Source organism: Leptinotarsa decemlineata, unplaced genomic scaffold, assembly GCF_025532065.1.
Source record: "Leptinotarsa decemlineata unplaced genomic scaffold, Ldec_3_MD MMD2_tig00003798_RagTag_RagTag, whole genome shotgun sequence".
Lineage (NCBI taxonomy): Eukaryota > Metazoa > Arthropoda > Insecta > Coleoptera > Chrysomelidae > Leptinotarsa > Leptinotarsa decemlineata.
This window is the reverse complement of record NW_027412596.1, coordinates 3,256,570-3,328,658: the sequence shown is the minus strand read 5'-3', so window position 1 is coordinate 3,328,658 and position 72,089 is coordinate 3,256,570. Positions and strand designations below refer to the sequence as shown.

The 72,089-nt window shown below is 34.9% G+C and overlaps 2 long non-coding RNA genes across 2 annotated transcripts; one reads left to right on the top strand and one right to left on the bottom strand.

The window, feature by feature from the left end:
* Positions 1 to 39,925: 39,925 nt before the first annotated feature.
* LOC111515040 (uncharacterized) lies at positions 39,926 to 46,726 on the top strand. Its single transcript, XR_002723465.2, has 2 exons — positions 39,926 to 42,323; positions 46,436 to 46,726. It is a non-coding gene; the product is annotated as an uncharacterized lncRNA (long non-coding RNA).
* On the bottom strand, positions 46,582 to 70,811 carry LOC111515041 (uncharacterized). The gene is made up of 2 exons (XR_012466227.1): positions 70,577 to 70,811; positions 46,582 to 55,945 (listed from the first exon to the last, which is right to left on the bottom strand). It is a non-coding gene; the product is annotated as an uncharacterized lncRNA (long non-coding RNA).
* Positions 70,812 to 72,089: the final 1,278 nt, after the last annotated feature.

Below are 72,089 nucleotides of genomic sequence, written 5' to 3'. Positions count from 1 at the left end.
GAACACATTATTCATACTAATTGTTAGAAACTTTCTGTACACCCTACAAGAAAGGACATGAAGGATATTTTTGTTCTCAAGAATTTTTTCACAATAACCCTAATTGACAATGTGTAAACAATGATGGATTTCAATTCAACAAATTGAATAACTCGTATTGTTTACAGAAAAAGAATACTGGAGTTCTAAAGAGGATTTTGTGGGAACTAATATCACCCCAAGTTCACAGCCGTTCAATTGTTTTGAATAATTGTATGTGTTTAACAGCGAAAACTTAACAGAGCAGTTTTTGAATATAAAAAGTAAGATTTTCAAAAAAAGCTCGGACACGTCGATTTCTAATTAAAGGGGGACATGTTTCAGACTAATCAGATTTTTTGTAGTACGCACCCCCTCGGAGGGGCGCGTACTACAACGGACGACCCTTATTTAGATAGGCAAAGTAGGTCGAGTGACGCCTTGTTTCAAAGGTCTTTCGAATACCTTTAGAACTCTGTTAAAAGAATATTTTTGAAGCGATTAGTTTTTGAGATAATTTGAAGTTAAAATTGCCATGTTAATAATACATTAGAAAGACCACTCGGTAACTTGTATACCTAAATAAAAAATTTTTCGAGCAATTCTTCTTATCAGTTTTTTGTTAAATAAAATCCCTTTTTTAAAATCAATACCCACTCCTCTTCTTCCAGTTTTCATTAGTACATCATTCCATTGTTTTGTTTAAACGGGTACTGTATTGTTATTTGTTTAAAAATACCTTACACTACTGCTGAAAGGGTTTCAGTTATTACTTTATTTTTTGGCAACGAACAAAATGCTAATTAGAACATTAATTTTATTTAACGAGCAAAACCCTGGTAAACACCTAAGCTGAAATCACGTTCTGGATTTGGTCACAAAATTCAGGGAGACAGGTTCGGTTTTGAATAAGAAATGTTCAGAGAAGGGTAGTGAATGACGATAATGCGTTTGGAGTGATTGGTCAAGTCATCGGTAATTCCAGGTTAAGTACCAGAGGTTTATCAGCAATGGCCGGAATAAGTCATATGAGCGCATGGAGAATCCTTAAAAATCACAAATTCCGTCCTTACAAAATTAAACTTGTTCATGAACTCAATGAGGATGATTTTGACCGAAGACAGAAGTTTTGTGAGGGCATGAGTGAGTGATTAATGCAAAATCCCGAGCTGCGTTATAACATCTGTTTTTCGGACGAAAGCTCATTTTATTTAAATGGTTGCGTGAACCATCACAATTGCCGTTATTGGTCGGATCCCCAACATCCCCAAGAGTTAAATGTCTGGGCCGGAATATTAGGCAATCATATTATAGGTCCATTTTTCATTGATGGAAATTTAACCAGTGATTCTTATTTACAACTTCTTGAAGTGGCAATACAACCTCGTATAGTTGAAATAATTGAACAGGATCCAAGATGTCAAGATGAATTTATCCATTTTCAACAATACGGTGCACCACCCCATTATGCCCAGCAGGTTCGAAATTTTTTGATTAATCATTTTGAAGCACAATGGATTGGCAGAAGAGGTCCAATTGAGTGGCCAGCTCGATCACCAGATTTAACACCTCAGGACTACTTTTCGTGAGGATATTTAAAGTCTAAAGTTCATGCTAGACAGTCAGCCAATTTGGATAAATTACGTCGTAGAATTATTGATTAATGCCGAGCTATAACTCCTGAGATGTTAAATAATGTAAGAGCAAAATTAGAACAAAATCTTTATTGTTGCATGGGGCAAAATTGCGCACATTTTGAACATTTACTCTAAATTTCCTATGTGAGTTACCCTTATTAGGTGTTACTTTTTTTGTGTGTGCTTGAAAACAATTATTGGGATTTATCAACCCTAAAACAGTTTTTTAAATTTTTCTGTCTCATCAGCATTCAAGGAAATCAGCAGCTTGTATTCGTTGTGTAGGTAAGTTTTTAGTATGATTCACTTTTTTATCAGAAGCATAAAATATCCACGTCAAAAGGCAACCTTCATAAGGAGGTGCCACTCAATTTACCTAAAATGTAAGGGTGGTAACCAACCCCATCCCCCTAAAAAATCTCTTCGTAATAAACAAATAATTCTTACTTTTTTACGAAATAAATGAACACGTATTAGCAGGTTATCATAAAAAGCAAAAATTTATTTTCTTAATGAAAGTTCTGAACGTAAATTGTACCTTAAAAATAATTTGATTTATTTTAAAAAGAGTTGAACTCAATGAAAATACCTTTAAATCTTCAAATTATCTCGAAAGCTAATCGTTACAAAATTTTACTTTTAACAGAGATGTAAAGGTATTCGAAAGACCTTTGAAACAAGGCGCCACTCGACCTACTTTCCCTATCTAAATAAGGGTCGTCCGTTGTAGTACGCGCCCCTCCTAGGGGGTGCGTACTACAAAAAATCTGAAGTGAAGTGAAGTTACAAATAATAATTGGATTACGTCTGACAGACACATTGTATGGTGTGTGATGGGATCGGCCGATACTTGGATGAAAATCCATAAAGTATTCAAAACACACTTCATTGTGAGATTTTCAAACGCAACACGTCTTTCGCTATACGATAGCTTCTCCAGGCGTGCCTAAAGAAGCTATTGTAAAGCGAAACACGTTATTTAAGCTCAAAAACTCAGTACCTAACGGTACGCATATGGCACTTTATACCTCGCAACAGAAAACATGCAACGCTGCACACCAAGGGTAATACACAGCATAGCGAAAACAAAGGAAGATTAGTATTGTATAAAATACAGTCACGAAAAACCCATCTTGTCTATTAGATGTGTTCATCCAGAAATCTTGCACAAAGTTGATTATTCCTTTTTCTTAAAACCACAAAATCTACAATCCACCCAATATCCGAGTTGCGTTTTTGTAAAACTGTGAAAATCTGTTATGGGTCAAAAACTCACAACGAGCTTTTCCATTTCTGAAGCATAATCAACCTGTATTTTGAATAGTAAGGCTGATTCATTCTGTATGAACTGATTCAAATTTATAGACAACCAACTTCTCTTTGAAATCATTGCAGAATGGGTATTATATCTAATGGGCGCTTCATCGACCATTGTCGATTTAAAATATCCCATTCGCTTAAACAGCTTATCACCCTAATTTCATATGAATTGTTTTACAAATAGTTTTTCTAAGCAGGCTTTCTTAAGTAAGGAATTGACGAGCGATTGTAAAAGATTACGACTGATGTATTCGATGTAGATTAGTGCTGGTTTTCTGTTTCGTTGTGAGAATGCGATTTTGTTTATTTTCCTGTTGGGATATGTAGCTTCTCATTTGGTTATTAATGCGAAAACGTGTTTCATGATTTGTTTTTCTTTGGATTTGGAAAAACTGTGAACTGCACTTGTGTTCGATTGATCACGTGTAAGTTCTTCAACATAAAGCCTACACAACATATCAAGAGAGTAAATAAATACAACTGCAACTTCCCGGTGTAACATTTTATAATTTTCTTTTTTTTTCTGTTTCGTTCAGGACTTTTATATATACCACAAAGAAAAGGTCTGATTATCAATACAAATAAGTTGGGCTGTTAAGGCTGTTCTGGAGACTTGTGTATCCTGGGCCTGGGACTTATCCTAAATATGGTGGCATAAAGATAAGTTTTATGTTTGTATCGTTTCCAACATCGATAGTCACGTCCAGTACATTTTGATTCTCTTATTGCTTTCACAAATAATCGTTCAAGCCAAATCCAATTGGGCATTAACCTGTTTGAAGAGAAAACAACGACTGATATTTATTTATAGTGTTTTTTTAAAGTTATAATTAAGTTTACTGATGTCATGAAGTTCCATTATGTCGTTTGTTGACGATATGTTTGGAAAAGTATGTTAGCCGAAATGTAGATCTATACGGAGGTATAAAAATTAAGTGTTGCAAAGTTTGGTATCAAAAATATCGTCATAAGTGTCACAAACAAAATACAAACGTGAACATTGACGTTCCTAGTTCCTTTTTACTGGGTCGAAATAAATTGTCGCTGAACCATTTTATTTTGTTCATTTCATAAATTTTGTCGTAACCATAACTGGAAGTTTGATAAAGGCACACTGCCTATTTGAATTTGGTATGTATGGTATTCTCGCTCACACTCTCGCTGTTTCGTGATTTATTTTGTAAGTTAGATATTTTACATGAACTCCTGATTGGTTTAAATCACGTGGTGCTCATTTTTTTCCCATTCACAAATCATAGGTTTGTCTGGTTCTACGAAATGCAGGATCTAAGACACAAGAATCATGCGCAGTTGATATAGAGCGTTCTAGTTTATTGAGGATAAGTTCGGATGGATCGGATGGATCAATCCTCTGTTCTGGTTTCGACTGCGAAATAATCCTAAACTGTCTTGAACCGTCCCAAATCGTTCTTGCTCTCGAGGCTGAACTGTTGAGAACTGTTCCCGTCGCTCATGCGCATTCATGTGGAAATTTGTTTGAGTTATTTTCTAGAATGTTTTTTTATTTATTTGATTCAAATTATTGATTATTGAGGTTAGATAACATTTGAACTGACTACAAGAATACGCTACATAACAAATGCTTGGAATACAAACTCAGTAGAGAAAAGTGTTTTTCGTATAATGTATTCATATAAAAGTATTTGTTTTGAAATAATTTTTCTTTGGTGAAATTCAATGTTTATATGAAAGTAGCCGTTTCAGGAGGGCTTTTTTTTCCAGTTTGTGTCTGAAAGTTACTTCTTTGCATGATCTACACATCTATGTATAGAGTTACTACTTTTGAAATTGATTGCTTCCTTCCTTTCTTTGGAAGATTCCCACTTTTTCTTTTATATCAAGATTGAGAAGTATGAAGCCAAAAACTTTCTTTTCCAAAAATTATTCACTCCTAAAAATATAATCCTTTTAATATAAAAAATGAACATGATAAACAGTATTTTCTCGTTTGCATTTCTGCATATATACGATAGGTGGCACAGTGGTCTCCTCAAAATGCATTCTGGTTTAACCAACTGTTCGAGACTATTTCGGACTGTTAGAGATTTTTTGCTTGTACGCATCATGACTTGCGCAGTTTCCAAACTGTTTCGGATGTTATAGTCTATTTCAAAAGAGTGTAGAGTAATAAAATCTCATTAAGTATTCAAAAGCGCTACAGGGTGATCCGTCAATAAATTCTGTCACTTCCCTAGTCCGCATTGCAAAATTATGTCGTTTCATAAAGAGCAGGTAGGTATCACCCTGTTTTAAGGGATTTGTCCATTGTTATCGACGGATAAATACTGAGCCAGAGGCGCGCTAGTGGGATAATTGCCAAAAGAATATGCATTCATAAAAATTATATTAAAGGAAATAAAAATTTAATACATCAGAACAGTGTTATTAAAAAAATATAAAATGTAACAATAAAATATATACGAACCGAAATCGGGAAATACTCACAAACACACACGAACGAACTTTACGTATTGAAACACTTGTGGGGACTTTAAATTAATTTATTCACAAAAACGACAAGAACTTTACTGGATACGTTATTACAATTTGACACTTGAACAATACTAAAACTGTGAACTTCCCTTAACGTTTAACAACACTCTATTTATACCCTAATTGAATGTTCTAGAGATTACTAGGTACAATTTTCAAGAACCTTCCGAGAAAATAATTATTCAGACTACCCTTAATTTTAAACCCTAACCTAAGCAAAAGTGTCACTGTCACTGATACACTGGTCTCTGTCCAGATTGCTTATCCCGCTACAGTATATTTACAATTCAATTAAATTATTCTACATCAGTATAGTCTTCATCCGAAGAACTGTCATCATCCCCTGGTGTTATAATTATAGGGTCAACCACCTGATCGACCAAGTTGTCCAGTTCCCACATTTTATCTTCCTCTTTTAAAACATGCTGGATTGCTTTTTGCCAGTTTTCTGATGTGATTTCCATAATGGCTTGATCAAACAATACCTTGACATCTTTCATTTTAAATGTGGTATTGTGCCTTGCAACATATCCTTTAACTTGTGCCCATATAAGTTCTATAGGATTTAATTCGCAATGATATGGCGGTAGGCGCAGCACAGTTACTTTATACTTTTCTGCTACATCTTCTACGGCATATTTCATGAAGCGAGATTTATGTTGTTTTACTATGGCTAGTAGTTCCTTCTTTACTGAATTCGTCTCAAACTGAATACCTTTATTTGACAGCCAGTTAATAATTTCTTGCTTTCTCCAAGCTGAAGTTGGTACCTTCTCTAAGCGCCTTGAATGGTAGCTTGCATTATCCATAACCACGACCGAATCAGCTGAAAGAAATTTTAACATTTCCCCGAAGTAGTCTTCGAAGACATCCGAATTCATGTCCTCATGATAATCTCCCGTCCGGCACGACTCAAAGCTTAACAAACCTTCTTTTAAAAATCCGTCTTCGCTTCCAATGTGAGCAATTATAAGCCTCTTCCCTTTTCCCGAAGGCACTTTAATACCCGTCGAAAGGCCTTCTATGAAAGCTTGGCGAGAACTTGTTATATTTTTATCTTGCCACATTTTTTTGACTATATAACCTTCGTTTATCCACGTCTCATCAAGATAAAAAATTTTCTTTTGCTCTCTGCGGTACTGCTTTATAGTTGTCAAATATTTTCGTCTCCAGCAAACAATTTCATCACTTTCCAGCAATAGTGCCTTTCGATTGTGCTTTTCCCAGGCAAAATTCATACTTTTTAAAGTTTTCCATAAAAGTTTTCTGGATATCAAAGGAATATCGTTATCTTGGCTTATCTCGATAAATATTTTTTCAAGAGTGGGTATTTCCTTTTTAAAATAAAACGAATGAACTTTTCTTCGAATGTCACATTTGGTGTCTTCATCTAAGATTTTTATTGGTCTTCCTGATTTTCTCTTGCATGGACTTACCTGGCCTGATATCTTTCTTTCTCGCAATAATTTAAAAATCGTGGACTGTCCAATTCCAGTCATTCGGGCACATCGCTCAACACTTTCTTGCACAGACAAACTAGGGTGATCGTGTTTTATGCAATCATATACATTTAAAATTATAACTTTTTCGCAAACAGATAACGGAGAATTTTTTACACTTCTTTTCTTTGGAGTAAATGTCCCCATTTTATAACTTTTTCACTATTTCTATATCACAATATCACTGTACGTTTAATTGGTGTAGTAACAATTACTATTATAACTCGAATGTTTAAGACACCATTACAATATATTTAAACCCTTTTTCTTAATTACCTGGGTTTAATAGGTATTGCATGATTGGTGGGCAGGGTCAAAAAGGGATTATTATAATGACATGGCACCTCGGAACTAAGTGTTAACCCTTTTTTGAGAAATCATGCTCAAGTATATGAACCCAAATTGCATATTAAATAAGTTTACAAGAACCACTAAAATTAATCTTAATCTTTTTTTAAGAAATTTTACTTACCTAAATACATGTAGGTACTTAGTTTTAGACCAAATTACTTCCCAAAAATGGCCTTTTATTATTATCTATGTCTGTAATTTTCAATTTACTTTAATTATTAAGTTTAATAATCCTAAGATTTGCCTACGCCCATGGACGACAACGAAATTCAGGCAAATTTTATGACACTTCATGATTTATTACTCTACACTCTTTTGAAATAGACTATAGAACCAAAATAAACCTCATGACTCACTCTCAGTCTCTGAGTTAAGGTGGCTACACACACAACTGCAAACTTGTTGTTGCAATCATTTTGTACAAGTATGCACAATTTGGCTTTTGCACCACATATATAAGCATGCTTGATCAAAATAGAGGTAGGGTTGAAAGTATGTCGAGCTCGGACGACGATGCGCTCGCTTTGGCCGCTTTTGTTCTTGTGAAGAAAAGAAAATCGCGAATAAAGAAGCGTGGGGTGTGGTGCAAAGAATGGTTGATGAAAAGGAAAACCTATTCTCACATTAACTTACTAAGTGAGCTGAAAATATATCCGTCTGACTGGCACAATTATCTTAGAATGGATGAAGAAACATATTTAAACCTGTTGTCTCTAGTATCACCTTCGATTAAAAAGCAGGATACGATCATGAGAGAAGCCATAACACCACATAAAAAATTGATAGCAACATTGCGATTCATTGCTACTGGAAGGAGTTATGAAGACATAAAGTATTCAACTATTATTTCACCGCAAGCATTAAGTTATATACTTCCTGAAACATGCCATGTCATTTACAAGGTGCTAAGAAGCAGGTATTTGAAGGTGAGTAATAGAATTATTTTAACTCAGTTATTTATTGATATTTCAACGAAGAGACATACAAAAAGTAGGTGCATGTTATATATAATAAACTGTTACAAAATAACATTAGATATCACTACAATTTGAAATATAGGACGTGATAGACTGATTGGAATTGTCATTGGTAGTTACTGGAGAAAGGGTTTCATAATGTACTTGAGATTGGGGGAAGGTTGAAGGTAAATTGGAGTAATTAGTATTGAAATGTTGAGTTGGAGAACAATCCGTAAATGTATTGTTAGTTTCACCACGAATACCATCCGACGGAGTCAACTGACCCATTTCTGCCATGAATAATGTGTCGTTGATTATTTTTTTTGCTTACAATCTCTGACGATTATTTGTCACGTCTCTCCTTTTCAGAGCGACGTTTTTCCTAAAAATATCATATCTATCTTCTTTTATCTTAGGTTTTTTTGAATGAGATTCAATTGCTTTCAACACAGTATCACATTTGTCATTTTTGTGTTCAGGTGGTCGGGTTATGGTGCTTTTTTTCGGGGTAGATTATGTGGCCTCAGTTGTTTGACTATCAGTATCATCATGTGTAGTTGACTCATCATCCTGAATCGGTAGATCTAAATTTTCTTGAGAATTTTCATCTGGTTGGGCTTCAATTTCTTCCTGAAAATAATATTTAGCAAATATATAAAATCTACTATAAGATATAATGTAGTTGAAGTTATTTTGTACAACATATCGCTATTTTTCTGTAGTTATATTTTTTTTTCCAGGTTCCACAAACTGAAAACGACTGGATGGCTACAGCAAAGGATTTAGAAAAAAAATGGAATTTCCCTCATTTTCCGTCGAGGCACCAACGGAAAACATATCGATATAATTCCTCCAGCCAACAGTGGATCATTTATTTTAATAACAAACACAGACATAGTTTAGTTCTACTTGCCATAGCAGATGCAAATTATAAATTTGAAAATCTCTAAACAAGTTAGAGAAGAATTCATGAATTAATCTTCCAGTGAAGGAGCAGTACCTTGGCAAAAAACATTTATATATTAATAAAATATTGTATGTTGAGTATGTCTTGACGTTTTATGTTTTTGGCTATCTGCTACTCCATCTTGATACAAAAAAAAGAAGGATGAGGGAGTCTTCCAAAGAAAGGAAGGAAGTTACTCTATACATGGATGTCTAGATCATGCAAAGAAGTAACTTTCAGACTCAAACTGAAAGAAAGTCCTCCTGAAACAGCTACTTTCATATAAACATTGAATTATACGAAAGAAAAATTCTTTCGAAACAAATACTTCTATATGAACACTGAATTATACAGAATATACTTTTCTCTACTCAGTTTGTATTTCAAACATTCGTTGTGGAATAAAAATCAGATATCATTCACATAAGTTCTACTTTAAATGAATGGTAACAAATTGCACTTACATAGAACACTGCCATCCTCACTGGTATACACCGATGTTTCGCCGTAAGACACTTGCCCTGAGGCTCTTCAGTACCAAATTGGATAACATTATAGAAAATACACACACTTCATTCATGAATTACGATTTTTTAATGTCACGGAATAAGCTTGATCTGCGTATGTCATAGATGACATCGTAATGACATTCATTCACCTATTTGATTCAATCCCAGTCAAGAGGAATCTTATTTGAATTGAACGGTTTATATTTTTTAGAAGTGATTAATTTTTGGGAAAGAAAGTTTTTGGCTTTCTACTACTCCATCTTGATACAAAAAAAAGTTACTTCTTTGCATGATCTACACATCCATGTATAGAGTAACTTCCTTCCTTTCTTTGGAAGACTCCCTCATCCCTCATTAAGTAGCTGTCGCTACTTTACTCGAAAATACCAGACTGAATGCTGTCTCAATTTGATCTTTAGGATTGTTCTGGTTCTAACATCCGAAACTGTTTGAAAACTGCGCAAGACATGATACGTATAAACAAAAAATTTGAAACAGTCCGCATTTTGAGGAGACCACTGTGCCACCTATCGTATATATGAACGTTATTTAACCTCAATCATCAATTATTCAAATAAAATGAATAAAAAGAAATCTAGAAAATAGCCCAAACAAATTTCCACATGAATGTACATGAGCAGCGGGAACAGTCCTCAACAGTTCAATCTCGAGAGCAAGTACGATTTGGGACGGTTCAAAACAATTTAGGATCATTTCGCAGTCAAAACCAGAACAGAGGATTCATCAATCCCAATTTATTCTTAATAAACCAAAACGCTCTTATATCAACTGCGCGTGATCCTGACTTCCTAGAACCTGAATTTCGTAGAACCAGAACAAACCTTTTATGACGAGTCTATAGTTAGGTAGACGATCACAGAATAATTTCACTTTCCGTGTGAGGAAATTTATACAGATGTCTGTTCAAGGAAAGTTGTTATGTTCTCGAAGGTATTTAGTAAAAACTACTATACAGGAAACTTAGCCGTGATTATTGCAACGAATTACATTCGTTTTTGTAAGGTAGTTCAGTATTAATCTCTTAAAATGACTACTGTAAAGCAACATAATATGTGCAGCGTTTTGATGGACTCTTTATATGACGTAGTCAACTGTGATACTGTTATGATTGTACAAGTAAAAACTCAATATATGTTATAGAAATTTTGGAGAAGTGAAATATAAATAATAATAATTGTTTCAGAAATCGTTTCTGTAGTACCATAAGTGGCTGTACAGTTGTACTATAGACCCCACCACATCCTAGATGGGGCTGAACTAACGAAAAATGAACTAACGAAAAATATATACTACGCAAATCATTGATACTCAGTATATTTTTAAGTGTTCGAAAAACATATAAAAGGGCTCTGAGTCTTTCACAGAGATATCCAATATGTATTTTCCAATTGACATTATGGTCAATGTGTATTCCAAGATATTTTACTGAAATGAATATTTTCAAAGATAAATGAATATTGATGCTTTGTGCACTGGGAAAACCATGACTGTTACTACAAAATGAAATGTAAGATGTTCAATATTCATTGTCAGTAAACTATCATCAAGCCAATTTACTATAGTGTCAATATCGTTTCTTGTATGGGATATTACATCTTCTCAGGTTGCTCCATCAATTATTAGTACTTATCATCAGCATATGAGACCATTTTTCCAGAAATATCAATGGATAACATATCATTCAAATATAAATATCATATATATATATATATATATATATATATATATATATATATATATATATATATATATAGGATTGGCCCTAAAACAGTGCCCTGGGGAACTCCGTATTTAATTTCTAATGGGTCGCTCAGTACACCGTCTATTTTAACCATTTGTACTCTTTCATTCAGGTAGTTTCTGATTAGATCATTTGCCAGACCTCTGACACCAAGATTATTTAATTTCGGTAGCAATTTTTCATGACTAATGGTATCGAAGGCCAAATCGATAAATACTTCCAGACATGGTCGTTTCTTATCTAAGTGATCATATATTTGTGTGACTAAGTTACCTATGGCATCAGAGGTTGATCTTCCATTTTGAAAACCAAATTGGAAATCCGAAATCATATGATGTCTCTCTGTGAATATTTTTACCAGATTGGATATTATGCTTATTGGACGATGATTGCTTACTTTATTTTTTTTTGACCGACTTGAATATAGGTTCAACAATTGTTATTTTGAAGTTCGAGGGGCATATGCCAGTGGCAAAAATAGCGTTTTTCAAAATACATAAAGATTTCGTTATACTTTCAGATAATGTTTTAATAACTTTCATAGAAATTCCATCATACCCAGGTGCAGTGTTTGTCTTTAATTCTTTAATTATATTTAATATATCAACCTCATCACATGGTGTTAGGAAAATAGTATCATCCACAGTATTCATATTTTTAGTTATTACGTCATGTGCTTCTTGTCTGATTTTGTGAGCCATTTTGTCATCCACGGTTGAGAGAAGTTGTATACTGCCGTATTGCCATATAATACTATCAATTTTGAAATACAATTGAGGATTAGTGTCGAAAATATAACATCTATAAAAATTAATTCTAACTTATGGTAGTTATCGATGAAATTGAAATATCAACTCGATTTTAATCGCCTGTTCATTCCAGAAAGCTCTCCTCAATAAAAAACCGGCCAATATGATATATAACTGTAGATAAGCAAATAATAAGTATGAAAAAAGCTATAAATACAAAAATGTAACAAACAAGATTCAATCATGCTTCGTTACTTGGTTGCACTTGGGGTCCTGACCTCTACTTGGGCAGTTCGTAAGTAAAAACTCTTCTAATACAAAAATATAATTTATTTCTAGAAGTAACCAGTTTCTGTGATATTTGATATAAGTTTCAATATAATCATCTCTGCATTGATATCATGTCACTATCACGTCACACGAATGTGCATGTCATTTTCTGTTTCCATTAGGTTGTTTCAAAAGTTTCGTTCGTTTTCATGAGTTTAATTCGAACTGTAATATTTCAGTGAATATTTATTCAATTCAAACGAAATAAGCGTCACGTAGATGATCCACTTTTCATCACACGTCACGATCTGATAAAAAAAAAGATCGTTTTGGTTGTTCAGAAGCAAGGAGGAACAGATTTCGAAACGTGAAACATGAAAAGTGGCGCCTAGTTTTTCCACCATCCCACGCACCATTTATGATGAGTCAGTCTCCATCAGGGTCCTCAAATTCTCGTCCTGTGGAAATATTTGTAGAAAAATAATATGGATGGACGAATAAAAATTCACCAACAATGGTTGGTTTAACAGAAATATCAATTGTAGGTGGAATAATACAAATGAACATTTGAATAGGGAAACCAATTTCCAAAAAAAGCTTCGGAATAAATGTTTGGTTGGGAATTGTGGGAACGAACATCCTTGGTCCTTTTCTCTACGATGATCATTTGAATACTGAAATATTCATTTTCTATTCAATCTGTTTGAAATCTGTTTTTCCGTTAATCAGCTGCCGCCCCATACGAACGACAACTCTCAGAAGTTGAGAAACTTGTGCGAGCTAAGGACTAACGAGGTCTTACCTTTCAACGTGTGATTCCTAACAAGGTTGCAGAATCATTCCAGCTTCAACCAGATAAATTCTCTCTAGAAAAATATCTGGTCGAAGCGGGAATCGAACACACGACCTTCCGATCGTGAGTCAGATGATTACTCAAATGAATTGTCACTGAATATCCGCAATGGAATATTTCATCAGTTCGGACATCTATTGTCTAATATAATATAAATTGATTTGATAACCCTGAAAAAACCAAGTAGAGATATCGACCATCTCAAACAAAAAATAAGGGAAGCATGTATTAGTATTGCACCTATTATGCTAGAAAATTGTCACAGAAATTGTCTGGACCGACAACTCATGTGCATTCACCAAAGAGGTCGTCAATTCGAGCATTTGATGAATATTGCCACGTAGCTTTGATTTTCCGTATTGGTTTCATTTTTCCCAAAAGTTCATGATAATATAAATTGTTTTTCTGTTTGATTGTTGTCACTAATGATGGTGGTTATTTCATATGAAACGCTATAAAAATACCAAAAATCATATATCCTTGGATTGTGAATTTATCGCTTTATTAATATCTGTAATAAAAAAGACAGGTTCGTATAAAAAAAAAGTTGATGGTGGCCATGTTGACACGAAACGAATATTTTATCGAATATTTATTATTACATCGTCATAGTACACTTCGAATACAACATTTTTTCCATTTTTTTGATGTCTTCCGAAATAACAATTCCATTAGAAAAAAACAGCATTTTTGGTTTTTCCCGTATAACTCGAGAAGGGCGAGAGTCCCGTATTTTTTTTGGCCATTGTATTGTTCCCGATGACAGTTACCTTCCCATTTATTCGTCTTCGTATCTGTTGCGGTTTAGAATATATCAATGTTACCATATGATAAAAAAACCTTCCTGTACATATAGGCTGATCAATTTTAATTGATAGAAAAATTGTTTTCTAGTTTTAATCCAACTAGTATTGGAAAACATTTCGGATAAATTATTATTTGATCATGAAAAAACTACATTTTTGCAAACATCTCACATTTGCAAATGTGAATTAGGATCTCTAAATACGCTGCCATAAGACGGACAGGGTTTTTAACATCATTAGCAGAGTATCATTGCAAATCTTATATGAAGGTGCAATAATGTCCATGGAATACTGTACCAATAACGTAAGATGCACTCTGCATTCCGTATGGGGCGTCAATTCTAATGCAGTTCAGGTAACCTTGTCGGCATCGGTAAACTCCACGCATATGAATGAAACAAACTGTCGCCAAAAATAATAAAACGTTTCATATAAAAAACCTCACAATGAACTGTATAAATAAGATGGTGGAATTTATCAAGTATCAGCAAGAATAATATTTTCTGGCAAATAAACTTTCTCTTTCAGTGGATCAGTCGGTACTGGTACCAAAAAATTCATATTGTATCATCGAGGCCCTCACTCGAAATCTGAGCAATGTTTTTCAGGAATCATTAATGATCAAATGAATAATTCATGAAGAAAAATGAGAATATTTGTGATTTTTCAAAAATATGTTACTTTTATATGTCACAATTCTCATGATGCACTGTTTGGAACCTTTGTTATTGTAATGAATATTACTGGAGTTTTTTCCCAACACCAAATCGTTAGTTTCAACACCTCGACACGTGTTTCGATCACCAAGTGATCATCTTCAGAGAGGAAGATTAATATTGTGTAATAGTCACAATTCTTGCTCAAAATATATCAATATCCTCAAGCCCCTTAATCAACGACATGATCACTTTTATCTTAGGAACATGCACGCACACGCGCTCGCACCCATAAATAAATCAGAAAATGAGTGAATTTTTAATCTAAAATGATTTTGTCTATTTCAGCTATATGCCCGGCTGTTGACGGTCAAAATGCAGTATATTTTCCAGATGAAACCGACTGCTCAAAATTCTTTGAGTGTTCCAATGGTATTCCGTATTCATTCGACTGTCCATCTGGACTTGATTACAATCCTATTCTGAACGTTTGTGACTGGCCCTCAGAAGCTGGATGCCAAAATAAAAGTTACACAACTAGCGGACCTTTCCTGTCTACTAAAACAACCCGTTCAACTGAGAGATCTCCTTCTACACGAAAGCCTGGACCTACTGGAAAGTCTTTGCCTACTGAAAAGCCTTGGCCTACTAGAAAGCCTTGGCCTACTAAAAAGCCTTGGCCTACTAGAAAACCTTTGCCCACTTGGAAGCCCTGGCTTACCTTAAAACCTTGGAAAACCTGGCCAATCTGGAAATATTGGCCATCTCGGAAACACTGGCCTGTACCTGTTTGTCCACTGGGTTTCCTTCATTTCAAATTTATACCCATATGTTGCAGAAACGTACTGTCATCAAATTAATTATGGAATGGTTTGTAATGCGATGTTAATTTGAGAATTCACTTGTTCAAAGGATTTAATAAATATACAAATATATCATTCGGTGATGTATTCTTTCTTATCTTGGCAGGGATTATTATATCACTTTCTTCTGGTTGATGTAGAAATTTTAAAAGCTCAATATCAAAAAACATTTGTTTGGAGGATCATAATTAAAAAAGTGTTGAGTTTTCAAATCTGAGCAACTGTAACATCACTTTTTTACGTCATCGTAAAAAAGCCCCACTGCATTTTGGATTGTATTCCGAATTAGAAATTAGTTGTGGTCGTTCTACATCTTCACATCACCGAAACACAGAAAGCCTTCATAGTTTCATTATTTGTTTCTTGAAAATTACGACATCAAATCTCGAAATTTCGACTTTTCACTCTTGGAATTTTGACTGACTAAAGTCGATATTACGACTTTAAACTGGAAATTTTGAGTCAAGTTTTGAAATTCCGACTTTGGATCTTAATTTCTAAATTATAATTATAAACCCAAAATTGCGACTATAAACTCGACAGACATGCGATGCGTAATCACGAAAACAGGAAAGACCTTGCCTGCTGATATTGAACTTTTCGATGTAAACTTAGAAAATGGAGACCAGGATAAACGTAACACTTGAATGATTGGAAAAATATTGCCTATCTCACCCGTAACAGTAAAAAAGCTGTCAAGTCATCAACCAATGAAAGACACAAAAAGAAGTTTGTTAATTTATAGAATAGTGCACGTCACCAACAAAGCAAAAACCAGTAGTCAATCTCTCCAATAGGAAACTATCCCCAGAGGAAATCAGGATTTTGTCTAAGGGGGTGAATTTCAATCTTTTACCATCCACAATTTCAAAAAAATATTATCGCCAATATGTAAGCAGGGATCCGCGGATTACCGATCGCTGTTGCAGAGGAAATCCGCATCCTGAAACGAGCAAAACCTCCTAGCCGAACACGACACGTATAGGAAGAGCGGCTTTGAAACCTCTGAACAATGACGGAAATATCCAGAACCTACGTGCTGACAAAAAAATGCTACCGTTGTGATGAACGAGCATGACTATAGAAAAAACATAGTTAATCCACCTGATCCCAACTCGTATAATATGCTCAAGGGAGATTCCGACCAGCTGTATGTTGAGAAAGACCAACCAGCTGATTCGTTTATTGTCTATTTGCAAGGATGAGAAGAGATCGTTACAGAGATGTGAGGCATTTCCAACCAGTTTATATAGGCTACCGAAAATTCACAAGTCGAATGTCCGACAAAGGCCGATTGTCAATGTTATAGGGTCTCCCACGTATGAGATCGCCAAATACTTATCTGGTCTGCTACAGCCACTACTGAGGAAAACAAACTGAATCCTAGTGATGTGTTGGTGAGTTTTGATATCGTATTCACAATAGCTCCGGTTAGTGAAACCTTGAAACTCATCAGCGGGTTCGTTCCTCCAGACTTCACCAACTTATTCAAAAATTGCTCAACGTCAACGTTATATGGGCAAAAAGAAGGAGTTGCAAAGGGAAGTCGACTAGTTGCCTACTTCTATATTGAAAAATTGGAACGCCGGTTCAACCTTCCCCGATGACTACGATATTATGATGAAACCTTCGTAGTTTGGTGTCACGAGGAAATGAAATTGGCAAAATTTCTGGGATATTTGAAATCTTAGAACCTAAATCACAAATAAGAAAGAAGAGGATGGAAGAATCACTTTCCAGGATGGATCAGTGAAAAGACTGGAGTAAACTGGGTATCGAAGAAAACCAACCCATTTTGACCGATATTTTAACAAGCACTCTCAACATGATCTGCGACGAAAAATAGGGTTTGTTAACACTTTGGTAGAAAGGGCAACATATATCTGCGAATCGATAAGGATAAAAAGAAAATATTATGTTGTCTGGAGATTGTGTTTCCGGGTAATGAATATTATGAGACCGGAATCAACCAAGCCGTGCGGCCTATACCGAAACACTGTACAGTGACACTGTAGCGAACGGTCAATGAACTAACTTTCCACACCTTCATAATTGCTGTGTTGAGCCGAATGGAAAGGATCTTCAAGAAACATGGAGTTAGGACTATTTTTAAGACCACAAGAATAATAGAGAATCGCCTCAAGTCAGCTCAAGACCCCAGGGATTCATTGAGTACCTTAGGAGTATACCAAATATCGTATGGTTGTGATTCGTTATTCATAGGAACTACGGGAAGAAACGCTGAAACGCGCTTGACTCAGCAATAGAAAAGTTGTCGCTATGAACAGACGGATGAATCGGAAGTTGCAGAACATGCTCTCAGAGGGCAGCCGCGATATTGCCTTCGAACGCATGACACTGATTTCGAACCGGAGGGTACTATCCGAGACTATTCAGAGAGGCAATAGAAATATATGAACATTAGAGTAATTTCAACTATTAGGAAGAGAGCTCAAACATCAACAAGACATAGATATCGACACTTCATAACACGAAGATTATCCAATATTTGAAAAATGTTTGAACCAATCAGCTACTGAAGCAGTCTACTGTCCTTTGCTGGGCCCATTACAAGTACAAACACACCAGGACCATTTAAAGTTTACGCATCGCAGCATAATGTCTGCCACAGTAGCAGACGGAACGTCAGATATTTAAACCAGCAGTCGACGTCTAAAGGTGCGTACAGACTAGAGCATTCGGCCCGAATGTGCATGCCGAGGCAGAACGAATGTTCGTGATGATAACTTTGAACGACGCACAGAACAGGTGCGGAAGAGAGCACCCGCGCCGCATGAGGCAGCATTTGCCCTATTTGTAGCCGCTCGCAGTGTGCTCAGTCTGTTTGCTCCTGGAGAGAAAATCGATTCATTGGGAATAGCTAGTACTTTGTTTTTTATTTTACACAGTATATCAACAAAGAAACGACGTAAACGTCGACGATGGTCATCGCAACTGTTTTTGAACAGAAGTCGTCATAGTACCCTAAACAATACGTTATTGCTGGACGATTTATCAGGTAAAAGAAAAAATTTTCAGAACTTTACAAGAATGGCAGAAAATGACTTCAGATTTATTTTGGACAAGATTAAAAGCAAAATTGAAAAACAGGATACACACTTGAGGCGGTGTATTAGTGCAGAAGAGCGATTGGCAGTGACTTTACGTTTTCTTGCAACAGGGGATTCATACACTAGTTTGCAATATTTATTTGAGATTTCTAAACAGCTCATCTCAGAAATAGTGCCCGAAGTTTGTCAGGCTATAGTTGATTGTTTCGGAGAACACATAAAGGTAAGTAAAACCAAAAGTTAATTAGTGACAAAATTTATTCACGTAAAGCAACGCATTGTAACTAAACTTCAAAAGAATTATATCTGACCTTTGGAAATAATCGAAATGGTTCAAATTCTTTTTTAAAACATATAACATTGACTTATGAAAGCAGTGTTTGGTCACTATCAATCTCAGCATTGTAACTGCTGAAGTAAACAGGTAAATAAGGTTGAGGCGTGGAATGAGGGGTGGATGATCGAGATATGGATGTTTGCGAATCAGAAGTGACCGGTGAAAGTTGGGAGCTTAAAGAAAACGTATTTACGGGAGAAATAGTCCTATAAAATAGCCTATAAAAGATGAATAAGGTGTGGAATGAGGTTGCGTGAATATTTGTGGATTGGATTGTAATGACGTTAGTTGAGCTACTGGCTGTGTCATAACCCGATGTTGAGTAGTTTGTACTGGTTGCTGAGGGAATACGACAGTAGGTTGCGGAGGAAATATTGTTGGTTGATCATATTGAGTCTGCTCTAACTGAAATAATAAGTTATTTATTTTGTGTCAAGCAATTGAACGTGGCCAAGCGTCGAAGTTGCGAATTGCATTTCCAACGTGGGTACCAAAGACTGCACAATCATCTGACACGGGAGTGGAAGCAGATGTGGACGCCACTTTTTTTAAATACCCATATGCCTCAGAAACCATTGGATTTTCGGCAACTTTCCTGCGTTTAATGACACATTTTTTGGGAGACTTAAATGCTTTCTTTGGGGTATTTTGGTGTGTGGTTCCAGTATCAATTACTGGTGTGGATTCAAGCTCGCTGATATTTTCTGACTGTGTGTTGTCAAGATCGTCACTGATACTTTCTTCTTCCCCAATCTCGTTTCCCTCAGAAGCTGTTGCTAAACTCTGAAAAACAAAAAAAATATGGAAACGACAGAAAAATGCTCAAGAAATACAATACACACAAACAATATACCTAACAAGTTTCTTAATTTGTTTTTCTTTTGTTGTAGTTTCCATCGTCACCAGCAGAATGGGAAGAAATCGCACAACAGTTCGAGGACAAATGGAATTTCCTAAATTGTTTAGGCGCCATTGATGGCAAGCACGTAGTACTACAAGCCCCTATAAAGAGCGGCAGCGTTTTTTTAAATTATAAATCACAGTTCAGTATCGTGCTAATGGCCATTGTAGATGCCGATTACAATTTTATCTATGTTGATATTAGCTGTCAGGTACGTGTCTCTGATGGAGGAGTATTTCAAAATTGTGAACTATATCAAAGACTAACGAACAATGCCTTAAATTTTCCTGCTCCCCGAGCACTTTTTGGAAGAAGAAGTAAAGTTCCGTACGTATTTGTGGGTGATGCCGCTTTTCCGCTAACGGAAAACCTAATGAAACCTTACCAAGGAACATACGTCAGAGGATCGCCAGAAAGAATATTTAATTACCGACTAAGCAGATCAAGACGGATAGTCGAAAATGCCTTCGGTATCATGTCCAGCGTGTTTCGAGTTTTACGCAAACCGATGCTTTTAGAAGCAGACAAAGCAACATTGATTGTAATGACTGTGGCTTGCCTGCACAAGTTTTTGCGTAGAAGTGAATCGTCTAGAGGAATATACACTCCTGTTGAACCTTTAGATAGAGAAATGGAAGGAAGCACAATTTCTGGAACTTGGCGGAACGACAGATTTAAGGAACATCCCTTTCACATCTTAGAAATGTGCCCCGAGCGTCCTCCTTTTTTATTCTATTGAAATATGATTTGTGTTTGGCTTGCCATAACATCGGCCGTGATTGATATTCTTTACTCAGACCTAAAACTTCTTCTTGCGACCACTCCATGTTTTTTACTGTAGGTATGCAACGCACTGCAGAACGCATACCCGTCCACACTGAGCCATACGAGCGTTGCCTCGCTTTAATGGACCGACAACTTTTGGATCGAGTTGGGCACATGTGCCGCACAACCTGAGCATGCCTCGTGGGGTGCGTGCCTTCGTCCACATTTGAATGCTCGTTCTGCCTCGGCATTCTCATTCGGGCCGAATGCTCTAGTCTGTACGCACCTCAAAAACCCGGGAACACTCGACAATTTGTTATAGACTGGATGTAAAAGCTTAAGCACCATGAACCAAAACAGTTCGTTATTTGTAAATATTACAATCGGGAAGTTATAGGAACTCTAGTCGACCTCCTACATATTTGGGCAAACAACACTATACAAATATGAAAAGATCATGAGAAATGAAGAAACTGAATTTTTAAGAATCCTTCGAATCTTTTGAAAACACCAAGATGACATCATCAGGAGATGAATAAGACTACTTAATCATGAGACAGCATTTTTGTTCTGGTGAAGGAAACGTGTTTTCAATAGACTTATTTCACGCCAAAGGTTTTAAATTTCAAACATGAATAATTTGTTATTGTAAGTACTCTCACAAACCTCCTTTCAATACGCCACTCTTTCACGCGGTACTCAGTATATTGGTAATTCACACGAGTATGTTAAATCACACATAAACCTATAATACACACCGGTTACTTACAACTTTGAACATTGTACAACATCATTATTATTATCATACGATGGGACGTATGATTTGAAAATGTTTAGATATTGTCGTATTTGAAATAAAAAATTCTGAGATTGGATTTTGTACTTCAATATTCGGAAATGAATAACGTTACTAATTGTTTTGCTGAGGGCTATTCCTTGAGCTGGGTTTATTTTATCAAGCAATCAAACGTTATTTTCTCAAACTCATTACAAAGATGGTTATTGTCTGAAAAACACGCAGCGTGATTTTTCAGTAAGATAAGTATTGAATAGATTTAAAGAAAGACTTTCAGTGCTACACAGGAGTGTATCACTCCATTCTTGTTTATAAGAAAATGACGATGATAACTTGACATTACTATAGACATGATTAGACAAATGAGAATTTTGAAAGACGTACGTTAACTACTTTCAATCAGAGACTCATGGTTATTGCCATATAAAAATTCGCCTCAAGACCCAAAGCTGAACGAAATTCAAGAAATTATTTTCAAACTCATTATAATCACAATGATTTCACTGATCACACCCACCACGGACCACGGAAGAGGTACTTGCGCCCTTGTTGGCAGAAATGTTTCGGTTAGCATGAGACAACCTCAGACTAGCTGTGTCAGTTGTAGTTCTCGGAATACTGTGTCCGGTGAACACAGATTCCATTGGGATTCCTCGTCGTTCTGTATAAGTCGCAACAGGACGACTGAAGTTGTCTGATGATGGATTATTTAGGTCGAAATGTGTGACCTCGCGATTTGGCACTGTCGTATCCATTGCAAGTTGCGCTCGCGCTTGTCCAGCCCTAGTCCGCATTCTCGATTTTTGAAAAGTCCCTACAATGACTCTGACTTGGAGATAGGCAGAGGGGAGGATTCACGGAAAACTAAGACTTTAAGTTCACTCTTGGGTCGCGAAACTAATTTCCTCACCAAGACCTACAGAGTGAACTGAGCTGATAATTTCAGGAACACGGAACCTAACTGGTGAACCGCACCCTAGGATGAAGGCCGTCCGCAGGATATGGATAAAAGGTTTTGATGTCCTGGAAAGGTCCCAACGGTTACGTTGAGTCGATAGCCCGAAGACTGATCTAATGATGTCTTGAACCTCCCAAATTTAATCTCGATACACCTCGGCAAGTTAACACCGCAAGGTTAGCCGGATGCCTGAGACTGGGCAACTTTAGTAGGGACCTACTTTTCCTTGGTAGGATTTTGGCCAAGCAGGAACCTGCACAGATTAAGGTATGGTTAAGCAATCCAAAAATAAATCCAAAAAGCAATCCTCAGTGCTCCTGAAAATCTCTAATGGGTCCTGAAAAGAACCAGAGATTTCAAAATCCAAGAAAATCCTCGTCGGAAATCCTTCAACAACTCCTAATCGCTATATGTCTCTTTAACAGTTCTGAAAAGAACCAGAGACTCGAATTCATTCTATTTATTTCTGGAAAGAACCAGAGAAAATAAACGAATTCTTTTGGTTCTAATAAGAACTATCGAATATCAACGAATTCTTTAAAATATCCCAGAAGAATATTCAATAATCCACTGCAGAAATCTCCTTCAAGTGAATCGTAAATATCCAATGGTAATCAGCAAATCTCAATAAAATCTCAATCGCCAGCCAAGGAATCGCAATAATCGTTTGTAGAAGTCTTTTCAAATATCAATCAGTCGTGCTCTCAATCTGAAAAGTATCTGCACGTTGAACCTGCATGTCGCGTCGTCTTGATTTCAATCAGGTTGAAGCCGGACTTTCTTACCCTTTGGACTAATGTTTGCCAGAAGGACAAACGGGTCATAACTGATGGTGAGTGTTGATGGTATGGCGGCATGAATGTCCTCAGACATCAGTACTGCCCTTCACGGTGTACCCCTACCTGGCTGGGGTGGGTTGGATGAAGAAATTGTTCATCTTTTAACGGAGGTCTCTGCACGTTGAATGCAAAACCCTGTATATTTATACATTCGTGGATGAACTCTATTCGGCCAATCACATCGCTCACAAAATCACGTCTATTTCGATCGACCAAAAAATCAATAATCATGCGATGCCTTCCAGTCAATCAGACGCCGGCTCCTATGTTGATTCTGACACCAGGGCTTTGTAACGGTCGGTGATACCCGGAAATACTCGGAAATTGCAAAAATTTCACAAAAATTTATTTTTTATTTATTATTATTTTTTATTACTCTTTCTAGTAATATGCATCGATCCGAATTGAAAAGTCAAATAACATTTTTCGATATTCTCATTCCTTCTGGCTGAAAAATGCGTTTGAAAGTGTGATATTTTTCTCGTTTTCAAATCTAAATAAAATCTGTACCCGTCACGTTAGAGACGTGATCGAGGTGTGAAACGAAAGCTAATTGAAAGGTTTATCGATGCTAACGCACGATTGATTTTCCTATCTAAATGACTGAAAAAGCCATTTTCAGAAAAATCAACTTTTTCCCTATTTAAAATTAGCGAAAACTACTAATCTTGTAAAAGATTGTGACTAACACATAGGAAATTATATTCCATAACTTAATTCTCATAAACTAAGCTGAAATATCATAGAAAAGCATCATTTTTCCAAGTTTCCAGTTGTGTTCTCAGAGTAGGCGGAGTTCGCACTGAGGCTCGGGAAACAAAAGCAAACAGTTTTGTTTCACGACAATCCTAGAATGATCGAACCGAAAATATCGCTATAAAAATTAAAGAAGTATTTTGGCACGAATTCTATTTTTGTGTGAAATCTTTGTTTGCTTTCAGTCCACCAACATTTCGCAAGTGTTCCAATCACTATTCATTTTATTTAACATTCAATTTTTATGTCAATCCAAATCGAAACTTTTTGAAGCAATCATTTCCAATGAATTGATTTGAAATTTTGCATACACGTTCCGTTTATATGACAACGCATGATCAGCTGAGTGACGCGATTCTTTATAGATCATGGCTGGCCTTCCACGATGAATGACTAGTTTTTTCATGACCCCTCATTATGTGGCTGTTAAATGGAAGGGTTTGCTAAAAGGAACACCTAAAATTGAGAAATACACAATTAAATTACACTCTTAATCCAATATGGCGGACTGTTCAAGATGGCGGACTAGTTATTTTATGTACCAATATGGTATAGGTATCAAATGGAAGAGTTTGCTTCAATGAAAACAATAATATGATGTACTCTAAATAAGAAAGATGGTAAGTCATGTTGAAAATGACAGAAAACCTTGTGGCCACGATACCAATTTTGAAGAGTTACAACTCGGGAATGATTGAGAATATTTTGATAGTGTTCGAAAAAATGTTGAAGCGAACGACCATGCAACCATGATGCACTGAATAAAATGAAGTAAAGAACATGTCCAGTGATGAATATTAAGTCAAAAAAATAAATAGTGAAAAAATTGTTTTTGTACAACTGTCAATATAGATATTCCTGCATCTCTATTGATGCGTAAATGTTTGCTCTTTCACACCATGAAAAACAGTCTTTTTCCACTGTGAAAAAAAGTATTTTTTATTGCCAAAATAATTCACAAAATGAACATGAAATATTACTTTTTAAAGGATTTATTTTCAACAGAGTCAATTATTAATTGATTATTCATCATAAAATGATTTCATTTATTGGAATTATAATTGATAGTATGATTTGAACAATTATTTTCAACATAAATTCCCGAAGATGTTCTATGTTACTGCTAATCAGACTCTAGATATTTTTTGAAGAGTTGATTCGACAATATCATCAGATATTTTAATATATTTGAAAGAACATGAACAATTCAACATTTTGTTGGAAATCACAATTTTGCTATTGAAATCATCTATATATGATTTGAAAGGGATATATATGCTTCTGCTATGGAGGCAGATTTCCAGCGAGGGTGACGATTTATGGATGTAATGTTGCCCCCTGCGTTGGCCAGAAGAGTTACAGAGCTTCTCTGAAACAATGACCTGTGTAGCTCTTATACATGTCTTTTCCAAGCCATTTTGCAATCAAGCCGGGAATTTCAATCATCCCCACATGTTGGTTAATACATTTCCTTCTCGAATATTTCAAAAATAATCTGTTACTTTTTGTATTAATCGGCACAATAGGTCCTCGTATCAGGTATTTCAATCATCAATATAGATTCAGCATATTCAACGACATCAATAGTAATAATTCTTCACGGCGACAAGCACCGCTGATACTGCAAATAAAAAATATTGAAATTACTACTGACCTCACAAAATTATCAATATATCTGTTCCTTATAGAGTAAATTTGTTTCTTGGGAAGATTCCCACATTTTTTTGTATCAAGATGGAGTAGTAGAAAGCAAAAACTTTCTTTCCCAGAAATCAATCACTCCTAAAAATATAACTCTTTCAATTCAAATAAATTTGTTTCTTATCAGCATGTTGAATGAATTTATTGACATCATCCCTCGATAAAACTTTAGATTTCTTTCCTCGGTATCCGACGCTTTTGTTCCTAATGAGCGGAACAAATTTTGAAAACTTCCTGATATGAATATTTTCCTTAACAATCAATGTACTTTTCAACATTGAATAGACACTATATAGCGTAGGAGGATAAAGCATATAAGTACATTTTCAGAAACTTTTTTGGGAAAATTGTACTTTATGGGATACCCACGGATTTTCGCGATTTTTTCTGGGATGATACTACATGATGGTAGGAATTCAGAACATTTTTTATTCATAGTCGTACTCAATTAGTTTTCGAGATATAGCCTGTCAGTTTGTATGATGTCATTTTTTTCGATTGCAATTCACATATTTTTCATATATTATGTTTTTCAATAATCACTCAAAAACTTATAATGTTTTTGAAAGTTATAACTTCCATTCGATTATGAGATTTATACCTGAAATGAAAACAATAAATGACATAGATGAATAGAATATTAAAAAATATTGATGTGCGAATTTTTTCGACTGTTGATGCCTAGTGGCCCAAGTTTATCTACCATGTGGTTGTGTTTTTTAGTTAGCTGTTCTCTCTCTGAATTTCCATATTTCAAATGTCATTCGTGAAAAAAATTAAATATTACTTATTTTTTCTGTTATGATACTACATGACGGTAAGAATTTTTAGTCGGACTCAATTAATTTTCGAGATTAGCCTGTCGAAGTTTGTATGATGTCATATTTTACCCTTTTTTTAGATAGATAGATAGATAGCACTTTATTTCCAACAGGTGTACACCCAATTACAGAAAATGTTAAAGAAAATATAGTAAAAAAATATAGTTTAAAAAAAACTATAAAACACGCTTTTGAAGAACATCGAACTGAAAAGTTAAAAATATTTTTTTCAAATAAGCTTAAAACGATAACGAACGAAAAATACTAATATTATTGTGAAAAAAGGGACGTGGGCTTGATATATAAAAATATGGCACAAAGCGCCCACGCTTTTTCCACAATAATCCTAGTATTTTTCGTTCGTTATTGTTTTAAGCTTATTTAAAAAAATATTTTTAACTTTTTAGTTCGATGTTCTTCAAAAGCGTGTTTTTTAGTTTTTTCAAATTATATTTATTTTTCACTTTTTAGTTAGATTTATTGTCAAAAAAATAATTTTTTTTTCAAGTTCTAGTCACTAGTATTATAAATCTTTAACAGACGGCGTGAAGTCCTCTCAAACAACATAATAAAATTTTAGCATTGGTTTGAAGTCTTAAATTCTATAGTAATAATGAGATGCAGTAAGTCTCCAACAAAAGGCGGCAGTTGTAAAATTTGTTTCGAAGTAAAGAGAAAATTTGCAGTAATAATTACAAAAAACAATTCAGTCTCGATGTTCTGATTTGAAATTTCATTCAAAATATTAATGGACTAAAAATATTTTTTCAGTGAATGATTTTATTTTTCAAATCAATCTTTTGATTTGATATGTATGTCAAGCACCTTAATTCTAATTTTTCAATTATTTGAAATATTTAACTTACTGAATTTTTTAGGTGTACAATTTACGATAAAGTTTTCATTGTTGAAATCCATATTCTGGTTTGCTTTCAAATAATCGAATTAGATTTTAAAATGTATCTTCCGTTTCGTTCAAAACTTTTTTCTGTACTGAATCACGGGTAATTGAAAATATTTGAATATTTCATCTGTAGTACAAAATTTCACTTACACTTATAATTCTTAAAATATATTTTTTATTTTGATTTTCTTTTGAACAACCTATCAAGGAGGTTACGTATAGCGCCATCTGCCCGCGAATAGCTCAAGCGAAGTTGATTCTTAGTGTTATTTACTATCCATTCACTTTTATATTTTTATGCTTTATAGTTTTTGTATTCTCATACTTACATTCATGTGTTGCATGAGAATATTCAATATTATTATTATTATTATTATTCATTTCAATATGTAGCATATATATTATCACTTTCTGACTGCTTTTTCACCCCAAAATGCTGAAATCACCAAATGTTCAAATATTACTTTCAATTTGTATCAATTATATTCTTTAAAATAATAACACTTTAACAATAATATTTTATCTTCGACAATGTCTTTTAAGTTGTGTATTTCTTAGAATGTATTTCTTAGAATAGTAACACATTGTCAATGAGATTTCATCTTCAACAATGAAGTACATTTTGATTTGATTTGATTTGATTGCAATAATTGATAGTTACGTACAGCGCCATCTGTTCGCAAATAGATCAAGCAATAATTGATAGTTACGTACACCGCCATCTGCCCGCGAATAGATCAAGCAATAATGCCGAGAGAGAGAGAGAGAGAGAGAGAATATACTTTATTGTCATAAGATTGATCTTGTGGACAAAGTTTCACTTAATCTATAATGCAATTATATGTAACAACAAAGTGCATTTATTTTCACTCATACATAAAATCAGATAATCCTGTCAATACAGATCCCAATCTTGAGAGTTACATACAAACATGCATACAAACAATCATACATTCATACATACAGGTGAAGCTAATATAAAGCGTGTGAAAAAAAATAACATTCAATTCAATTATATTCACTTATTACATATTAAATTGGCAAATTACAAATGATATTGATAATATAAATGAAATAATATAATTAGAGTCAATGGACATATTATAAATGAATTAGCCTTCAAAAGGTTGACATAAAACAAATGAAAGTTATATAAAAAAACTATAAATGAGAGGTTCCATGTAAAATACAGTCCTTAATAAAGTTCGAAGAGTTTCCATTATTGTCACACATGTTACATACTAAATTAAAATTATAACACATTAAATTTACTGGTGCTTTGAGATTCATACTTATTTGTTCTACCACTCTGACAATGAGATGTTTTCTCGTATCTTGAGTTGTGTCGTGATACATACAATTTATTTTTTGTAGGAGCGGAGTACAGAAGATGTTATTATTTATTAAATTATATAGAAATGTGACCTTAATGAGAAGTCTACGTGTATTCAGTGATAAATTGGTTCAAAAGGATGGAATAGTCAATTCCCCTTTGGGTAAATACCTGTAGTGCGAAAAGACAAGGATTTCAAGAACTTTCTTTGGACAGCTTCAATTTGCTGTGTGTGAGAATTATAAATGGGATACCAGATCATCGCCCCATATTCTAGTTTGGACCTCACATAAGCATAGAATAGCGTGATTATTACATTATTATCTCTAAATTCTCTGGTGTTCCTCATTATGAAACCCAACATTCGACTAGCGAACGAAACAGCTTGGTCTATATGTGAAACAAAAGTGAATTTCTGATCAAAATTAATGCCAAGGTCTTTGATTTCATTAACTCAACTTACGGTATTGTTATCAATTTCGTAAGTAAATTGTATTAGACTTTCTTTTCTGGTAAAACACAATACATGACATTTAGCAATGTTAAGATTCAAACGATTAAAGGAACACCAATCATATATAATTCATACTGTAAGTTTTGAATTGTTCACTATTTTAGTTGAATAATTAATGAAAATCAAGAACAAAAAAGGTCCTAAATTCGAGCCTTGGGGCACTCCGGAACTGGGAGTGTATAAAGCAAATTTGAAGCCTTCATACTCTACATACTGTTTTCTATCGAGTAGATAGTTTGACATGAGTTTCACCAATTTTGCTGAAAAACCAAATTCTGAGAGACGCTTGAGAAGAATGAAGAAATGTATTTGATCAAAAGCTTTTTGCATGTCTGTATAAATGACGTCAACCTGCAGTTTCCTATCCAAGGCTTCAGACACATTGTGAAAGACATGCAAGATTGGTTATGCACCACTTGTTTTCTACAAACCCATGCTGATCATCTGATATGATATTTCGTATTGAGTTGTAAATACTAGAGTATAATATTATTTCAAATAATTTGGAAAAATTGCTTAATATTGAGATGGCTCTATAGTTTTTTATTGATGTAATATCACCCTTTTTAAAAATTGGGCATAGTGGAGCTTTTTTCCAAAGGTCAGGGAACTCACAAGTTTTCAAGCAAAGATTATATATATATGGAGTAGGAGACTCAGTAGAGGGTTAATACAATCTCCAACTACGAAACTTGGTATTTGGTCAGGATCGATAATCAGTTTATTTTTCAGTTTTTTCGCAGCTTCGATAACATATACTTCATTCACCTGATCGATAATTATTGTTGATAAATTATTTGTGCAGTTATCAAGGGTATTACATGAAGTGACATCAGATATAATATAAACACTTTTGAAGAAGTTTGCAAATGCATCCATAATTTCCTGCGGTTTGGTGTAAGTTTTAGTTTCATCCTTCATAACTCCGGGAATTTTCGAGTTACCTCTTTTGTTCTGCATGAAATTCCAAAATGCACTTGGGTCTTCGTTAATTTTGCGTTCACTTTCCTTAAGGAAGTTTTCATGAGCATTGTTTAATTGTTCTTTTATTTCACTTCTCAACGTGATAAATTGCTGCTGATAAAAACATATTTTATGTTTTTTTCAGGTTTTTGTGGGCCCGTTCTTTTTTATGAATATTTTTAATTATAATTGGCGTGAACCAGGGCGGGTATCTACGGGTTCGATTGATTTTCAGGGGAAAGATTACATCGAAAACATCATAGAAAACATCATAGAGCCTACTGTTTAGATAATAGCATGCGTCATTAACATTTGTTTGTTCTAAGATATGAGACCAGTCTATATCATAAATGAGTTGATACATCAGAGGAAAATTTGCTTTTCTGAAGTTATAAATTTTTGAGATGTCATTGGTTTTTGAAACCAATAGACAATAGACGATTGCAATTCACATATCACCACTACCCATATTTGGAATGAAGCATTCGAGAAACATGGAGAGTCAAGAGCTGTTACGCTTGATATTTCTAAGGCCTTTGACCGTGAGTGGAATGAGGATTTGCTGACTAAACTTCGATGCTATGACTTGTCGGAACATTTTCGTGTATGGCTTTCCAACATCCTGAAAGAACGTTCCCTTCAAGTGGCTGTCGATAGATATCTCTCGAATACTTTCAACATCCACGCTGGTGTTAGCTGGTGTTACTTTGCTGACGATAGGACCAATTCTGTTTCTAATTTATATAAACAGTTTAAGTACGATACAAAACTTCAAAGGGCATCTCATATCATATGCAGATGACACGGCTATTGTTATTACAGGGGACTCATGGGAAAATGTATACAAGGATTCACAGAAGGTATTAAGCGATGTAAGGCTATGGTTAAATTATAACCTTCTTAGTCTGAATGTTAGTAAAACAAAATTTCTAACTTTCTCTTTACTACAAAATGACCAACCGGAAAAAATACTTTGAGTATACATCAAACAGGGTATGAAACACAAAATTGCTCTTGTCTATTGATAGAAAGGTTGATAAATATAAAATATCTAGGTATTATGATAGATCAGCATCTGAGATGGGACGCGCACTCTGATTACGTAGTGAAAAAACTCAGATTGCTAATTAAAAGCTGCTTTTCAACAGCTTAGAACACAGTTCCAAACCAGAAAACTGTACACACCTCAGCAACTTTTGATGATTCATAAAGCTCAGACCTTGTTTGAAGTATTGTTCTCATGTATGCAGCTCCGCTCCCAAACACACCCTGAAGCTGCTAGAATTTCTCCAGAAAAGGGTCATTCGCCTGATTGGAGACGCGAACATCACTTACAGGAGGAACGTTAAACTGTTTGATCTTTCTCTTGAAGATGATCACTTGGTGATCGAAAAACGTGTTGAAATAACAGTTTGGTGTTTGGAAAAAAGTCCAGTAATATTCATTACTACAGCAAAGGTTCCAAACAGTGCACATTTTAGATGATGTATATTTGCATTCATAGTCATGTCATAAAAAATTGCTGCAAAATTCATCTGTATTACAAGATTAATACAATTTGTAACTTGACGAAGTCAATTTTGAAAAAATATAATTTGAATTAAACAAACAATTTTCACTATAACCTTCAATATTATTCAAATTGTATATTCTAATATATCAACGAGTTCCATTTGATTTTAATTCATTTTTTAAGGGCTCTTAAAAAATTGTACTGAAAATCTTTTTTGAATTGAAAGGGATATACTTTCAGAAGAGAATAATTTTTTGAACAGGAGGGTTTTGGCTTCCTACTTCACCATCTTTATTTGTAAAAAACTGTGGAAATATTCCAAAGAAAGGATGTAATGAATTTATTTTGAAATAATGAAAGTTACTCATGCAAATGAGTAACTTTCAGACACAAACTGGAAGAAAAAGTTCTCTCGAAACAACTGCTTTCATGTAAACATCAAATAACACGAAAGAATAAACACTTTCGAAACAATTACTTTTAAATGAATATTAAATTATGAAAAACACGCCATCCAAGCATTCATTATGGAATTGAATCAGATATCATTCAAAGGATTGCCGCACAATATGGCATATGAAAGAGGTAAATTTCCACGTATATAGTACACTGTCATCGTCAATGGCAGATCGATGTTTCGGAATAAGACACTTGCCTCTTCAGCACCATTCTGGATAATATGAGATGAAGCACTAAATTCAACTATAACAGTGAATAATGACATTCATTCGCCTATTTGATTTGATCCCAGCCATAAGAATCTTGTTTGAATTGAAGAGAGTATATTTTTTGAAAGGCATAATTTTTGGATAAGGAAGATTTTGGCTTTCTACTTCTTCATGGAATAGAAAGTGGAAAGCCAAAACATTTCTCTCTCAAAAATGTTTTTTACTATTGATTCAGTGATATCTATTTCAAATTGTCCCATCTGTTTTTCTAGATTCTGCAGATCACTCTTGCTTATCTAGCCTAGTGATTTCAGAATATTGCAGTATTGAGAATGCATTTCTTTCTGAAAAAATGGTTTCAACAAAGTTCAACTCCTGAAGTTTCGATTCCTTTGTATTAAAGTGAGCTTCGTATTTCCGTTAGAATTTATTGTTTTTCCCGTTCAAAGACGATGGTGCTATCTTTCACTTCTAGTTTTCTCACAGATCGAGTTCCATTTCACTTTCCGGCGATACTTCGCAGATTGTGATGTTGATTTTCTTTCCTTCAATGAGAGATTTGATTTTGACTATATCTTTCATACAAGCAATTAGATGCTGACCAAATCTGGCTACTCTGATGAGTTTTTTCTAAGATAACAATGCTTTTTAAGAGAGATTCATCATTGACCAGGTGGTCGCTGGTTTCAGAACCCAGATACTAATAACCTTTTCCAGTTTTCTATTGATCCACAAAAAAGAAGCCAAAATTGTGTTTTTTTTTCTCGTCCGCAATGATCACTTTTTCATGGTAGATGATTGGAGTTTCTGGAATTATTTTTCTCATGACCAATAGTACCACAGTTGCGGTATTTGGAGGGCTGATTGGCATTTACCACTGAAAGTTAACCTGACTGATTGCAATCCATGATTACATGCTAAAACAGTGTGTAATAACTGCCATTGTGATGGGACCATGAAATACCATTTTATTCATTGATATCGAGGTCGATCACCCGTTCTTTGGGGTCGATATTTTTCAAGCTGAAAAAGCGCTGAATTACTTTATGACTGTCGGACCTTCGAACGTCGTTATGGTCATATTAAAATTTACTTAGACTAAACAAATAAATGTATTGCATCCTGCCGATGATCATACACTTGGGAAGGTTGAAAAGACGCTGATATGAGGTTTTTGTGGATAGCGTAGCTGACGCGAGGGCTTGGGAGTTTCTTACGAGAAACAGAAAAGGTCGGTTACCGGATCTCGTCGAGACGAGATTGGAGGTCTGATCCCTCAGCCTTTGAGGCTGAGGGAGGTGGCCTAAATAGGAGAGATATTTTGTTTGTAAGCGCGTGGGGCGAAATTTAAGTAAAAACGATAGTGAAATCTTAAGCCGGTATGGGGTACAGGGGAGTTTAAATTAGAAGTGTTGGTGTAGAAGACACACCGGGTCAACGAAACCTATGGTTGACCACGAACCACACAAAGAGGAGTTATGTAAGTGTTTGTTATTTTTTTCTACTAACCAGTTGATATTTAGAGAGAGTTCAGATAATATTTTATCTGAGTCCACTTCCTATTTACAAAGAGGTAACATATTGTGGGGTTCCTAGCGCTGATTGTTTAGATAAAGTTGTTAATACAATTACAAAAAAGAGCTTGAATTATTGAATATAGCATGGTAAAATTGGCGGCATTTCTTTGGTTCTAATTCTTTCATAATATAGAATTTAACATTTTCCTTTTATATAATATTTTACACGTTGTTTTTATTTTGTCCATGGAATCATTTTTCTACTTATTATACTTTATATTTGAAACCTTTGGACTTTCATTTTCTCTTGGACTGAGAAAAATACCATCACAGTATAGTAAGATGGAGTTAAGAAAACAAAAGAAAGACCTTTCGTCAATCTATCGAGAAGAGAATAGTCAGTGAAAAGCATTTTAACTAACATTAAAATTCAGTTCTGGAACCACCTAATGAGAGAGAAGACAAATAAGTATTCCAAATGATCAGATTTCAAAAAGACCGGCCTTCGTGCGATCGGCACGAACCCTTCAGCTTTTTCGGACCTGCCTTAATATTCAAAATTTGATGCGGAGAAATCTGCATCTGGTGACAGCGCTGCTAAAGTTCATTTCAGAAAATAAATGAAGGAGAAACGAGCTAGAAAGCTCCTATACTCGAAACTTTGAAACCTTCAGTTTCTTACATTTTTTTCTCTTGTCTATGAGAAGAGGACCATATTATTACAAGTGGTAAAACTGAATCCACAAAGTTCTCTTTATCTCCTGTGAACGCCAACTTGTTGATAAAAAGTGCGTTCTGTTATTTGAGAAAAATTATTTTTTTGGGAAACATCCATAACCTGGCATGAAATCTTGATAAGATCTATGAGATTTCGAAAGAGCGCTGTAAGGTATCGTATTATAGACGCAACACATTTGGGTTCCAGTATAACTGTTGTAGCACAGTATATACTTATATACAGTAATCCCACCTAGCGTCGGTCCCTTTCATGTTGGTGTTCAGGAGTTTCAGTTTTTACAATGGTGACGTATTTGATACTGATGACATTTCTCCCTACTACAATCTCAACCGAAGCGTCTAAAAACTGCTCAACATAACAACTATTCATATGAACTGCTCAAAAAAATACAGTCGATGAAAACCATGTTGGGCACCTGAGAAAATTTTACAAATGATAATTTTGCATTTGTGTAATATTCAAGTAACCCAGATCATTTGGACAATGATGATTTCTGTTTCAAGTAGATTTTAAAAATTCATGGGATCGGCAGATGTTCATATTAGGATGTGAAAAAATATATTTTCATTTCAACAAGAAAAAAGACAAGATGAAGAACGAGTTTTGTTAATCATGAACCATGGTACGCATCCATGCGAAATTTTTTTTTAGTGATTTTTGGGGCCAAATATAGGATATTCATTTATTGATTTGAGAATTCAAGATGGCGGACGAGTTTGACGATTCGATTATATTGAGGGCCAATTATTAAAAATATTCCTAATCGAATTCATCACTCGAGATTCAAGAATCTGTAGAGCCTATTCTTTTTGAATTATATAGTACTTTTTAGGACTTGAAGAAGTAAAAAAGTAATTGTGTAGTGTTCAATCATACAAAAATAGTAGATTGGGTGAAACCCATGAAATTCGACAACTGTGGAAGGGTTACGTGCCTGTCTTGAACTCGTCGTTTGCGCAGACCTGAAACTGCAACTACTGGGTCTGTGTGTAGAAAATTCAAACCAAAAATCACCCGAAGTGGGATTACTGTATATAATTATACTGTGGTTGTGGTGTGAGGTTCAGAAAGCGGTAGAAGAGAGAGAGAGAAGCAGAAAGCAATTAGTTCACCTTTGATATATTTGTTGTCTTCATAAGAGGTGTGTTCATCAGCATTTCTTACTTTGGTTTGAGGTTATCAAATGGTTTGACTCCAACCATTGTTCAGTTTTGAAAAGGATAAATGTTATTGATTTTCATATTACGAATATCATATGGAAGCTGACGTGAATATACTCAGATAAAAATATCAATCTTTCTCAATGATATCATTTATAAAAATTATTGCAATTTCAATGAACTAACTTGCTTATCATTTTGAGATTATCTGTATTCCATATCATTATTATATCAATGTTTTTTTCTGGATAATGAAAGAGAAAAGGAATTAATTCCGTCAATCGAAAATACTGATACAAAATGATAACTTTATCAGACATTACAGAAACAGCATTATCTTATTCATCGACTAAAGACAAAGAAATATTAGGAGCACAGCAAATTGGAGGTGAAAGGAAAGTAAGAACATGAGCATTCGCTATAAGAAGCAGCTTGAGAACAAACCTAGATGAGAGAACTCCAGAACTTTGGCTTCTGCTCACTACACCGGGAAAAATGATTGAAATTTACCTCGGAATTTTCATTTCGAACGAAGAAAATTACTTCAGTTTTATTGAAAATATACTCTCTCTATTGAATAATTCACATCCCCGAGCGTAATTTCAGTAGGCAATGTACTTTTCATTGAGAATTAAATATTCATCTAATATATGTGTGAAATCATAACGTATTATTTCATGTGGAGAGAATTACTAACTGGACGATGGGTATTCCCTCTTAGTGAAGTGTAAATTTTCGTCATCTCTTTATCGAATGTAAAGTTACGCTTGTATTTGTGAGTGATTATTGTATTGTTCATTCTTGTCTACAGAAGCGCATCGGTTTGTCTGACGTGTGCATTAGAATATTTTTGTTGTTGGTGATAATAAGTAAAGAAGGTGAGTACATTTCTTGTAAAATTTCAATAACTAGTCCAATAAACAGATGAATTCATTGAGTTTTCTCGTTATGCATTATAGAGTGTTTTTTTATTACAAGTATATCCTAACCTCACATCGCGAATTATTTCATACTATATGGAATAGTACAACATATATTATTTTAACTGATTTTCAAATAATTACAGAACATATATTTGAAAATGTTTGTGATAATTACTGAATGTTATTGAGAAAAAGAAATATACTCGATAGCAGTGGCGTGACTCATCAGTGACGCCGTATGCACGATCCATTTTAAAAATGAATTTCGATGAGGAATAAAGTTTCGTATTGGTGGTTGCAAATATCGACAATGTTAAATCGTAATTCCATTCACCTAAAAAATATCTGAACGTTTTATTCGTATCTCTCATAATTTTGGATAAATTTGAGGATTTGTGATTCTTATTATTGAACTTGAAAACATTTTTGCGATGGGAGGCAAGTTGGAACTCAAAATTGAAGGAATCGAGAAACACTTTAGGATCTTTTTGTTTCTGTTGAAGAGGTGAACAAAACACTTCATCACCACTTCATACCATATCATTATAGCTATATTTGCTATATTTCAGATGTTGGAAAACATTTGGAAAAATCTAATTTTTTATTTAAACGGTTGAATATGTATCAAAAATTTTTGAGAAATATTAATATTGAAGTCAAACTAGTAGTAGTTTCTCTCTAGGAATGTGTGTTCGTCAACTTACTGTGTTTTTAGATTTCTTAACCTATTCATTTGATGATATTTCATTTCTCTTTTAGGATAATAACAGAAATTCAGGAAAAAAGGAAAAGAAATATTACTTTCATTTCTCTTTCCGAATAATACCACCATGAGCAAGAAAGAAAATGTGTTAGTTTGAAGAATGTTTTTTTTTTTATTTTGTACTGTTATTTGACTTTTATCAAAATGAAAAAAAAATGTTTTGTAGAATTTCATTTCAAGAATGTATATGAACTTATTTTGTATATATATATATATATATATTTTTTTAATATATCAATGTGTAATATGTCTTGTGCATTCAATTATCTAAATCATGAGAAAAAATGGCCACTTAAGAGTCAAGAGTCAACATCCGATTGAGGTATCATTGTCTTCAAAACTTCTCTGAATACGGACTTTCTTACAACGGAATATCCCAAGGTAATATAACCCGTAAATGAAAAATTACACCGTAAAATTTTATCAGAGTATTGAATTCCACTGTTAAATTATATAAGAGTGTAAAATTCTACTGTAAAATTCTGTCAAGAGTGTAATATCTCGATATAACTTTATATCGCAAATTTACCCTATAAAGTTTTATTTCAACACAAAAGTACACTCAAAATGAAAAATTACACTGAAAAATTCCACACTTGTCTTCGGGGTAGAATTACAAAATAATATTTCGCATGGAATGTGAGATCACACACGAAAGTAATTTCTCGTTAATATGGGCGGTAATTAAATTGCCACCGGTACCGGTGGAAAAATTTTTACCAGTGTAGATCCGGCGTCTTTTATGTAATCATTTATCAGTACTTGTTGATGTGACTACTTCTACACACCTATAAATCGATATAAGTCACTAGAAATATTAATTTTAAATCAAAAGGGGGTGGTAAGGATACATTTTACATCATCGTTACCATTATTCACTTATTTGTAGTTTTAGTTTTGAGATTCATATAAATGATAGAAGCAGGTCCCACTCGGCATCACCAGAACTCAACTAGTTTTCGAGATATAGCCTGTCGAAGTTGTTATGATGTCATATTTTACCCTTCTCCATCAATAAACAATTGCAATTCACATACTACCACAACCTTATTTGGAATGGAGCAATCGAGAAACATGGAGAGTCAAGAGCTGTTACGCTTGAGAGCTGTGTGCTGGTCAAACTTCGATGCTATGGCTTGTCAAATCTTTTTTGTGTATGGTTCTTCAATTTTCTCAAAGGAATACTTTTACCATCAACGTTTGGTATTCCCCAGGGATTCATATTGTCTCAAACCCTCTCTTTATTGTATATCAACGATTTTTCGGAAAAAACAAGAATCCAATATATTGCTTTACTGACGACAGCACACTTGTCTCGTCATATCTTAATGACGATCTAGAGGTGATTTCAAATTGGGGTGAAAATAATCGGGTGCAATTCAATGCCACCAAAACCCAGGCATCGGCTTTCTCCAAAAAGATAAATGACTCCCAACCGGATATAATAATGTCAGGACAGACAATTTCGCTTTCTGCTCCGATAAGTTTGTTAAGGATTAAAATGGACACCAATATGTCATGGCACAATCATGTCGCTGGAATTGCAAAGGCTGCTTCTCAAAAGCTTAGAACACTGTTTCAAACTAAAAAACTGTACACATCTCAGCAACTTTTGATGCTTCATAAAGTTCCGATCAGACCTTCTTTGGAGTATTGTTTTCATGTATGGAGCTCTTCCCCTAAGTATTTCTTGATGCTGCTGGATCCTATCCACAAAAAACCATCCGCCTGATTGGAGACACGAACATCACTTTCAACCCCGATAGTCTGCAACATCAAAGAAAGGTTAGGAAATTGTCTCTCTTCTATAGATACTTTCACGAAGAGTGTTCAAGTGACTTGGCACATTTGATTCCACCAAGACTTGGATTTGTTTGTTTTACATAGATAACCTACCGTTGATTTTTGTTGGAGGTCAAAAGTGAAATAGCTTTCCTTTTAGAGTTTCTCTATCCAGCAAGGAAAATTCAAAATTTTCGCTACTTTTTGTATTATTGGGGCAAGACGAAAAAAAGATAACCCATTCTTGCTACTTTTTTTGAACTACTTCAGAGTGAATTGTTTGATTCAGTTAGTTATCTCTTGATAATGCTAACTTGGATAGCAAAAAGTGCTTAGGTCTATTGTGGAAAAACCACTGTCACTAGATTCATTCAACGTCATGAGTTAATTTTGTGCCTATCAAGATACAAAAGACTGCTTTATAAATGATCATTATTGGTGTCCGCTAACTTCACCGAAAACAAGTCAGCGAAACTCTCACCTGAATCCACCGAAACCAATTAGAACCAATTCAATGAAAAATAAGTCATTTGAGAGTAGTTCATGGAAAGATGGATGTTGAATCTTTTCAACCTGCTGTGATATTTCCCCAGGCTCTCCGTTGATCCATTTGATCATCTTCATTTGATATAATCTGCGGTTCCAATTCGAAATCAAAAGAGTTCATTGATATGTCAAGTATATTCCTTCCTAATCTAATTGACGTGTACTCTTATTGGTTAATGAGGGTTTCCCAATAATACTTCCTACATTACCTTTCCAATCTTATCAATGATCTTTCTAGGTTTTCAGTCAAACACATTCTTGCGATGAACCTTATAATATATGGTGTCCCCAACTCTGAATTTGGAGTAATGGTTTTCACCAATATCGTGAAAGTATGGTTCTTGAGACGATAGTAATAGATCAGATATTGTTCTAACTTCTCTACCCATTAGTGTTTCAGCTGGCGATTTCCTGCTTGGTGTGTAACCATTCGAAGTTGTTCAATATGTTGATGAAAATATTTGAATTAACTGTTAATTATCTCAATATGGGTATCAAATGACAGGACTTGACTAGTACTATAGTACTACACCATGAAAAAGATGCAAATCAAATATTATCAATACAAAGAACTTTGTCAACTCAGAATCTGGATACAAGCATGGATCCCTTCGACACGATTTTGTATCGTGTCGAAGACTGTGTGGCGTTAGGAGGGTGGCTGAAAATGATACATCGTTAGCGATACACCACCCAAGTTGGAATAAAAGGTGTGGCATCAGGGTGGTTAAAAATTTGAAACTGAAAATTCGAAAATGAAATAATTTATGTTAAACGGTTTCATTAGAAATCAATAATGATGTAGATGATATACTGAGAAATATTTTGGAAGATTCTAGGTAGTAGTCATCACACCACTCTTCTCAGCGATCTACGGTATTTATCAGATGAAAAATAATGAAAAATCTTGGACGTAGTATTTACACATTTACTCAGGTTATGTCACGCCCAAAAATTTCATTAATTTTTTTATCTGATCAATACTGTAGATTGCTGAGAAGAGTGGTATGATGACTGCTACCTAGAACCTTCCAAATTATTTTTAGTTGTCAGTACATTATCTACATCATTATTATTTTTTTCCCAGTAGAAACGTTTAACATAAATTTTCCTTTACTTATCTTTTATATGTGCAATACCATTTTTCTGTAGGAATATTTGAATTGTTCACTGCAGAATTGATTTCCATTATCCGACACAAGTGTTTGTGAGTTTCCAAACCTTGCAAAAATGTCTTCCAGAGTTCTTATTGTGACGGAACTCGTTATATTTTTCGTGCTCTGGCTACTTACAGTAGGCGTCTACAACAATGAAGAAATATTCTCTATGCAACGGACCGGCAAAGTCCATATGAATTTGTTGCCACGGTTCCTGTGGTGTAGACCAGGATGAAAAAGGAATTTTTCGTCATTATTTCGCTGCCTCAGTACCTTGCCTTGAACCAAAACCAGAGGAAGCGGTCGGTTTTCTCGCATCATACTTTTGACGGAGGACGGTTGGAACACTTTTTCCACAAAAAGCGTCCTCGATGTCAGCGGTCTCCAGATGTTCGGGGACTCCTCTGAAGACGGCTCTGATTTGCCTTTCTTCAGATAAGGAGTACGTGTGGTGAGGGATTTTTCCCTCACCAGGAGTTTGGACATGTTCCTATAGTCCTCGATTGAAGAAGGTTGAACCTTGATGCCGTCGGCCAGGTTCACCGCTTTTGTATAATTTTCCTTGTGAAATGTAGCTAGTTTTGTAAATTGAACCCACTTGTCCTTTTTGATTACTAACTCATTTTGACGTATTTCAACATAATCTCATTTCAAAACTAGATGAATTCAGTGATGTGATCAGATTTGAAATGAATCACTAATAATTGTTTTACGTTTTTGACATTGGACAACAATGAAGGTTGTTTCTGAAAACAAAGACGCACACATGAAATTCAATTGCCTTCTAGATTTGTCGAATGTCTACATAATGAACATTCCAATCGGTGGAAAAATATATATGTTAGATATGTCTAACTGTATATCAGCATCATCGATATGATGATGAAGTATATATGTCGAAATATCATGAAGGAATAAACAATCCCTTTTTTTGCAGATATCTTAATTTCTCATATCGTTTTATCAAATTGAATTTCACCATAGCACATTTCGAAATATTCAGGTACTCAAGTGATATCAGTTTATCACAAATAGAGTAGCTCTACGAGTATATAATGTTTTAGAAAATATTCTGACTTCAGTCTTCTATTTCAAAGCAACTAATATCAGAAATACGTCATTCAAGATGAAAATTGTACTTTCTCTTCTCCTTTGTGCAGTGGTCTTCGTCATGGCTGATCCTGGTAAGAAAGTTTTTGCATGCTGAGAGTTTGACGAATTGAAACTCTATACAACGACTCACTTTCTATATTTGACGAAATAGATCTCCTATTACTTCAGTGAGCACTAGCAATAAAATATAATTTGTTTCGAAATAAACTGTCTGTCTGTCAAGATACTTATCAATTTGAAATTTTCATTTCTGGTCTCTTATAGAACAGTTACCGTTCAAAATCGAATTGAGTTAGAAAATTTCAGTAGTTGTTTACATAATTTTACAAAAAATCTGTCGATCAAATATCTAAAGAAGTGTAAATATTGAAATTTTCAACATTCATATTCATCCATATACAATATTGAAAGCATCAATTTGTTTTACAAAAAATTCAGGTGAATTTTTATTGCTTCAACGGTGCAAGAATTGGTATTATATTTGAAACCAATGAAAATACCGAAAGTTGCTTGAAGAGTAACTACATTCCGCTCACAGAGTTTTACAAAAAAATCTTGAATGTTTTTTTGGTGATGGTAATGGTTCAAAATTTATTCGAATTAAAATGAAATTCCAATCGACTTTCGAATACTTCACGTTATCAAATCACAAGGTATTCAAGACGGTGCACGTTATTCATTCATTCCACAATGGCCTGAGCTTCTTTTGGTTTCGATGACCTGACTGCTTTTTTGATAGTGAAGTGGACTCGAACTGCTATTCCCCTCTGTTCTTCCAACATGGATTGCAAACTGCATGGTTGCAGTCAGTTGGTTGAAAAAATGACTTCCAATTGATTTATCAATGAATTGCTCATGGGAATCCGGCTCTCTGGTTCTGGGTAGAATTCGTATCCAACTTCGACGGTGTCGATAAACACTTCACGTTCGATGAGTTAGTTCATATGAATAAAGGTATTAGTCATGAAATCAGAGTCAAAATACTTATATTCAGAACGTTCGAATAATAGGTACCTTGTATCTGTCAAATTACATTTTATATGACTACTAGTACTATGTTGCTGTATCGCTGCTATTATGATGTTTTGACAGAATAAGAATTAACGAACTTAGGCGTGTGCAGCGTAATTGAACAGTGTTTTCAAAAAATTGTTCTACAGCGCCATTTAGTGGCGAGTTACAGAAAAAGTGATAGCCTAAAACCTTCTCTATGAAAAATTACTTATACATGTCAAGTTTCATCACGATCGGTTGAGCGATGTAGAAGTTTATCACTTACCAACCAACCAACTAACCAAGAAACATTCATTTTCATATAGTAGACTAGTTGTTGCCTGCGGCAACAGTAGTTGTAGTACTTATTAGTACTATGTTGCTGTATCGTTGTTGTTCCAATGTTTTGACAGAATCAGAATCAAGGAACTTCGGCGTGCGCAGCGTTGTAGAACAGTGCTTTCAAAAAATTGTTCTACAGCACCATCTGGTGGCGAGTTACAGAAAAATTGATAGTCTAAAAACCTTCTCTATGAAAAATCACTTTTACATGTCAAGTATCATCACGATCGGTTGAGCGATGTAGAAGTTTATCACTTACCAACCAACTAACGAACATCCATTTTCATATAGTAGATTGGAAAAAGCGTCAATTATGAGGTGATATTTGGTGCGGTCTACAGGCAATTCTTTCATAACTTGAACCAATCAAAGTTGTTTAGATTAATAACTCTTGAGGCCAATCACAGAAACGCAAATTCATTACTTTAAATTTGAGTTTGAATTATTTCATTCACAGGTTAGTTCTGAGAACTTTGCTTCAAATATTTTCTCAAATGCCAAACTGGATCAATGAATTGACAGTTCATTTTCGACGTGTTTCTGGTTATGAGATTTAATTTCATTTTCATAGCGGATATCCTCCACAGAATTTTATTTCGAAATAATATCTGGGCTGAAACGTCCCGGACCTGAGAAAAAAACGCTTTTTTGTTCGAAATTGGCTTTATCCATCAACGTAGAGCCATACAATAATTTCAGCGTCGCTCTAACATTTCAACACCACTTTTGTAGAACGATTTATCTTTTGCCTCAGAACAGGTCTTAGTTTCAGCAATAATGTCTTCATTTCAACAAAATTTATGACCCACGAACATTTTTTGAGGTCTGCAAACAGCCAGTAGTCTCTGGGAGCCAAATATGACGAATATGGTATATGCTGGAGCAAATCGAAGCCCATTTCATGCAATTTTGATGAAGCAGCGTTTTCTTTTTCTTCAAATGGAGTCGTTTTTCCGCAGTTTCGTTCTTTAAACTCTCCAATAACACTATATGAAATTCACTGTCGATAGTATTTTCTTTCTCAAGATAGTCGATGAATATTACATCACCCACATCCCGAAATATCAAGGCCATAACCTTTCCATCCCATTTTTGTACTTTAGGGCGCTTTAGTCGAGGTCCACTGAGATGACGATTGTTTTGATTCCGGAGTGAAGTGATGGATCCATGTTTTATTCATTGCCACATATAGACGCAAAAATTCCGGTTTGTCAGGTTTAATCATGGCCAAACACTGCTCAGAATCATAAACACGCTTATGATTTTGGTCAACAGTGAGCTCTCGCAGCACCCACTTTGATTAGAGCTTTCTCATAGTCAAATGCACATGCAATATAAAGTCAACACGTCCTTTTGATATCTTCACAATGCCAGCTGACTCACCCAACTCCACTTTTTGATCATTCAAAACGATTTTGTGATTTTTTTATGTTTTGTGGTGTTACTGCCTCATCTGGACGTCAACTGCGTTCTGCATCATCGGTGTCCCTACGACCACGTTTGAAGTCAGCAAATAAACATTCAATTGTTGTTTCTGCTGGTGCGGAGTCCTCTTAGCACAATAACTCACAAACTTATGAGTAGAATATCATGCAAATTCAACAAATTTCTTTTGAAGGTCAGTACTAACTGAAAAAGTATTAAATGCAATAAGACTAGCGCCATCTATGTGTTAAGCCCGAGATTTTTCACTCCAAGTAGTATTTCTTATATATTTCATAGAATAAGTATAGTTTCGCAAAAATAGTCATCACTCGCTAGAGCTTTTGGCTTCCGTCAACAAAGTTCATTTTAACGAGAAGACATTTTCCGTTTCTTGAATAATATAATTTAAATACCAAATACACAAGTCATTGGAAAAAGGTTCACTTGGATGAAAAAAGTGTGAATTTTGGCCAAGAGCAGGTATATGATGAAAAAAATTTGTAAAATCTTCAAATAATTGGAAAATATTAATAATGACGAATGAAAATGAAGAAACATTCCAGACAGTCAATTGTACGTCATCAAAAATATTTTCAGTTATCTGAATGTTAAAGAGTGAATAATACACGGGACGAGTATGAATCGTCTCTAAACATGATATTTATGTGAAATTCAATGAAAACGGAGTAATTACTATAGTAGCGTCAGGTAATAACCTTATACCCAACAACCATATCAAAATTGAAAATATATTTCAATCGATTTAAAAAATGTAGCAATGTTGGTTTGAAATAATAGTAATGAGAAATTCCCAAACAAATATTTGAAAACTTGAATGTTAATAGAGATATTCATAGAAATATCATGGATGTGACAACACAGACTATATTCCTTGGTAGAATCAACTGTATTAGTATTCTACACGCAAATATCTACGTTGTTGGTGAGATAATATTTATTGAAAACTAATTTTGCAAGGTTAATGGGACTACAAATCATGATCGTTTGAATTATCCAAAAAAATTGCACCTCTTTCGGAAATACGCTCACACCTATCAAAAAGAACACCTATCGAAAAGAGAGAGTTTTTGAACTTTTGTCAATTTTTGTACGAGTGTGATTCCATAATTCAAAGATTGACATATACGTTTCGTTGGTTCTTTAACTGTAGCTATTTAATAGGGTGAGTGAGGTCAGCATAAGCGCCTCAAGAGTGTGCTTTGAGTTGAAGATGTGACGAAAATTTTGTGTTCCTTACAATTTTGATAATCATCGTTTTATTATTTGTATGTTATGCAAATTATTTTCATAAACATTTCCTCGGGATACATTCATTCTACTATTTGGCAAAATTTCATCATCATTTCCGGTTTCATTGAAATATCAGCCATTGAAAATTCATAATACGATTCTTAATTTTCAGATGGAGAGTGCCCTGATCAAGACGGACCAATGCCAATATATTTACCGGATAAAGAATTGTGCGCGTCATTCTATGAGTGTTCTGGAGGAAGAGCATGGCTTTTCAATTGCAGTCCTGAAACTTATTTCAACCCTGAGATGAGTGAATGTGAATTTGGTGTCAATTGTGGTAGTAGAGCAACAACCACAACCACAAAAGCAACTCCAATTTCGAAATAATCTGTGCAATGACTTCATGACTATGAACTTGTTTTTTTTTCATTATTTCAAATATAGAATTATAAATTTCTGAGGAGCATGTCTGATTTAGAATTTTCACACTTCAAAACCAAATAATATAATGTCATCACTACTGGTTTGTTCTTTACTTCAAACCGATAAGATGGAATGGGAACCGATAAGGGATTTGTATAGCCAGGTGTAATTATGCTTGAATCATACGTAATTCTCTGAGAGAACTCAAATTATTATGTAAATCGAATGAAACTCACAAATAGAATGATCAGATACAAGGGACCAAAAAGAAAAAAGAATTGTCACACTTCAATGATTCACATGAACTCACAACAATGAGACAACAATCCTTCAAATAAAACTTCTACTTGAAAACCAGCAAGGTATATGATATCCATCATCGAAAAATCGAAACATCGAAACTCATTCATATAATAAAAAAATTTCACTTCAAATGGGAACTTAATTCTGAATTACAATGAAATCGGAAAGAAGAAGTCGAGATTATTGGTGATGCTTCTAGTCTCTAGTCTAATTTCAAACAAATGTTCCAGCTGAAATTCAGCTGAAAATATTTCAAGAAATAATCTTCACAAATACCACTTGACCTGAAAATGTTCTCAGATGTATATCCATTTTTTTTCAACTCCTACTCTGTTATTTTTTGAACAATACCAATCGAGCAACCAGCGATAGATAGAACCACTCGTCGTACGTACTATTTTATCATGCTGTTTGTTCTCATGGTATTGCAAAATAACAAAATTTTCGTTAAATAATGGAAATTGTTATTGGAAATCTGCGAGATATCGTTATCAGAAAAAAATAGCACTATTGCTTCAATACTACTATTGTATGTACATACTTGAAGTTTTGATATCACTTCAGAAACACACATTTTGATGCGGGACATTATCATTTGGAACAAAATTCTAAAACAGTCAGGTTTTGAAAACCCCAATTTGGCATCTTTATTGAAGTATTCTTTGAAATTATTTAGATTGACTTTTTTATTAGAAAAACAAGTTTTTCAATACCTTTGTTGCGGATTTGCCTAAAATTGATGCTTTATCAAAATTTTAAAATTTTCATAATTTTTTTCTCCAAATGAAAAATGTCAGTTTTCTAAAATCTCATTCATAAAACTCTGAACTCAACATTATTTCCAAGAATGGAATTAATGTTGAGGTCAGTTAAGGTAGACATCATAACTTTTGTATTGAAGCCTCTCAATATTTCATGGCTCATGAATAAAATAATCTAATGATCGAATCAAAATATGGTGTGTTGATAAAAAAATATGTATTAATAAAACCGGAATATCTAGAAAATTTATCTCGAGGTAAACATTTTAATAAAAAATTCTGAAAGTAAGATGAAATTAAAGTAAATCCCACATTTGTTTGTTGTTAATGACTAAATCTGTAGATAGCCCATTCCTTACCTGCAATTACCTACCTGCAAATTAGATTTACATCAATTCAGACGAGTTTTTCAACACACGATCACTACAATGATTTCAAATAGAACAGAAATGAACACATGCACATTTCAGAAATTCAACAAAGTCACATTGCCAGATAAGATAAATGTTTGATTTGAAAGGGTTATATTTTTAGGAGTGATTAATTTTTTGGGAAATGAAGTGTGTGTATTTTCTATAATGTTATCCAATTTGGTACTGAAGAGCCTTAGGGCAAGTGTCTTAAGGCGAAACACGTGTATACCAGTTAGGGTGACAGTGTTCCATGTGAGTACAATTTATTACCATTCATTCAAAGTAGAACTCATGTGAATGATATCTGATTCTTATTCCTCCACGAATGTTCGATATACAAACTGAATAGAGAAAAGTGTCTTCTGTATAATTCAGTGTTCATATAGAAGTATTTGTTTCGAAAGAATTTTTCTTTCGTGTAATTCAATGTTTATATGAAAGTAGCTGTTTCAGGAGGACTTTCTTTCAGTTTGTATCTGAAAGTTACTTCTTTGCATGATCTACACATCCATGTATAGAGTTACTTATTTTCAAATTGATTAATCCTTCCTTTCTTTGGAAGATTCTCTCATCCATTTTTTTGTATCAGATGGAGTAGTAGAAAGCCAAAAACTTTCTTTCCCAATAAAGATAAATGTTGTTCACAAATGAATTCCAAAGTTGGTTCGTTAGGTAGCATTGTAACTTCTGACGTAAAATGCATCTAATGGAAACACTTTTTCCACTGAAGTATGGCACTGTATCTCGACATTCGTTTCGCTAACCAAGTGCGCATCACCAGGAGATGATGATGCTGCTGATCTTAATTTGTTCACTTTTCCATTAGATTTATTCTTTCAACTATATAGGATCATGAATTTCAGAAATTCTCCTTAATGTTGATCCAAAAGTAATGTTGAATGAGTTTTTAGTGAATGTTTTCGAAGAAGGATTGCAATTTTCCGAAATTGTTGGATGAGATTTTCATAAAGAATACGAATAATATATCGTATCTTTATCTACATCAGATGGCATTAAATATTGATTGATATTATTGGTATATAAGCTAAGTTTTTTCTTATTATAATGCCAGAATAAGCGTCAGTTTTCCAAATTAGAATATTATAACTCATGATTTAAATTCGAAGTTTTTAAAATTTGGTAACTGATAATAGACAATCTAAAATTCAATAAGAACTAACTGAATATTAATTTTCGAAAAATAATAAATCGATTAATGAATACTGATGTTTCTGATGTGGTTGTTGCTCTTCAGTCTCGAAATCATATCGACCTGCCGTAGAGCAGAAATATGAGTACCTCATTACACTCGACCGGCCTTTCATGGACAAAATTGACATTATCAGCATATAATTGAAACATGTCAGAATTCTGTTAAAAATGAAAAATCAACAAATTATTCGCAAGATGTATAGCAGTAAGATTGTGTTCATCTCTTGATGATGAAAACTCATCTCATTTCAATTACGCAATACGCAATACGCAATTCGTGCGTATATGAGTTTGATGGTTCGGAAAGAAAACTCAATATTCACGTACACACTGTAATGAAAATTATGAAACAAAGTATAGACACATGAAAAGAGTATATTTTTTCCATCACACAATATAATTGATGATTTTCATAATAGGTAGTGAAGAGCATGAATAGATAAATTATATTATTCGAATTTGTAAGCTCCAAATCAATATAAAACAGCAAAATTTCTAGAAAAGAAATTATAATTATTACAACCAAATACATTGGAATAATTATCCACAGACGGTCAGTTCATACACTTAAAGGAAGAGGCGACTAGACCTGATTGGGGATTTGGAATGCCCACGAAAATAGGATCCGCTAATTTTTGGGAATCGCTTCAGCTCGGATGAAAAATCAAATTGCATTTAAATGTCATTCGTAACAAATCATTTACCAAATTAGCAAGTACCAGCCGTCAAAGAGAAATGGGCAAAGAATATCTACAACAGAGAACTATAACAGAGTTTGCAATGAAGAATTATCAAGCAAAACATCCAAAAGAAAATTTGATTTTCCAAATTCAACATATTCCTACGTTTCATGCAAAAATAAACACTTCTTGATGGAAAACATCCTTGAAGAGTAGAACAAATGATATGATCGGATTCCAAGTTTTGAGGAGATTACATATCCTTGAATATAAAAAAAGAGAATGAATTTGAAGGTGTGTGGTTGTAACGACAATCAACCAACGAGTCATGTTTAGCACCTTCAGGAGATGATATTTGGTGTTTGAGAAAGATGTTTGGTGTTTGAAAAAGATGTTTGATGTTCGAGAAAATGCTTATTTTGAATTCATTCCACGCCAGACTTCCAATTTCACCTGTTATTTCAAAACTGATAGTTCTCTAACATTTTTCCAAAGTTCAGATGTGCCAGTTATTCCAGGTGATAAGGGCATTCTTTGGAAATGAGAGAAAAAAACGAATATGTGAGTACGCAAAGAAGGGTTGTTCGCCTTTGAAATCACAGGTTGATTACCCTACCCAATGAATAAATAACTTTATGCACAACTTGTATGATTTTCTGTTGGGTAAAACAACTCGTTTCGCCAAAAAAATATTTACGGTACTTTCTTGGACTTGACACTTTCACACCAGTAAAATTAGTTCCAGGCAGCAAATACTCGCATACCTTTGGAAACGCGTTTTTCAATGTCAACTTTGCCGTCTCTGTTCCTTTTCAATTGCAGGCAGCAGGTACACGCATTCCTTCGGAAAAAAATAACGGGACCCGTGATCAAAGGTTGATAAATCTATCAAGAAAATTAAATACCTATATCTCTGAGTTTCGGTTTCTATTAATTTTGCCAAAAAATGCCTTTTGATTGAGAAAGCAAGGTTTTAACTTTCTACTTTTCCAACTTGATATAAAAAAATGTGGGATTTAAATCGGGATGCGGTCCTTATCAGGATTGCTCAGCCAGATCAGACTTTGAAAATGGGGATTATTTTGTCACATAATCTCAGATTTTGATAATCAACTCTGTTTAAAATCTCTGTTTCAAATCTGTTTTTCCGTTAACCAGCTGTCGCACCCCTACGAACGACAACCCTCAGAAGTCGAAACTTGTGCCAGCTAAGGATTAACGAGGTCTTACCTTTCAACGTGTGATTCCTAACACGTAACAAATCATGTATTCTGTAAACAGTTTGAATAAAGGAGTTTTCAGAAAGGATTCCAAAACACAAAATATTACATATAGAAAGTAGTTATTTTCAATATAGAATTCAAAGTAAAAATAAAGTATGAACTAGTTGGATAGGTTAGGTTAGGTTAGGTCAAAAGTGAGTGGACCCATTCGTCTCTCCACCGCAATCATTATGGCTTACACCTATTCAAATTCGACCAAATAAACCCAGCCAATCAGTTTAGTCAGGTCAGATGGTCCGCAGAGAGGCAAGCACAAAGTATATGCTCTGCTGTTTCATCATTTTCCAAACATAGGAGACACCCACTGTCTTCCGACAGTCCGAGTTTCTGCATATGATGATTCAGACAACAGTGACCTGTAAGGAGGCCCGTTAGACATCGTAATTCATACCTACTGTAGTCCAACAAATGTTTGGTTTCGAACTTCAAAGGGTGAATGACCGCCTTGGAGTGAACCAATTCAGATTTTGCCAGGAGTCTTTAAATCTTCTTGCCATCCACGTGTTCAATGTTTATTTAGCAAAACCTTAAGCAATGTCAATGACAAGTTCTTGTCCGAAAAAGCTACTTGCAGCTCCCTCCTTTGCAAGAGAGTTAGCAGCCTCATTGCCTTTCAGGCCAGTGTGGCCAGGAATCCAGACCAGATACACTTTGTTAAGTCTTCCTATTGAGGAGAGCCGTTTTTGGCCATTTTCTACTAACTTAGACGTTGCTCGGTAGGAACCAAGAACTTCCAACGCCGCTTGACTGTCCAAGAAAATTTTTATTGGCTTATGTGTGAGGTTGAATTCTACCAATCTCTCCACACACAATTCAATAGCGTAAATTTCTGCTTGAATTAAAGTCGCATATTATGTTGATAGCTCTGTCCTAGGTCGGCAACTGGAAACACCTGCACCAGAGTCCGAAGGTGTTTTTGATCCATCTGTGAACAAACAACTATCTGCTTTTGAAATCTCCTTTCCTTGGATAATCCAATCCCCTCTACTCGGGAAAAGTACTGTATAAGGCAGTTCGTAGTTGTCAGTTGGAGGCATAATGTCAGAGGTTATTCCCACTTCCAGTGTCAGCCAGCAGTCAGAGTACTTTGCATTAGATTCATTTGTGCAATTGGCGATGTGCACAAGTCTATATGCAGTCCATCTAGCCTCTCTCTTCAGAAAAATGTGGAGAGAGGGGTAGTTATAGAATAATATCTATGGCCGCAGACGGTGTGATACTTATGGCACCACATATAGCCAGACAAGCCTGTTTGTGAAAGCCAGTGAGCTTCGCCTGAGCCGTTTTCTGTAAGGCCACCAGGTAATTGCTACATAAGTGATCATTGGTCTGACAGTCATCACATAAAGCCAATGGATTTGTTCCACAAATCCTTCGACATATCCACGTACTAGGTGGATATATACACACATATCTAAATATGTGCTTTCATTCTAAAATCCAACCAAGTTAACATAATCATTAAATCATTTAATTTTTTCACATTCCGGAACAATTTCTTCTGTGAATTATTTTTCGGTTGAGTATTGAAAGGATAGAGAATAGAAACGAAAACTCAAAAACTTCAAGTAATAATAATAAACTCCTCAAATTTTTTATGTCATTTATAGGTACACTAATATTTTGATAAAAATTAATGAAAAATCCGTGATTTTTTGTAACTATTGCACGAATACAGTGTACCATGAAATACCAATGAAAGTATCGATTACCTGGAAAGGATCGAAGGTACCGATGAGTGTCCACATAATGTATACTTCAACATAGATTTCAACTGACGGGCAAAACTGTCCACAGGCTATTCTCGAATATCTTCTATTTTCGGCAAGACTTGTTAAGGATTCTTGATGTAATCCCGTGTACATTTTCTAAAAGATAACTAAGGAACTCCTGGGTGTTTTGCTGAGAATGGCCCATGAAAGGAGATTCGAATTTTTCTATTTGACTCTTTGAGGAACTCTGTTTACCACGAAATTGTGAATAAAATGATAAAACTATTTTTATTGGCAAATCTGATGATAATACTATAGATGAATATTCAGCAACCTGTCAGCCTCTTCGTTAAGACGCCTTGACGTTAAAAATAATCTCTCAAAATTCTCAACAAACTTTTTATATTTCAAGAGAGATCGTCGCCAATTGTAGAGCCACAATAGTTTCATAAGTTTCTGTTACACTTTGAAATCCGTAGATGAAACTTTTCTGAAAACAGCGAAAGCAGGAACTCGTGAAAAATGGAAAAGTATTTTTGGTGCTTTCTTTACATTGTGATTTTTTTTCTTCAGAGATTGATATAAAAGTGACTTACTCAATAAGATCCATGGTATATCCGCAGAAAGACAGTATCTCAGGTCAATTATGATGCTGTTGTAACGAAGTTACTAATTTCCCCAGTGGTACTTCAGGTAGAAACAGCTTTTTTATTTGGTGTTATATTATTTCTCCGTTATTTACTTGACTCCGACTTAATGAATACCTTCCTAGGTCAAAGTGCCACTCTCTCGCAATAGAAATCCCAGGTCGCCAATGCGATTTACCACTCTATAGCGATAGGAAACTGTACTATGACAGGTCGCCAATGAGATTTGAAAATCATACGTCATTTGTTAGTACACCGTACCTCCAATGGAGGGCACAACTAGCCCATCACCGGGCACCGCGTAGAACTTTATTTCAAATAATTTCGAGAGCATCTACCAAGGCAGTCATCAGACCAAAGGGTAAGGGAGCCAGGCTTCAACCTGTTTAAGCCAAGATGACACGAACAATACCAAGGCAGTGGATCAGCTAAGAGGGTAAGGGAGCTGGGCTCCTATCGGAATGAAATGAAGACGCTTGGTCGGTACCAAAGCAGTGTAGTTCAATCTCACTTTTAGTTTCGATACAGTTCCAGTTCCATTCGAGTTCGAGTTCCAGTAAATAAAGGCAAACCGGTAGACAAAAAGTAAGTGGATAACAGAAAGAAAAGGGTGAGGTAAAAAGTAGTGGTTCTCTGATTGTTCGATATTTCGAAAAATAATTGACCGTTTTATATTAAGGCCGTGTGAAGAATACCCTTGGTATAACATACCGAGTGGACAATTATATTCTGTGTTGATTATTTTATTTTGAAGAAGGCCGTGTGCTGAACACCCTTCATATTGATATTATTAATGAGTTGACGTTTGCCGAATACCGTTGTAATTAATTTCGTAAACTGATTTTATTTTACATGGGCCGTGTGACAAACACCCTATATTTTTTATTAACTATTATACCGGGTGTACCATTATACTATTGTTAGAATTTGTCAAGGGCCGTGTGCCAAACACCCCTCATGTTGATACCTGTACAACCCATATTAATTTATTGAAATACATTTGTTAACGTCTGATTGATTTGTTTCATTTTACTTCTAACTAAATGCAGCAAGTTCCCAGGATTCGAACCCTGGACGGCAATTAAAACCTAATGTACTGGCCACAATTAATTTAGTCGATACCATAGTGACCCCTGGTGTATTACTTTCTTCACTAACGCTGCCCGGAGCACGTGGAACACACCACGCCGAAAGCTGGCGCCCGAGGCAACCCGTGACCTGAACTCGGCGTCAAAGTGACTCGTAACGCGTAAAGAGCGTTACACTGTCTAGAAGTTGGATAAAAACAATTCTCTGAAAAGAGGACGAGCCATATTCTTCATAGTTTTTCCGAAGAGACTTCCTAGTGGTAGTAAGAGGCTTCCTGAATTTTCAGTATCTCGAAAAGTGAGTAGTGAAAATTCTATTCAGCATTTTCCGATTCACGTAAAATAGTTTCTGATGATATCGTCTCTAATATTGTTTGTGTCAAAGAAACACTTATTAATTACGAAAGAAAGACTTATTCGTAACGGTATTAGAAAAAGTCAATCGTCTTTACTACATTATTTTACGAAATTGTGACAAATTGTCAGTTTTTGAGGGTTTTGTCAATATGGCGTATACGATTATGTGGATGGTGTCTTCACCCCTATGACTCATCCACCTGAACTGGATACTCAGACTTGGAAAACCTTTTTGAGATAATGGCAATCAACACATGAACATTAAAAAACAAAGGTCTGGTTGAAGTAGAACACGTGTCCCACCTTGTCTTATACATTTTTGAGAAAGAATCTCATTCACAAGGCAAGCTTCTGAAGATTGAGAAGAAATATAAATCAAAATACTTGTGAAAACCATCTATTCACTCAAGAGAAACTCGAATTCTAACAACTTCCTCTGGAACAGGGGTCTACACTTCTGACGCTCACATTGTTCAGTGGGATCATTTCTCGATCTTGATTGAAATGGTATCCAAAGGGACATGTCAGGACTTTCGGTACGCCATAAGCACACAGTACATATTTGTTGCAATTGCAGACATGGGATTTTTCGTAGTACATGTCGTCGTATTCACAGTAATTTTCTGGTATGACCAAATCTTCACCATAATCACAACGACCTGTTGATTGGTGAAAGAAGAGAGAGTCAGGGCATTTGAAGGAATACGTTGCGCTTTTTATGCATACAATGAACCGAGTACAGTCAGTACTATTCACTACATAAGTTCCTTCTGATATGGAGGGTGATAGCGGACACATACCTGAAATAAATAATATATTTTTGAGAGTAGGTTCATTCATGCAATGCTTTACAAATCATTCTCGACTAAGTCCAGCTTTTTCACTAAGTTCATTTGCTGAATGATCTTCAAATGCATGTTTCCGAGAGTTATTAAGTTGCCGGTCAACGTAAAACAGTTGAGAACAAAATTTCTTCTGTTGATTTCAAGATTGAAAAACTAATTTGACATTAAAAACATGTATAAAATTATGTTCAAAATAATATTCAATTCAAGTACAATTTCAAATGATTTTTCAATCATTTCAGCGTTTCGAAGAAGTCTCAATAATTGTAACTTATATGTCTCCAACCAACTAGAACGCTTTCCATCAAGCATGCAAGATGGCAACCAATCTCTAAAGAGGCATATGTTTTTGGACACATACAAAAATCCGTTGGTGATCAGAAGTACAGTTATCAGACAAAATCTTATCCAGGTATCATTGAATTCTGGGAAAAATTACATTTATCGACTTAGTATAACGATTTCAAAAGAAATTTATTTTTATATGATCAATCAATCATACTCAGTTTCTATTGATAACAATATATTACTCGATAGCAGCCTCGTTATAACTGATTAAGATAAGAAATATAATTATTCAACAGCTAATGATTCAGATGCAACCATGGAAAATGATAAGATCGTGACTGATCAAACTTTGTGTTCGGGTTTATAGTGCATCTGGTCTGATGATTTGTGTGTTGAACAGAATGATTTACAGTTGAAAAACTGTATCATAAAAGAATGGCAATTGAAAACCCACCTTTTTTTTAATTGCTGATATATTTATACATACAATTTCTATCAGAGGAATGTATTAATGAAATAAAAAAAATCTGTTTTTCCGTTAACCACCTGTCGCACCCCTACGAACGACAACCCTCAGAAGTCGAAACTTGTGCTAGCTAAGGTTCAACAAGGTCTTATCTTTTAACGTGTGATTCCTAACACGTGTTGGACGATAGCAAGTGAAAATCGATCGTTCAGACTGGGGTTTGAACCACCGACCAACACGGCAGTCAATTCGAGTGAGTAAACAAAGCACCCACGTCGAACCGACTGGCTACCGACCGAATATTAGGAATAACACTTCTGTCCTTTTTTTTTGTGCGGCATATAAGCATAAATATGTACAAAAAAGATGATAATAAGGGCGCTAAGTAGTTTGTTGTGCACCGACTAGCCTAAACCTAAAGCAAAACTACTAAACAACCCAGGTTCGCGAAAACTGTAAGGTGCAGAACCGTCCTACGAATAAATTTTACCGGTTAAGTTATATCTATCAAGGCGAAATGTAAATATAGAATAAGGCAAAGGAACAAAAATACACCCCTTCAACGGATTTATTGTTCACTTATACTACAAATGAAACGCTTATACAAAGGCACAGACAAAACCATATGTAAACACCTATTTAGCGAGGTTCATTACTTTCGGAAACAATCATCATTCAATCAATCAGTTTTCTTTTCTTGTGACATTTACATGTATAGGAATAGTCAGTTTGTGTTGAATATACTGTAAACAATTCAAGGAAAGTTATGAAAACATACAATAAAATGTTTATCAAAATAGAAGTATAGGTGTTTCATACGTTATCGAATAATAAAAATTCATCAGGAGAGTAGTACGAAGTCACAAGACCTTATTTCCTTTTGTAGAATGTTAAAACATTTTTGGGCCCAATACATTAGGAGCAAATGAGGAAATATTCAGCCTCGTCCTTTTTATTCGGATGTTACTTTTTTGTCTCGTATTATGTTTGTGTATATCCATATTGTATATCCATATTCATGTGTGCTCTGGAAAACGTATAAACATAATTCATATATGTATAAACAAGGAACTGTCAGTATATTGAAACTTTTTTAAATATTTACGAATGAACCCATCCGCGGAATTTCGAAAATATACCCCACAATTCGTTTTTGAATGTTAAGAATATCGCGTGCATGAGTTGCATTGCCCTATTTTAGCCGGGATTCAATTTGGGCATAGTAAAAATTTAGGAGCTGATAAGTATAGAAAACAGTACGAAGGTTGGCAAACATATATTTCAATTTTGTTATTAATTGTTCACATTGAGGTTTCTAGTTCGAGAATTCATCTAGATGAATTCCCAAAATTTTTGCCGGTTCGTGATAATTATTCAGAACTGTATCTTTTATGAGAATCTGCAGATTTTCTACATTTTATTTTGACGATTGTGTATCCTTATAATTTGTGTTTTGTCAACATTGCAAAAAAGGTCACGTCTTTTGAAGAATCTTGCTACTTTATTTATGGTATCATTACATTTTTTTCTAATATTTTCGTATCTGAATCCAGATGATTCACGTGCAAAATAAAAAGTATGGGCCCCAATATTGAGCCTTGTGGCTCTAGTCAAACTCCCAGTCTTAGATACGATAATTTTAGTTATTCCGTCATGTATAAATTGTAAGGTGACTATTTGTTTTCGATTTCTTGAAGGATGAGACCCTTTCATGTGCTAAACCTCGCAAACCATATGTTACCAATATTGATAGGAACTTGTCATGGTTAACACAGTCTAATGTCCTACTCAAATCACGAAATATTGCAACAGGGCATTCGTCGCCATGAATCATATCTATCTATTCTATTCAAGAATGGTAATAACCTATTGAGGAAAGCATATTCAAATATTTTTGAAAAGCTATAAAGTACTGTTACTGATCAGGATTCCGCTAAAACAACACCTCAAATAAACCTTTTATCGGTACTCATCTAGTGATGTGTAGATTCTTATGGCAATTCCTCGTCCATACGGTCGAAATAAGGATACCACCATCAATATGATTTCGGAAATTTGCAGTTTAGTCGCTACTTACAAGGCAATAAGGTTCAAAAAGGGCTTACCCCATTCATTTCGCCGTGTTCTCAAAGGTAGTACTGTTCGGGCGAATTTTCCATTTACCATAACTGAGAAAAACATCTGAAAAAAAGGCATTCTCGTAAATAATTTATTTCATAATACATCCGCGCCAATAAAAATAATGAGTGACAAAACTATACGCTTACCTCCCAATGCTCGACTACCCTAACATTGTCGGAAATGTTTTTAAGCAGTCCAGAAGAAATAATTCATTTGATCATTCATCCCAATCGATAATTAAGGATATTACAAGGCACGGCAGCTTTATATCCATCAAAGACGTAGTTTCATATTAGAAAACCAGAATTTGCCTAAAATCAATTCTTCCGGACGTTATCACTCAGTTTCTCTCGCGAATGCCATAGAGCGGACTGACGGTAAAAAAACGTTCACTTTTTTCTTTCAAAAAAATTCACGAGTCGGCTGTCTATTCGATTGGAACTATATATAGGGTATTTCACAAATAGAATTGTCCTGATAAAATAATTAACATTCAACTATTCACAACTAATCGTAACATAATATTTGTGTGCAGATTTTCATTGATTTCAAGAATCGAGAGATTATTTCTCACTGATAAAGGCGCCGTCTGAGACGATGATTGACGTCTTCAATTAAGACAGGTTGGAGCCTAACTCCCTGACTCTTTCGGTTTGTGTTTGTCAGAAGGTCAAATGGAATATACTGACTTTGGGATGGCGGCATAAAAGTCCTAAGACATTAGTACTACCCTCCACGGTATACCCCTACCTGGCTGTGGATGAAAAGAGGATATGGGGGCCTGGTATTCAACGTTTGTTTGAAGGTGATTGACAATGTTTCATGATGAATTTCACTAGTTCGGACTTCCATTGTCTAATATATAAAATGATTCGAAATCCCTAAAACCACTAAAAAAAAGGAGAATTAAAAATGAATAGCTGAAAATAACAAGTATATTAAGCAAAAATAACTTGAAATGAAAGAATAGTGAAATAAAATACAAGTAAAAATAGAACGATTGAACAAAAAATGAAAAATATAAAGAAATAAAAATGAAAATAAAAAGTTAAGAGATTCCAAGCCAGGTTATTTCACGACGTTTCGATTGTTAGTATCTACAATCATCTTCGGGTGATGACTGGACTGATTCCTCCGAGAGATGACTATTTATTGGTCATTCGAGTACTTTCACTTATCCCCGCTTTCCATTTTTTCCGCTTCACTGGTTCAGTGGGAGATGACCGTTTGGCGGGACTTGGTCATTTTTCGCTTGATGATGGGTTTCCATGTGTTGCGATTCTCTACGCCAGCTTGTCTGAATACGTTGTTGAACAACATGTATGCGGCTTCCTTGAATTTTCTCCTAAACCAATGTTCCTCTCTGTGGGTGATCTCATCTTGGGAACACTCGATGTGGTGTTAATGGTTCCACGCATGCTCTGCTATTCCTGATTTGCTGGTTTCCCTTCTCTGTGTGTGTTTCTTGTGCTCGGCAATGCGAATATTTAATGGCCTCTTAATCATCAACTTCATCAACATGAGTTCACGGGAATAAAGGAATCTTTGTTGTGGAAAGGCCTAAATTTCGCCATTGCACCAACATCTGTGACCACTTTGGAGATAATTTCTGCAGTGGAATCCACCAGTTCCCTCATTGACCAGACCGAGGCAGAAGAATTCAGATGAAAAATCAGAGAACAGCTGGATCGAGACCAGTTTCAACATCTAACATCAGCAATGAAGAACGTAGAGCTCTATACGGCCACGTTGTGACAACACAATCAAGATCCCACCTGCAGTTAATAGAAACTACTGTGGTGATGGATACTGTTCTCTACGAACAGAAGAATAAAAAGCTTTTCAGAAGGGACGATACTCAAAGATCGTAAGGGACCCTACTGCATCAATTGAAAGGAAGTTGTACCAGATTTTGAAAAAACAACAAGTCCATTTTTCAGACAAGGAAAGATCATTGCTAACACCGCACCGCCGTGTATGGATTACCCAAAATCCACAAGAAGGACGTTCCGCTCAGACCCATCATCAGCTCCAGAGATTCGGCTACTCAAAACTTGTCTAGATTTTTACTTCCCATAATACAACCCTTACAAGGAAAAACATCGTCTTTTGTGAAGAATTCAAGGCATTTTGTTGAACTAATAGGGTCAATTGAAGTCACACAGGAAGATCAACTAATTAGTTTTGACTTGGAAAGCCTTTACACCAACGTTTCAGTCGAAAAAGCACTCCAAATTATACAGAGAAAGCTATCCGAAGACGGGAACCTAAAAGAGAGAACGAATCTACCTATAGAAGTGATTATGGAATTACTTGGATGCTGTGTACGAAACTATTATTTCCAACTGAAGGACGAATTATTTACACAAGTTGAAGGACTGCCAATGGGATCGCCACTTTCATCAATCATAGCCAACATATATGTATATGGAGTGTTTTGTAACTCTGGCTATTGAAGAAGCCCACAAGAAACCTCGAGTCTGGTTGAGATATGTTGACGAAACCTTCATAATATGAAACCAAGGGAATACTGAACTGGAACACATCAACAGCATGAGACATTCCATCACTTTCACAATGGAGAAGGAAATTCACAAGGAATTGCCATTCTTAGACGTTTTGGTGAAGAGGATCGACACTAAGTGGGAAACATCTATATACCGAAAACCCACTCACACGGGACAAGAGAAATCGTCAAGACTCTATTAGACCGTGCTTTTGGGCTCTGTAATACGAAAGAAGGTCTCGAGAAGGAACTAGACATCATCAAAAATGATCTTTAACGGAATGGCTACTCCAAAGCGATGATAGAAAAGACTTTGGCTGAAAGACAGCAGGAGCCTCGCAAGGAAGAGAAGCCGTCACAACCAGTGCTTGCACTTCCCTACATCAGAGGATTATCGGAGAAGATAAGAAGAATTGGTTCCAAGTACAACATCAGAACCTGCTTCAGATCCGGTAACACTATCCGTAGCAGCCTCACGAAAACCAGGCCACCAAACGCGGAAACGATTCCAAGAATAGCATTTACCGGATACCCTGTGAGTGCGGAAAATCCTATATTGGTGAAACTAAGAGGCCATTAAATGTTCTCATTGCCATGCACAAGAAACACACACACCGAGGGGAAACCAGCAAATCAGAAAGAGCAGACCATGTTTGGACCCATCAATACAACATCGAGTGGTCCCAAGCTGAGATCATACACAGAGAGGAACATTGGTTTAGGAGAAAATTCAAGGAAGCCGCATATATGTTGTCCAACAACGTATTCAGCCAAGCTAGCGTAGAGATACGCAACATATGGAAACCCATCATCAAGCGAAAAATGGCCAATTCCCGCCAAACGGTCATCTCCCACTGAACCGGTGAAGCGGAAAAAATGGAAAGCGGGGATAAGTGAAAGTACTCATAAATAGTCATCACCCGAAGACGATTTTAGATACTAACAATCGAAACGTCGTCAACTAACGTGGCTTGGAATCTCTTGACTTTTTATTTTTATTTTCATTTTTATTTCTTTATTGAAATACCTAGCTAAAACAACGATTGAAATATAAACAACAATAAAACTTAATTGGCGCTCCGGGGAGACTTCATTTATTCCAGTGGTGCATTTGCTTTTACGGCTGCAGGAAAACCCGGAAAAACCTGCAGCACCACATCATCTGAAGATATTTTTTATTTTTTGTTTATTCGTCCTATTTTTACTTGTATTTTATTTCACTATTATTTCATTTCAGGTTATTTTTGCTTAATATAATTGTTTTTTTCAGCTATTCATTTTTAATCCGCCTTTTTTTAGTTGTTTCAGGGATTTCAAATCATTTCATATATTAGACAATGGAAGTCCGTACTAGTGAAATTCATGGGGCCTCATACGACAGAGTGTCGGGGTTCAATATTGGGGGGGGGTCGTACAGCATAATCTATAGCTTCCCTACATACATAATGAACGACAGTATGTATATCTTTCGGTTTACAATTCAGAAGTATTATTTTGCGATAGCGAAAGTATTATTTCGCGTATGAAGAAGTATTATTTCGCGATAGCGATAGCGAAATAATACTTCTCCATCTTGATACAAAAAAAAATGTGAATCTTATCAATCGTTTTACATCATCTGAGATTGAAATGCAAGTTGAAATAAGCCTGATTTGTTGACTTTTTATACATCAAAGTTCCAATCTACATTTACATGGAGTCTTCGAATGTTTTGCATCACCAAAAAATGAGCATAAAACCATTCACACCTGCTGCAAAAAATCAGAACTGAGAATGATCATTCGATGGATTTGAACTATTATTTTGGTCCACATTTCAAATGCATCCGAAGATGAAATGGCGTTTTTTAACGAACGATTTTTTCGAGAGTGATTCATCAGGTGTGAATGCAGCCGCTGATCTTGAAGGTGAAAGTCAATGACAAGTAGTGGTGGAAAAATCGTCCAAAAATCAAGTGATTGATGATTCGTCGACCAATGAAGTGACTGGTGATTGGTTGAAAAATCAAGGTATTTATAAAGATAATGGTTTGTACGTTACATTGGACTGACCCATTTATCAACCAATGTGAATGATGGTTTTAAACAACCGATTCCATCAGAGTCTACCCAAAAACAATTGATGTTTTAAACGATGCTACTCATTGCTTATCAACTTGTTTCCGATATACTGTAAAAGTGATGCGGTGTCTAAATGCTATTAGCAGCCTTAACAACAAGTAATCTTTCGTAAATAACTCCGCTGAAGTAACACTAAATAACGATAGACCGTTGTAATATTCTTTACTACTATCCACCATTCAACACTGTTTTAATTCAAAACTGATTTCGTGCAGATCGATAGAAGGTAGTACGTTTTATACTTCGGCACACTGATACTCAGCATTACAAAAAAGTTTATTTACAAGATTTTCGATTTTTTCGATATAGTCTGCCACAAGATTATGAATTAAAAAAAAATCATCTATTCATCATATTATGGTCGTCAAGCAATTCCTAACGTGGCGGTAAAAATCAAAATTTTCAATGAAAGCTTAAAATATTGACAATTTTGTTGCACATTTTCCAAGTGAGCTTCAACGAGTATTGATTTTACCAGAAGAGGTTCTGTCTTACTGATTGATTTAAAAAACAACCACCTCCCCAATCAAGTCTTATGTTTCTCACTCGTTATTTGTTGATAAATGGTTTTCAAAATATTTTTCTCAATTTTTGTATCCATCTCCCACAAAGGGGTTGTTGATACTTCTATTAAAAATACTAGTAAAGAGAAAATGACAAGTCTCAGCGGTCAATCGTTATCCGATATTACTTCTACGTTTTACGAAGTTGTTTACGAAAGATTTCTTGGTTTTGAAGCTGATAAGCATTTAAACGCTTCATCACTTTTCGGATGAATAATCGGAGTTCAGGAATGTTTCAACCAAGTTGTTTCTGAAGAGTGTTAAATCCACTATTATAACCATTGATTGGATCTCGTTCTGCGAATACCTGATTGGAAAAAAAAGCTTCACTCTTTGGTCGGCTCAAGTGAACGCTTGAGAAAGAAGAAATCTTCCAAAGAAAGGAAAAAGCAATCAATTGCAAAATGAATTCTCCACAAAAATGTGTAGATCATGCAGAGAATAACTTTCAGACACAAACTGGAAGAAGAGTCCCTCTCAAAAAAATTACTTTCATATAACCATTGAATTACACGAAAGAAAACGAACTTGGAAAAAACAACTTTATAATATAGTTAGGGAGCTAAGTAATTTCGTTATTCCATAATCATTTCTGATTATATATATATATATATATATATATATATATATATAATATTATATATATATATATATATATATATATATATATAATATATATATATATATATATATATATATATATATATACATATACATATACATATACATATACATATATATATATATATATATATATATATATATATATATATATATATATATATATATATATATTATATATTTTGTTTGAATTTTCCCCAAATGAACTAGATGGGATTGAAATCACAAAAATAGGGGGGAAGTCCCAGTATGGTGTGTCCATACTTTTCAACAATACTCTCAAGGGCAAACACTTTTCCAAATGTTGTCGTTTGTAAAACTTCAATTAGTTATTCTCTTATTAGTCAGTGGGCTATGCTTGAAGACTGGCAGTAAACAATTCTGAAGAAATGAATTTCAAACGTTCAAGCCAGTCTCGAATACACCTACACAGTAGGTTAAATGGACTGACGCCTATCAGAAAACAACTACTCCCCTGGCTAATACCACGAAGGGCGTTGGATTATATCCGACAGGCGTCAGTGCAGGAATCTTCACAATTAGTTAGTTGTTGGTATGGTAATATAAATTGTGATCCATCAAAAAACTTTGTATTTCATCTTTCCTCGAATTTTTATGATGAGCTGTAGCGAATTATAGGGAGCGTTGTCAAGAACTATTGAACTATCCGCATCCAAATTTGGGATCAATGTGTATGAGAAAAAATGTATCAGAAAAGTTAAACTCCATGATGAGTTTGTTATGTATACATGAATTGATTACAATAAAATTTGGCATATGGATATAAAATTGCCGTAGACACAACTCTTTCAAGTAACTTTTTGTTAAATTCGATCTAGGAATGCATTTTTTCAATTTTTTTCAAAAAAAAAGTTGAATTTGACAAACACTGAACGTCTGTGGGTCGCAGTTGGCCGCATCATTTCAAGTTAAATTCAAAGCACAAACAAGTGCCGAAGTGAAACTTCATTGAAACTTTTCGAAAAAAAAAGTTTCCCATATGGTGCGCACTTTAATGGTGACACTGTATATTATAAAAGTAAATCATCTCCCAAGTATCCCACAAAATTTTCGGGTTCATGTCAATTAACAATTGAGCAAGAGCAATTGAAAATGTGAGATCGCGCGCGGTACATCTTGACGTCACACCAGGCAACGAGCTTCGAGCGATGGCAACCGGGCCTGTAGTTGGAGATTATGAATCGCTGCTGTCGACAATTCAATTTCCTTCAAAGTAATGTATATATCAATTCTGGGTAACTGGCATTTTTGAGACAAAAGTTCTATGACAAATAATGAGTCCCTTGGGATTCCAAGATATAATTTCGGATTTTTCTCTATGACGTAAATAGATCTTCGCTCAATATTGTTTTTCGAATTTCAGTTTTGAACAAATATTCCAAAGTAGAATCTGATAATGTATCAACATAAGTCATGTCTGATGTAGCCGAACTCTCACTGTCCTCGGGGGAATTTACTCGTAATTTTTTTCCAATACTTTTTTTATAGTTCTTTAGAACGATTTCTTTCACGGTGGTATATAATATAATATTTATGGTCTGTGTAGCTTTTGATCTTTGAAAAATCTGTTTATTAACTTGAATTTCAACATCAAAGGTCTTTTCCTGTGTACCTGCTTAATCAGACATGCTTTGATTTTCAGCGATATCTCGTTACAAGTATTCAACAAAATTTGCTTTTCCTTTTTTTTTAACAAACGGTGGAGCTTTAGATATATGGGCCGTCAGTCTATCAATCTGGCAATCAAATAGGTATATGCGAAATTACGCCTGGTTTCAATATGATTTTTCCCACTTTCATAGTTTTGATATACATGTTTTTCTAAGTCTTTTTCAACCTAAAATTCAAAGTAGTGCTCAGAATAAACTATATTTTTTTTATTATTCATTATCAATCATACTTACATTAAAATGATATTCACAATAAAAAAGCATCCCCTTGGCAGATACAAAGTCGGTCCTCCGCATAGCGCGCTGCAATGACTTTCGTGATTTTAAGTTACTTGGCAGTGAAATAAAAATTTTGTCTAGTGCAGTTACCAAATAATTCTTGCATTTAGGAACGATGCAATACTTATAATGTCCTTTTCTATAATTATTCATATTCACGCAGTTGACACACTGCAGTAAACAACACACAACTTGCTTTCTACGGCTTTAGCACACGTATTTCGCTTATCCGCCAGCACTTCCTTGTCGCCGCCGAGTGGACTGATGTGACGTCAAGCTTGGACACGCCCCGTTTCGGTGAACGCCACATTCAACTATTAATTTGAGGGGGAAGATAAAGAGTGAAAATTCAAATTTTTAGCAGATGTACTATTTGAAACATAAATTTTCAAATAATGAAATAAAAAAAATTGTTAAAAAATAACAGAAAAGTCTTTTAGAAAAAAAATAGTAATTTTTCACTTTTCAAACACCCTGTATAGAATTTTGTCCTTTCTGCATAAACCATTCTCTTTAGCAAGTAAAAGCATAAAAAATGGCTTCTTTACGATAAGTGAAAGTTTTGGTCTTTTTGGTTCTCTTATCTACCACTGCGCCGTATCTACTGATTGTTTGATCAAATATTACCAAATTTCGTACTAATAATATTTAGTTGGATCGATTTTCTTTGTGCTTCAAGAGATATGGAATCCGTTGTCGATCATCACGTCAAGACAATATTCATCATAGAGTTTTCAGCTTCAGGAGAGGGAAATGAGAAAAACAGGTGAAATATCGTTTTCTTCGAACTCCGCAGACACTGTCAATGTGGTTGAAATCCTTATGAAATGATGCCTTTTCTACTCCCGAATTCCAATATGATGCCGGATTGCCGCACTAAGGCAGAAATCTTGGCCAGACCAACGTAGAATACGGCTTTTCTGGGTTTATTTTATCTGTTTAGGGGATATATCAAATTGCGGTGTGGAAAGTGGATATTGGTTGATGATACTGGTGCGCCCTCCAGAATGTATCGCGGCCAGCGGTGGCTCGTCAGAGGAGGCAAGGGAGGCTTAGCCTCCCCATAAAATTTGAGACTATTCATCGCAATAAATTAAAAGATATTGTCAAATAATTATGATTATTTCTTTTAATATTTGGGTATCATTACACTTCGTAGTACGTACCACACTGTATACAGCATCAACAAACCTCAAACGCACCGCCCACGAACGAATAACGAAGAAAACATCAACCCGAAATGATAAATGCTAAGCAAGGGGGCCAAGCCTCCGACCGCTTTGAAAAAACACAAGCTGCGCGAGACCGATCCAGCCAGCGACATACGTCCCGATTTGTAATTTTAGGTGCAGAAATCATAGCTAATTTCAAAAACTACACCTCACGATTTGGTCAAATCGTGAGGTGTAGTTTTTGAAATTACTATGGATCTTCATCAAGTAATGGCCGAATCAATCAGACGGATGGGATGACGTGACGGACCGGGACTGAAAAATATTTCGGTAAATTGTTTTAGTGTTTCTTGATAATATTTGTTATTTGTGTATAAAACAGGCAGTATTGTATTATAGCAGTACATTTTGGTAATATTTTTAATGTGTTTTCAAAGTGTTTTCTTTCAATTTCAAGGTGTTTCCAGTTTTTTACTTTTCGGTAAGTTTTTTTCCATTTATTATGGATAAGTTGAACGAAATTAGGAAATCTGTCGATTGGTTGCTGAGAAATAATTTTAAGTCTACAGTGGGCATATATTATTAAGAAAAATATAAACAAAGAGATTGAAAGTGTTTCTTTTTTTGCATGGGTAATTGATGAAACTACCGATATTACCTGTACATCACAACTTTCAATCGTTTTTAGATATGTCAAAGATGGTGATATAGTAAAACGTTTTATGGGTTTTCATGATGTTTCATCTGGGCGCACAGCTGACGATTTGTTCAATTTTGTTAAAGGATTGTTGAAGGATGATTGAACGTACTCCTTGTTCTTCCTCTTCAAGATGATCACTTGGTGATTGAAACAAGTGTCGAGGTGTTGAAAATAACGGTTTGATGTTGGTATTGAACTCCAGTAATATTCAACTTGTTAACAGTCAATACAAAAATTCGAAACTTTTTCATTTCATCCGCTTTGTCAGATCATTTAGTATATTACGATATTTGATGGAATTGTCGGATACTTGATTAAAATCCATAACGTATTTAATGAACACTTCATTATGAGATTTTCACTAAACAGCTTTACAAAAACGCATCACGTGTTTTGCTATACTTCCTCAGGCGTATCTTTATTGTCTTTATGATGTTGATCTGAAAAAAGTCGATATACGCCACAAATTGATTTTTTTATTGAAATTCCAGGAATTTCTGCAAAAGTGAGTTTTCACACGATGCTGAATACCGTATAATAAAGCCTTCGGATAGAGTTATATTATTATTTTCGTTATTACTTTCCGAAGGTTGAGCTGGCCGGGTCCGGTCCCAGATACATTTGGGAGGGGGGCGCTAGTATCATTAACCAATGACCACTAGGACCGAAAATCAGGTGCGCTGAGAAGATGCAATTAGGCAAGATGGGCAGACTTCTGCATTCGCTTGGCCAAGATTTCTACCTTGCTGGTAAAAGCCGACATGAGATTCGAGAGTAGAAACGGCATCATTCCATCAAAGACTTCAGTAGCCAGAACAACCATCTTAACAGTATGGTCTGGAGAGAATCTGCGGAGTTCAAAGAGAATATATTGATATTTCATCCGTTTCTCTTCTTCTTTTTGAACGAATCTCACCTGAAAGTGAACACTACTCGACGAATATCATCTTGCTCTGATGGTCGAAAAGAACTACATCAGTTTTATTAGCTAATACAAGCCTGAGAGCAGTTAATTGTCCACTTCTCATTTCCAACGGTTACAATACCCCCGGAGCATGAAGTAACATCAGTGTTTTATCAATACCATGAAAGTGAGTAGTTGATGATGATGCACTCTTGAGGCCTTATGTCGATGGATATAAGCTCAGACTGCATATACATACATACCGACAGAATGTGAATTAGGGACTCAGACCCCAAACCTGGCGTCAGGAACCTCTATATCGATTATTTTTATCATTAGCATTATTATTATTTTTCAACCGAAGTTTGCGCTGATCAGACTCTATTATCTATCCGCCGAATCCACGATTCACTCAGGAAGGTGCGGCAGCATTATCAACCAACCACTCCTTCCCACACCGTGGGGTAAATGGTCAATGGGTCCGAGTATCATGGGCCCTGAGCAAGCGCAGGGAGCCAAGAATGACAACCTTCTGCATTCGTCAGGCTGGATTTTTGCCTTAGTGCGGCAATCCGGCCTGATTTTGAGATTCGAGAATAAAGAGAGCATCATTCCACCAAGAACTATAATATTGACCATATTGACCATATTGACCTTATTGACCATATTGACCATATTGACCATATTGGCTATATTGACCATATTGACAGGTTGATGTAGTTATTATCTGCAGAGTTTGAAACGAAAATCTCGATATTTTATTCGTTTTTCCTCCTCTTTTCGGACGTTTTTCGTCTCGACATGAGCTGTCAGCTCCTGTCACGATGTGTGGAGATTTCTGCTTTTCATTATCAATATTAATGATATTATTCATTATTATTTTTTACGAGAGAAGATGAAGACGAATGATTTGATAAAATATTGTAATGAGAGTACTGAAGATTTAAAGAAAATATTTCTGATCAATGAATGGATTTTCAAAATCCCACCAATATTTACCCACTTGATATTGCATTACGGTTTAACTATTTTTTTTTTATTTCGAAACACATTCCAGAAATAACTGTCACTAATTTCACTACTGCACATAATCAATTTCATATTGTTATTATTCCTACTATTATTCTCTTTCTGAATTAGGTATTTGTCACCTACCCCTTGTACAAACTGCGACGCAGATTATCACAAAAAGAAATAGTGCGAAATGCATCGTTTCTGATCACTTGGAATTACTAAATTGTTCATGTATTTAGTACTGAGAAATATTTATAGGTGAATTACTTTGTGACAAATTTTATCGTTTTATTGGTCTCAAAGGGAAAGATTAACGAAACAGTTGAAAAAATTATTTTAGACGTCTTATCTCGACAACGTTAAACCTAAAACTTGTTGCAATTATCCGAAGTATATATTATTTTGTAAAATTATAATTTTAATAGTAATTTCACCCCATTCTTCGTTGACCCAAACTCAGTCTCTGCAAAATTTCAGAAAAAAAATCATAGAAATCATATTTTAATGCTCAAGTTCAAGTCGAAATACGTTATTCCGGAACATGCACTATATTTATATTGTCCAAGCGGAAATCACGTCACAAAGCAAGGGAAAAATTGAGTATAAATTTAATCATTTCAGAATAAATACAAGAGACAGGATTGGTACAATACTATTAATCAAAAATAATATTGGATCTGTTGTAAAAAATTGGAATAAACATAATAAAATCATTATAATTATCTAACTGGAAAGTATGAAATGTTTGGATAGTAGAGTTGTAAACAGCGCCCTTAACTAGGAACATCAAATGATGTTTGGATGAAATTGAGGTATTTAGACATAAGTGAGGTTATACAAAATTTGTAAACATACAATAGGGAAATGTAGTAAATTTTAGAAGTACGTATCGAAACTGTAAGTTAACTAGTTTTAGAAATATGAAACTTAGAAATTTTAACTTGTGACAATTAGTGATTCGTATCCAAGCAAATGAGATATTATTCAACTTTTTTGTCAAAAAGAGGATTCCTTCCCAAGCCAAAAGAGAGAAGCCATGCTATTTTCATGCTCCACAAATATTTGAAAATTGACTCAAACACAATTAAAATCCAAGTACATATAATATTAATAATAAATTATAATTGAATGAAATATAATACTACCCACTTGCAAAAGCCAATCCATCAAGGAAGGAAATAGACAAAGTATTTTGAAGTATTATTATATACAAAAATTTTACACACTGAAAAGAATCTTTTCAACAGATTATTTTCAGAAATGGCTGAGATAAAATTGCGTAGCGTAACCTGAGTAAATATGTGAATGCTACACTAAACGCTTTTATTATTTTTTTGTCTGATTATTACCGTATATTGTTGAAGAGAGTGATGTGATGACTGCTATCTAGGAACTTCTGAATTAGTTTTAGTTTACAATAAATTATTCACATCATTATTATCTATTTTAATAAAACTGTTCAACAAATTTTTCAATTTCTAATTTTGTTACTCAATTATTCCCATTTTATTTAGTTCAATTAGTGCCTCTATATTTCAAGATAATATGTAATCCGACATTTTGCAGCTGCGGCCATCGTGAATTTTCATCTTTTCCAATGTGTATTACTATTCTACTAGTCAAGCCCTGTCATTTGATACTTATATTGAGGTAT